Source organism: Salmo salar, chromosome ssa26 (assembly GCF_905237065.1).
Source record: "Salmo salar chromosome ssa26, Ssal_v3.1, whole genome shotgun sequence".
NCBI lineage: Eukaryota > Metazoa > Chordata > Actinopteri > Salmoniformes > Salmonidae > Salmo > Salmo salar.
This window is the reverse complement of record NC_059467.1, coordinates 23841206-23913294: the sequence shown is the minus strand read 5'-3', so window position 1 is coordinate 23913294 and position 72089 is coordinate 23841206. Positions and strand designations below refer to the sequence as shown.

Here is a 72089-nt window from a genome sequence, read left to right as displayed (position 1 = left end):
TAATGCTGCATTATTGTTGGGTGTTACAATTGTCTTATGCAGATAAATCGAAGGACACCACGACAAGTGAAGACCCCTGTGGAGGAAATTTACATAATACCTGACTCTCCGACTCTACAACGTGCCCACGTAAGTTACTGAAACCTAAATTACTATACGGACAGACAGAGATTCAAACATCCAGACAGTTTCCCCTCTGACCTCAACCTAACCCAGCTTTTCCTCCGTGTAGAGCTCCCTCTCCCAGTTATCCCTGGCTAGGAACCTGGCCATCCTCCCCCTGGAGTGGCAGCTACCTGGAGTCCCTCTGACCACCTCGTCTATGGCAACTAGGACAGAGAGAAAGCCATCCTCTACCAACACTTCGACACAGGCACAGACGGAAACACAGACAACAGATATGAACACAGACACACAGACTACTGCCACCTCTCAGAGCCAGATCTCCATGGTGACCACCCAGTCATCGGAGACCATGACAGAGGTTCACACATCAGACTCCATTACCCAGACCTCTACTCCTGACATGGCACTGACCCCTGAGAGCACTAAGGACATGATCACTACTGATGAGGATGTGAAGGATGACTCTGCTAAAGATTTGATCTCCACCCTAAAAGACACCTCTATAGAGAAATCCATCAGTGAGACCAGCCTGAAAGACCTCATCGCTGAGGATGAGGAAGATGACAATGAGCTGAAGGATATGGCTGCCTCCTCTACCCCTGCTACTGATAATGCCAATGAGGATGCAAAGCCGCTGGAGCTTGCAGCACTTTATGACTCCATGTTCACAGTGGAGACCGAGCTGCCTCTGGATCTCTGAAGAGCCAGTTGGCCTAATGAACATTATAATATAGCAAAAGCAATACTATGATCAATTAATAAAAACATTTTTTCTGCAGCAAATTTTCACTACTGTTGATATGTGAAGCAGCTTGTTTAGATTAAGCCTATTTGTTTGAATTCACCAAAAATAATAAATATTACTGCCAAGGGAACAATCAAACCACTACAGGTAGGGGAGAGTGAATACATCAGCATAGAGCTCATTTGGACAATAATGATCCATAGGCATATTACATTCTGCAATGTATGAAATAACATTCACCCATAGCGAAATCAGACATGTTCTATTTTCTCCCTCTGTCCTTCCCTCCCACATCCTGATGAGGTTTAGATTGTCATGTTATCCAGCCCTTAAACTGTTTAGCATTTTAATAATGCCTCGCAAACTCAGGGCCTAATTACCTTTGTTTCACATGCATCAAATAGAGTCCACCTATCACCACATATCTGGGCCACCTGAAGGTGCTGTGTTACTGGTGGGTTTCCAACAGATTACAGGGAGATTGGTGAAGTAAGTCAACCTAAATAAGGATGATGGGAACATCCTCATACTACAGCACGTCATTTTCTTTGCCTATATTACAGGAGGGGAGGACATATTGGTGTCATCAGAGTAACTGATTAGCACACCTACTGTGTGTGCCTCATGTTTTCACACATCATGATGTAGTCCCTGTACGTTAACTCTGGAGCGGGGTCTTGTCTTTTTATCACCTTGAATGGTGACAGAATAGAGAGCTTTGAAACTATTAAATTAAGTGTTAAAATACCAGGTGAAAAATACTCCGTTAGAAAATCACTTTGAGAATGTAGGTATTTGATGTATTCTCGCAGGTAAGATTTCTGTCAAACTGCACTTTTCTGTCTCTGTCATGCCTGCGGTCGCCAGCTGTACAGCCTCCCCAGAACTGCATATTCCAGTGGCCTACATGCATGGATAATGAGCTGAGAAGTAGTAGTAGCAGCACATCGTTTAGGGCTACAGCCAAGCTGTCCTTCACCTGAGAATCCCCCTAGTTGTACATGAGTGCACTCTCCACAATAAAGATCAGCCTGACATCAACATACTGTTGACAAAGTTGACATGGAATTAAATTAACATGACATAGATACTGTACATGTATGTAATTAAACATGACGTTTTTGATGACTGTTAATCTAGAAAAGATGCAGAACACATTAACTCTGAAAGGGGAGGGAGAGAAGAGAGAGGGGGATGAATGGGTGGATATAGAGGAGAGACAGTAGGAGGGATGGTGAGATGTGTCCATCTATGAATTCAAATATGAATCTACCCAATAAGGGGATCAAAGTGTCTCTCACCCAGGTTTACACACAGACATGCATGTACACAAAGACATGCATGTACACACACCTACACACACAAAAGTACACACACACACGCTCACACCGTCCCCTATCCAAATGAAGTGGTCAGGGCATCACGGTGATCTAGTTACAAGGATATTGAGAGAAGCCATTTCTTTCCTCTAGAGACTAACATTGATGAGGTTCACTGGACACTCAAACACAACTCCAACAAGTCCGTGAAACAAAAGATTACATCATCATTTTACAGTTTTTTACAATCGCTAGAACCCATTTCTCAATACTTAGGTCACTTTTTCAAAACTCTTCACACAGTTCTCCTAACTAACTTTCAGCTTGGCACAGCAGTTCATTTCACGTTCAAAATGCCCTAAAACTACCAAAACACTTCATACATGTCTCAAATCAACTCGTTCTTCCATAACACTAGCAAAGGTTGTCACCCAACAAGCACACATTGTCACTCATAAAACAATGACCTAAACAACACTAACAACGGGTAGCATTACACAATGTTTTCTTTACAAAACAAGAATGACACCTCTCTACTGTTTAGAATTCACTGCAGTATATGTTACAGGAATGTATCAGACATGATGCAATATGCTTCAATATGTTTTATGTCATTTTATGGCATTGAGGGATTCCAAAATACAATCATTTGTATATACACCATCTACCGATACAGATGCAGTAGCAATACTAGTCAACCCTGTCTTATGCATTTGGCCACAGGTTCTCATACACGTCACATCTTATGTCATCTTGGGCAATACACCTAGTAAAGAATCTTTTGGCATGCCTGGTCCATCCCTGGCAATCTTCTGCAGACATGTCCAGGCATCCAGCATTCATTGCATCCAGGAGGGACATTTGATCATGTGGATGGTGGTCATGAAACCTTCCACCTCCATGAGGAAAATAATTCCTCTATGGGGTTGAGGAATAGAGAGTAAGTAAAGAGGAAAAGTGACATCATCCTGGGATGGGCTGCAAACCACTCTGTGACTGCACGGGAGTGGTGAAATGCCACATTGTCCCATACAATTACAAACGTTGGCCGATTTTGACTCACAGCAACCCTTTCCTCACCTGGCACAACCCTTCCATAGAGGTCACCCAGGAATGAAATGATACGCTCGGTGTTGTAAGGCCCAATTAGCGGTTTATGTAACAGCAATCCATAAGAGGATATTGCTGCACACATTGTGATGTTGGTACCCCTCTGGCCCGGGACATCCACTGTGGCTCTTTTTCCAATCACATTCCTTCCTCGCCGCCGTGTTTTGGCCAAGTTGAAACCAGCATCATCCACAAAGATGAATATGTGGGGTGTTTGGCTTGCTTCAATCTCCATGACTCTCCATAATAAATCCACAAGGCAACGTAAGAGTTAGGCTATTACGGTAGTTTACATTATACCTTAAAACATGCCATTGTGTGCCTCTGCCCTGTTTGGTTCTGTTCAAAACAAGTTCTGTATTTTATAGTCATCTTACCTGGACTTACTGGTTCCTGGGTTGCTTGACTCATTCAGAGTTCCTCTCAAAGGGGACAGTGTACAACTGCTTCATCCTGACTTGAGTTGTTTCAGGACTCTAGAAATATTTGTTATGCTTACATTCTCTGCCAACACTCGTCCCGAATCTCTGTGAGTTTTATGCCATTGTTTCTGATGACCATATCAACGATTGCCGTTTCCTGCACAGCAGTGAAAATCCTACCTCTCCAGCCTATAGAAGGTAACCTTTGGGTCCTAAGCAGAAATACAAAAACAATTACAATTACACACAAGTAAGTTTGGAGGCTTTGCTCAATTTACTTCTGTAATGTGCAGTTCAGTCAGATGCCCTTGCAGAATGCACATCTTACCTGTTGTTTTGCCGGAAATTTCTCAGAATAGATTCCACAGTTGAGCATTGCAGATTTGGCTGCACTCTCAGACCAGCCTCTCTCTTGATAGATCATGATGTATTACATGATCAATTATGGTAGCCCTAAACTCATCTGAGACTACAGCGCTTGATCTTCCTCTCAGTCTTCTTCCACCACGCGTACGTACTCCTCTCCCTCTCCCTCTCCCAGCCACTCTTCTTCCTCTGTCAGCCACTTCTATATCTCTGGCTGGGTCCCTGTTTACATTACAGTACAGCATTATTCCTAAGATGTCCCCTAATGTATAGATGGTAATGTAATTGAAAGACTAACACCTGTGTAGGTGTTCAGCTACAATGGGAATCAGCTGTGGTTGGTCTAATTGTTTTGATAGTATTACTTTTTTAGATTTGGAATATATTTCAATATGGTATTACTGTAGAAATGTAGCAAATGTATGTCTTATTCAATTTTGTGTTATTTTAGGTTTTGAACTTAAGTTTAACAGTTTTGAAAAGAGTATGTAAACATGTGCAAATTGTCCTGTAGGTACATAGAGTTTTGGTGGTGGTTGTGTCTGAGTGAGAAAAGAGTTCATGAAAATTGAAAGATGTAGTCATTGAACGCATTTTGTGCCAAAGCAATGAAAAATGATCCATAGTTTAACCCACATAGACTGCTGTTATGCTCACTGTGTGAAGAGTTTTGAAAAAGTGACCTAAGTATTGAGAAATGGGTCCTAGCGATTGTAAAAAACTGTAATCCAAGTACTTTTCATATGACTGCACAGTTAGATACATATTACTACAGTGAGTACCATTAATAGAGATCCACACTCTTTTCACACTTCGGTAGGCTATCTATGCCAGGGGCTATTCTAGATCCTGAGCTATGAGTATCCATTGACCTGACCCATCATGGCTTTAAGTGACCAGTCTATCCTCAGGGGGATAGTACTGACAACACACTGACAGCCAGGCTCTATTAAGATCTGTCAGCTGCTGTTTTTGCTGGCCCTGTCTTTACCTTGCTCATGGGACATGATGGATAGTGTGTGTGTGACCGTGTCTGCATTAATGTGTGTGTGCATGCGTTCCTATGCATGCATGCATGGTTGCAAATACATATCTCTGTGTGTGTGTGTGTGTGTGTGTGTGTGTGTGTGTGTGTGTGTGTGTGTGTGTGTGTGTGTGTGTGTGTGTGTGTGTGTGTGTGTGTGTGTAGTGTAGTGTATAACTGAGGGTTGGAATGAACAGTCAACTGTTTCTCAGTTGCGCCTAGATGCATAGGGAGAGCAATAAGACAGTGATGTATAAATATCCCCTCAGCAGTCAGAGATATTATGAGCCATCATGGGAAGAAACAGGGGAGAATATATACAGCTTGGTACGAGACACCTAAACAATGAACGGGTTTAATAGACAAAAATATGGAAGTTATACTCTACTACAGTGTTTCCCAACTCCGATCCTCGAGCACCCCCAACCAGTGGAGGATGCTGAGGGGAGGACGTCTCATTTTTTATTATTTTTTGTTATTTACGTGTAACCTTTATTTAACTAGGCAAGTCAGTTAAGAACAAATTAATATTTACACTGACGGCCTACACCAGCCAAACCCAGACGATACTGGGCCAATTGTGCGCCGCTCTATGGGACTCCCAATCCCGACCGGTTGTGATACAGCCTGGATTTCAACCAAGGTGTCTGTAGTGACACCTCTAGCACTGAGATGCAGTGCCTTAGACCGCTGCGCCACTCGAAAGCATAATAATGGCCGGAGTGGAGTAAATGGAATGGTATCAAACGCATCTTCATCTGTTTGATACCATTCCATTCACTCCATTCCAGCCATTATTATGAGCCGTCCTCCCATCAACAGCCTCCACTGCCCTCAACAATACACATTTTTGTTGTGGTGCCGGCAAGCACACCTGATTCTAGTTGTCAACTAATCATCAATCCCTTGACAAGTTGAATAAGGTGTTTTTGTGTGTACTGTTAGTGGTACTGGAGAAGTGGAGTTGGGAACAACTGCTTTCCTACAAAACTATTGAACAAATAAGTGATTGTGAAGCTGACTTCTTGTGATAATATGATACTGTTTGATACTGATACTCTTTCTCAGCTCTATCTTTCTCTCTTCCTCTGAACCGTAGAGTTGTATTGTTAATTACACAGACATTGCTCTGTCAGTGAGAGTGCATGGAACAGACATAGCATCTTTCTATCCCTACACTGGGGAGTAGGGAGCCCTGTGGACCTACTTTGATGTTCTCCACCGACTAGTTTATTGGTGGAGCACCCTGATGGAAGGTAGAGGGAGAGGGGGAGGTATGGAAAGAGAGAGAGAGAGAGAGGGAGAGAGAGAGCAGCCAATGGAATGTCAGTTCATCACTATGATAGGATTACTATAGGACAATGATAGAGATATTAAAGTAATCCATTGGTAGAGCTAATGTTTTTCCACACCTTCCACTCCTGTTACAGGAAGACACAGTGAGTGACATTGAACAGGTTGGCAGTATTAACCCCCCATCTCTTTAAATCCTCCTCATCAACAGCAAACAGCCATTCTGAGACATACTTAGATAATTCCTTTGATGATACAGCAGTAGCAATACAAGGATATAACATCTATAGACGAGACAGGAATGCTTATGGAGGAGGTGTTGCTATATATTTTCAGAGCCATTTCCCTGGTCGTTTGTCAAGTGTTATTGAAGTGTTATGGTTGCAGGACCACTTGGCACAACTAAAGCCTTTCCTTTTGAGCTGCTGCTATAGGCCACAAAGTGCTAACAGTCAGTATCTAAATCATTTTTGTGAAATGCTTGATAGTGTATGTGATGTAAACAGAGAGGTCTACTTTCTTGGGGACTATTGAATATATCTTGAATATTGACTGGTTTTCATCAAGTTGTCCACACAAAAAGAAGCTTCTCACTGTAACCAGTGCCTGCAATCTGGTTCAGGTTAATAATCAACCTACCAGGGTGTTTACAAACACCACCGGAACAAGATCATCCACATGTATTTAAAAATATATATATTATTGCATTTTTACTAATACTGTAGAACTTTGTTCTAAAGCTGTATCCGTACACTTTGGATGCAGTGGCTATATTCAGGAAAGCCAAAGTTCCAAAAGCTGGTCCTAAAATAATGTAAAGGTGATCATACAAAAGATTCTGCGGTGACTATTATGTGGATGATGTTAAAAATATTTGTTGGTCTGATGTGATTAAAAAGGAGCATCCAGATAATTCTTCCAATTATTGATAAACATGCAACTGTTAAGAAACTGACTGTTAGAACTCTATGGATTGATGAAGAATTACAAAACTTTATGGTTGATAGAGATGGGGGAAAAGAAGTGGCTAATAAGTCGGGCTGTACATCTGATTGGCTGATTTACTGCAAATTGAGAAATGATGTGACACGTAACTTGTACTGCTCTGACACAAATTACTGATGATTGTTTTAAAGAAATTGATAATAAGAAGATTATGGGAGCTGTACTGTTAGATTTCAGTGCAGCCTTTGATATTATTGACCATAACCTGTTTTTGAGAAAACGCATGTGTTATGGCTTTTCATCCTCTGCCATATTGTGGATTCAGAGCTATCTATCTAATTGAACTCAGAGGGTTTTCTTTAACTTCACTAGAGTAGGCGGCACTATTTTCACCTCCGGATGAAAAGCGTGCCCAAAGTAAACTGCCTGCTACTCAGGCTCAGAAGCTAGGATATGCATATAATGGTAGATTTGGATAGAGAACAAAACTGTTTCCAAAACTGTTCAAATAATGTCTGTGAGTATAACAGAACTGATATGGGAGGCAAAAACCTGAGATAAATCCATCCAGGAAGTGGGATCTTTTTATTTTTGTAGTTTTCTATTGAATGCCATTACATTATCCATTGACTTAGGACTCAAATTGCACTTCCTATGGATTCCACTAGATGTCAACAGTCTTTAGAAATTGTTTCAGGCTTGTATTCTGAAAAATTAGGGAGTAAGACCACTTTGAATGAGTGGATCATTCAGTGTCCCAGAGGTTTTTCATGCGCACGACCGAGAGCACACCTTTCTTGTTTTTCTTTTATATTGACGAAGCTTTTGTCCGGTTGAAATGTTATTGATTATTATGACTAAAAACAACCTGAAGATTGATTATAAACATCGTTTGACATGTTTCTACGAACTTTACTGATACTTTTCGGATTTTTCGTCTGTCTGTTGTGACTGCCTTTGAGCCTGTGGATTACTGAACAAAACGCGCAAACAAAACTGAGGCTTTTGGATATAAAGAGGGACTTTATCAAACAAAACAAACATTTATTGAGTAAATGGGAGTCTTGTGAGTGCAACCATATGAAGATCATCAAAGGTGATTCATTTTATCACTATTTCTGACTTGTGTAACTCCTTCACTTGGCTGATAACTGTTTGTAATGATTTGTCTGCTGGGTGCTGTTCTCAGATAATCGCATGGTATGCTTTCGCCGTAAAGCCTTTTTGAAATCTGACACCGTGGTTGGATTAAGAAGAAGTTCATCTTTAAACTGATGTATAACACTTGTATGTTTTATGAATTTTTATAATGAGTATTTCTGTTTTTGTATTTGGTGCTGTGCAATTTCACTGGACGTTGGCCAGGTGGGATGGTAGCGTCCCACACCCCCTAGAGAGGTTAATGGAAGCTTCTCTAATGTCAAACATGTAAATTGCGGTGTACCACAGGGCAGCTCTCTAGGCCCTCTCACCTTTTCTATTCATACCAATGACTTGCCACTGGTGTTAAATAAAGCATGTGTGTCCATGTATGCTGATGATTCAACGATGTAAGCATCAGCGCCCACAGCTAATGAAGTCACTAAAACCCTTAGCAAAGAGTTGCAGTCAGTTTTGGAATGGGTGTTCAGTAATAAACTGGTCCTGGACATCTCTAAAACCAAGAGCATTGTATTTGGTACAAATCATTCCCTAAGTTCTAGACCTCAGCTGAATCTATTAATGAATGATGTGGCGGTTGAACAAGTTGAGGAGACTAAATTACTTGGTGTTACCTTAGATTGTAAACTATCATGGTCAAAACATATAGATTCAATGGTTGTAAAGTTGTGTAGAGGTCTACTATTTTGACACCACACTCCAGAAAGCAATTCCTGCAGGCTATAGTTGTATCTTATCTTGATTATTGTCCAGTCATATGGTCAAGTGCTGCAAAGAAAGGCCTAGTTAAGCTGCAGCTATTCCAGAACAGAGCGGCACGTCTTGCTCTTCATTGTAATTAGAGGGCTAATATTAATACTATGGATGCCAGTCTCTCTTGGCTGAGGAAATACTGACTGCATCACTTCTTGTTTTTAAAAGAAACATTAATGTGTTGGAAATTCCAAATTATTTGTATAGTCAACTTACATATAGCACTGACACACTTACCCTACCAGACATGCCAACAGGTTATTTTTTATATATTCCCCGGGTCCAGAACAAATTCAAGAAAATGTACAGTATCATACAGAGCCATGAGTGCATGGAACTCCCTTCCATCTCAGATAGCGCAGCTATAGTGAACAGCAAACCTGGTTTCAAAAAACAAGTATGTGTAACTGATAGATGCACACACATACGACATGTTTATATTTCTAAATGTATTTTGTCTGTAATATCTTGTTCGTTATGTCGGAAGCCAGTAAGACTAGCTGTCGCCATTGGTGTCGGCTAATGGGGAACCTAAGAAATCAAATCAAATCAAGAGGTGATACGCTGTGCTCAGTGCAGCAGTCAGTAAACTGACCATGGTGAACCAGTCCACCTCCTGTCCTGACTGAGCAATTGATTTCTCCACTCTCTGGAAACTGCATTAGCCAGAACACATTGGTGGAGAGAAGGTCAGTGTCATCATGATGACGGAATGTCAAGTTCACTAAACCCAGTAGTCAATCACACAGGCATACGCATGCACGTACACACACGCACAAACCCAGGCTAATAGACAGGAATGACTGCATGCACATACACATATATTTGTGCATTGATTCTGTTATTACAACACCTTGCAGCATTCACTGAGATAACACCTCTAGACCAAAGTCCCAAGGTACAGTATATGATTCCCCACCCTAACTGGTTCTGCTTGGTTTCATGTTTGAAGTTAAAATGTTGATCCTGTGACCACAGTGGTGGAGGTCGTAACACAGAGACATAGCCTTTATTTGTTTAGCTAATGGCCATCACTAAAAGGAATCCAATAAGCCATTAGGATACCCCTGTGGCCATACAAGTGTCTAGGGGTCTGAAAGGAAGACTGGGTAGAGTACATAAACACACTGACAGACACACATAGAAGAAAACACACATCGTTCCTCTACAAAACACTTCCTACCAACACACCCACATGTACATAAACCCTATGAAACACACACACCCTGCATTTATCTGGCCGCTAATGGTCTTGGCTGGAGGATGAAGGCCTTTGTTATGGTCTTCAGGAGAGGCCAAGGTTTGTACATCATCACTACCCAGGAGGCACCACTCTGATCTCTTCACGTCAGTCTTTGTGTGCAGCTCTCTGAGGATTCAACCAGGCTCACTGCCCTGAGAAGCAATCTAATCTTCACTGGACTGTATGAGCCTTTTTGCCTTTACAGAGAGCTGCATGGCTAAACTGCAGTCGAACACTGAACTGGCAGTTTTGATCATTTTCAAATGAATGGCAACATTAATGATCTTTACTGTCATTGGATATAAAACATATTAGCCGTGTAACAGTCTTGGGAAGATAAAAGACTGCAACCATTTAAAAGAGAGCAAGAGTGAGAGCGAGAGCGAGAGCGAGAGAGAGAGAGAGCGAGAGCGAGAGAGAGAAAACAGGAGGATTCAATGGATAAATGGACTGACTGAAATTTTTTCAGCAAATCAATTCAGTTACCCCACTCCATCTTGCACTTGTGTGTAGCCTGTTATGATGTGTAGCCTATGTTATGATGTGTAGCCTATGTTATGATGTGTAGCCTATGTTATGATGTGTAGCCTATGTTAACATGTGTAGCCTATGTTAACATGTGTAGCCTATGTTATGATGTGTAGTCTATGTTATGATGTGTAGCCTATGTTAACATGTGTAGCCTATGTTATGATGTGTAGCCTATGTTATGATGTGTAGCCTATGTTATGATGTGTAGCCTATGTTATGATGTGTAGCCTATGTTATGATGTGTAGCCTATGTTAACATGTGTAGACTATGTTATGACGTGTAGCCTATGTTGTGATGTGTAGACTATGTTGTGATGTGTAGACTATGTTGTGATGTGTAGACTATGTTATGATGTGCAGTCTATGTAATGATGTGTTGACTATTTTATGATGTGTAGACTATGTTATGGTGTGTAGCCTATGTTATGATGTGTAGACTATGTTATGATGTGTAGACTATGTTATGATGTGTCGACTATGTTATGACGTGTAGACTATATTACTCCAGTGCTAGCCTCCCTACACTGGCTTCCTGTTAAGGCAAGGGCTGATTTCAAGGTTTTACTGTTAACCTACAAAGCATTACATGGGCTTGCTCCTACCTATCTTTCCGATTTGGTCCTGCCGTACATACCTACACGTACGCTACGGTCACAAGACGCGGGCCTCCTAATTGTTCCTAGAATTTCTAAGCAAACAGCTGGAGGCAGGGCTTTCTCCTATAGAGCTCCATTTTTATGGAATAGTCTGCCTACCCATGTGAGAGACGCAGACTCAGTCTTAACCTTTAAGTCTTTACTGAAGACGCATCTCTTCAGTAGGTCCTATGATTAAGTGTAGTCTGGCCCAGGGGTGTGAAGGTGAACGGAAAGGCTGGAGCAACGAACCGCCCTTGCTGTCTCTGCCTGGCCAGTTTCCCCTCTTTCCACTGGGATTCTCTGCCTCTACCCCTATTACGGGGGCTGAGTCACTGGCTTACTGGTGTTCTTCCATGCCGTCCCTGGGAGGGGTGCGTCACTTGAGTGGGTTGAGTCACTGACGTGGTCTTCCTGTCTGGGTTGGCGCCCCCCCTTGGGCTGTGCCGTGGCGGAGATCTTTGTGGGCTATACTCGGCCTTGTCCCGGGATGGTATGTTGGTGGTTGGAGATATCCCTCCAGTGGTGTGGAGGCTGTGCTTTGGCAAAGTGGGTGGGGTTATATCCTACCTGTTTGGCCCTGTCCGGGGGTTTCATCGGATGGGGCCACAGTGTCTCCTGACCCCTCCTGTCTCAGCCTCCAGTATTTATGCTGCAGTAGTTTATGTGTCGGGGGGCTAGGGTCAGTCTGTCACATCTGGAGTATTTCTCTTGTCTTTTCCAGTGTCCTGTGTGAATTTAAATATGCTCTCTCTAATTCTCTCTTTCTCTTTCTTTCTTTCTCTCTCTCGGAGGACCTGAGCCCTAGGACCATGCCTCAGGACTGCCTGGCTTGATGACTCCTTGCTGTCCCCAGTTCACCTGGCCGTGCTGCTGCTCCAGTTCCAACTGTTCTGCCTGCAGCTATGGAACCCTGACCTGTTCACCGGACGTGCTACCTGTCCCAGACCTGTTGTCCCAGACCTGCTGGAACCCTGACCTATTCACAGGATGTGCTACCTGTCCCAGACCTGCTGTTTTCAACTCTCTAGAGACAGTAGGAGCGGTGGAGATACTCTCAAAGATCGGCTATGAAAAAGCCAACTGACACTTACTCTTGTGTTACTGACTTGTTGCACCCTCGACAACTACTATGATTATTATTATTTGACAATGCTGGTCATTTATGAACATTTGAACATCTAGGCCATGTGCTGTTATAATCTCCACCCGGCACAGCCAGAAGAGGACTGGCCACCCCTCATAGCCTGGTTCCTCTCTAGGTTTCTTCCTAGGTTTTGGCCTTTCTAGGGAGTTTTTCCTAGCCACCGTGCTTCTACACCTGCATTGCTTGCTGTTTGGGGTTTTAGGCTGGGTTTCTGTACAGCACTTTGAGATATCAGCTGATGTAAGAAGGGCTATATAAATACATTTGATTTGATTTGATGTATAGCCTATGTTTTGATGTGTAGACTATTTTCTGATGTGTTTTTTGCTAAACAGTATATTAAACAGAACACCATTCATGATTGCCATGCGTACAACATTTGGTTGTTGACATAGTGTATCTAGTCATTTGGTGCTCTCTGGTGGCCTTGTAAGGCATAGAAACACATCACTGCCTCCCTATGCTCTCCTATACAGATAGCAAAAATGGTGGATAATGAAGATGCTACATAAAGGCTGTTTACCATAAAAACAAAAAGGTCAAGGTTCCTGTTTGTGTAAGTGGGCGTTCCCTTTCTGACGTGAGAATGCTTTCCGGCATTCATTCTCAAAGATAGTCACAAACGAGAGGGACAGCCCACTTACACAGACAGGAACCTTCACAATTGTTTTCAACAGGAATCTGCCCGATAACAGCTGGCTCTGGTCTACCTATTCCCCCTTCACACCCGTTCACCCCACCCTGCCCAATCAGAAAAAAAATTGCCTGTGAGATGTTTCGCTTTCTCTACCGTCTCTGCTGATAGGACACGTACACTATCAAAAGAACACACAGGTGAATGCAAATGGAACAGAGGGGCAATAGTGGAACATAAACACTATTACAAATGAATCTGCAACACAATACAATTTAAATTGGGTTATGTGAACACATTACACTACAGAAGATAAACAGATCCACACATACAGTATGTTGCGATAGTGTGTAATGTTGCATCAGTTGTAGCAGCCCGCTGGCTAAATGTACATTATAATACTGTTAATAAGCCATCCTGCCCCCAACAGATGCTACCCATGGGGCAATAACACGGTGAGTGAACATTCTCCCAACGGCATATGTCAATGTAGGTCAAATCAAATAGAAATTATGCATTTCAGTCAATACCAAAGACAGATTTATGGTTAGTGTATGGAATGGGATTCAATTTAAAACCTGTACTTACTTGAAAGAAAGGAAACTCAATTGGAGATGTAACAGCAGAAGGTATGTTTTGTCAAGCCTAGGGGGCGGAGAGGAGAGAGGAGAGGGAAGGGATAGAGCAGGTGGTAGGGGAGGGTGTGTAGATAATATCTCAAATACTCCAACTGTAGAACAATGTTATTATGCCTTCTTCCCCACTATAACAGCTATCTGAGCTGTGTTTGTCACTGGACATCCAGAAGGTTGTTTCTTTCCTCTTGGATTGTGTTGAGCGGTGCAGAGGTTTGTGGGAGCAAACACAGTGTATGTACCATGTCATTAACGTGCTTTTGTAATTCCCTGGACAGAAATAAAAGCATTTATTTAGCCAACAACCGAATGGCTGTGACTAAAACAGGCCTACAAGTTGAAATGTTCAGAATGGATGTCATTATACACTCTTGGAAAAAAAAGTTCAAAAAAGGGTCCTTCGGCTGTCCCCAGAGGAGAACCATTTTTGGTTCTAAGTAGAACCCTTTTGGATTATATGTAGAACCCGCTGCGGAAAGGGTTCTAATTGGAACATAAAGGGTTATTCGAAGGGTTCTCCTATGGGGACAGCCAAATAACACTTTTAGGTTCTAGAGAGCAATTGTTTTTCTAATAGTGTACCAAAGACCTTGAATTAACTGTAAGATAGTAGGATGATGCAGTACTCTGGTTCTGGTCAAGGACTTGATAAAATCTGACTAATCTGATAGATAAGTTTTGTTGTGGTGCAGTTCAGTCGGTAGGTTATCACTCCTCCAGTGATTGCATCTCTGCCACTATGGAGCCAGAGTGCTATGAAGTAACAACCTTATCTGTGATTCAGTAAGCAGTCTACGTATCGACCCTTGGATGTGTGTGATTACAACACATTGGCAAACAACAGTACCAGTCAAAAGTGTGGACACACCTATTCATTCAAGGGCTTTTCTTTATTTTTACTATTTTCTAAATTGTAGAATAATAGTGAAGACATCAAAACGATAAGAGTGTCTGCTAAATGACGTAAATGTAAATGTAAAACTATGAAATAACACATATGGAATCATGTAGCAACCAAAAAGGTGTTAAACAAATCAAAATATATTTAATATTGAGATTCTTCAAAGTAGCCACCCTTTGCCTTTTCTCAACCAGCTTCACCTGGAATGCTTTCCCAACGGTCTTGAAGGAGTTCCCACATATGCTGAGCACTTGTTGGCAGCTTTTCCTTCAGTCTGCAGTCCAACTCATCCCAAACCATCTCAATTGGGTTGAGGTCGGGTGATTGTGGAGGCCAGGTCATCTGATGCAGCACTCCATTACTCACCTTCAAATAGTCTTTACAAAGTCTGGAGGTGTGTTCAGTCATTGTCCTGTTGAAAAACAAATGTCCCACTAAGTGCAAACCAGATGGGATGGTGTATCGCTGCAGAATGCTGTGGTAGCCATGCCGGTTAAGTGTGCCTTGAATTCTAAATAAATCACAGACAGTGTCACCAGCAAAGTACCACACCATCACACCTCCTCCTTCATGCTTCACGTTGGGAACCACACATGCGAAGATCATCTGTTCACCAAAAATCTCAAATTTGGACTCATTAGATCAAAGGACAGATTTCTCCCATTCTAATGTCCATTGCTCGTGTTTCCTCTTCTTATTGGTGTCCTGTAGTAGTGCTTTCTTTGTAGAAATTCGACCATGAAGACCTAATTCATGGAGTCTCCTTTGAACAGTTAATGTTGAGATGAGTCTGTTACTTGAACTCTGTAAAGCATTTATTTGAGCTGCAATTTCTGAGGCAGGTAACTCTAATGGACTTATCCTCTGCAGCAAAGGTAACTCTTGGTCTTCCTTTCTTGTGTCGGTCCTCATGAGTGACAGTTTCATCATAGCGCTTGATGGTTTTTGCAGCTGCACTTGAAGAAACTTTCAAAGTTCTTAAAATATTCCGTATTGACTGACCTTCATGTCTTAAGAAAATGGAGCTGATCGTGGACTACTGGAAAAGGAGGGCAGAACAGCTCCCTATTCACATTGACGAGGCTATAGTGGAGCGGGTCGAGAGTTTCAAGTTCCTTGGTGTCCACATCACCAACAAACTATCATGATCCAAACACACCAAGACAGTCATGAAAGGGGCAGGACAACACCTTTTCCCCCTCAGAAGACTGAAAAGATTTGGCATCGGTCCCCAGATCCTCAAAAAGTTATTTAACTGCACCATCGAGAGCATCCTGACCGGTTGCATCACTGTCTCTGGTATTGCAACTGCTCGGCATCCGACCGTAAGGCACTACAGAGGATAGTGTGTAAGGCCCTGTATATCACTGCGGCCAAGCTTCCTGCCATCCAGGACCTCTATAACAGGTCAGAGGAAGGCCCAAAAAATTGTCAAAGACTCTAGTCACCCAAGTCATGGACTCTTCTCTCTGCTACCACAAGGCAAGCGATACGCATGTCTAGGTCTAAAAGGCTCCTTAAGGATCGGACCCTTACTTTCAATTTTCTCCTAAAATGACATACCCAAATCTAACTGCCTGTAGCTCAGAACCTGAAGCAAGGATATGCACATTCTTGATACCATTTGAAAGGAAGCACCTTGAAGTTTGTGGAAATGTGAAATTGTTGTAGGATAATTTAACACACTAGACCCTTGAAAAGGAGACTCTGGGTCCCAATGGGCTTTTCCTGGTTAAATAAAGGTAAAAGAAATATATTTATTAAACAAGATAATACATCATCTTTGAATTGAAAAGAGAAAGGCCAATATATGACTCAGGAATCTAGGCGCAATTTAGATTTTGGCCACTAGATGGAAGCAGTTTATGTACAAAGTTTTAGACTGATCCATTGCATTGCATTTCTGTTCATAATGTTGCATCAAGACTGCCCAAATGTGCTTAATTGGTTTATTAATACATTTTCAAGTTCATAAATGTGCACTCTCCTGTAATCGCTAATGTAAATTGGACAGTGCAGTTAGATTAACAAGAATTTAAGTTTCCTGCCCATATCAGATATGTCTATGTCCTGGGAAATGTTCTTGTTACTTACAACCTCATGCTAATCACATTAGCCTATGTTAGCTTTACCATCCCATGGGGGGGGGGGGGGTTGTTCACCTTTTTTTTTCACATTTTCAAACTGTAAATTTTTTTTCCAACAGGGCTGTACATTTGGGTGAGGTTTTTTTTCTCACCTGAGTAGCCTCGTTTCACAGCCAAAAAAAAATTAAACCATCTTGTGTTCAGCGAAAGAACAGCACAATGTCAAATATAGGTAGCCTAGTGAAATCATTAACATCCAATCACATTAACCGTTACTCTCTCGCGGGAATTCCACTAACGGTCCGTATGTAGCCAAACATAGCTGCTGCTAATGTTGGTATCTGTACTGATGTTGCAAAGGCCATGACAGGGAGACATACTAGAGTGGTAACGCACGTGCAAGCAGTTGCTCCCTATGCCACTTGGGTACACTGCAGCATCCACTGAGAGGCTCTTGCTGCCAAGGAAATGCCTGACAGCTTGAAAGACGATTTGGACACTACAGTTAAAATGGTTAACTTTGTTAAAGCAAGGCCTCTGAACTCTCGTGTATTTTCTGCACTATGCAATGATATGGGCAGTGACCATGTAACGCTTTTACAACATGCAGAAGTGCGCTGGTTATCAAGGGGCCAAGGGGCCATCAAGTTTTGACACATTTTTTTTTAAATTGAGAGACAAGTTTAAAGTTTTATTTACTGATCATAATTTTCACTTGTATGATGACGAGTTTCTCATGCGACTGGCCTATGTGGGTGATGTTTTTGTTGCCTGAATGATCTGAATCTTGGATTACAGGGACTCTCCGCTACTACATTCAATGCGCGGGACAACATTGAGGCTATGATTAAGAAGTTGGAGCTCTTCTCTGTCTGCATTAAAAGGACAACACACAGGTCTTTCCATCATTGTAGCATTTTTTGTGAGCAAATTAACTCAAGCTTACAGACAATGTCAAATGTGATATAGCTGTATATATAGTTGTAAATGAGAACTTGTTCTCAACTAGCCTACCTGGTTAAATAAAGGTGAAATAATGTATTTATTTTTTTAAATAGCGAAGCACCTGAGTGAGTTGGGTGCGCAATTATGCAGGTACTTTCCTGAAACGGATGACACAAACAACTGGATTCATTATCCCTTTCATGCCCTGCCTGCAGTCTACTTACCAATATCTGAACAAGCGAGCCTCATCAAAATTGCAACAAGTGGTTCTGTGAAAATTGAATTTAATCAGAAGCCACTGCCAGATTTCTGGATTGGGCTGTGCTCAGAGTATCCTGCCTTGGCAAATCGCACTGTTAAGACACTGATGCCCTTTGCAACCATGTACCTATGTGAGAGTGGATTCTCGGCCTTCACTAGCATGAAAACTAAATATAGGCACAGACTGTGTGTGTGGAAAATGATTTAAGACTAAGACTCCAATACAACCCAACATTGCAGAGTTTTGTGAATCCTTTCAAGCACACCCTTCTCATTCATCTGTGGTGAGTTATTCACAATTTTCAATTAACAAATAAAGTTGTATTTGTAAAATGGCTAAAAGAAGACCAAAATTGTTTATTATTATTATATTATTATTTGTGCCCTGGTCCTATAAGAGCTCTTTGTCACTTCCCACGAGCTGGGTTGTGACAAAAACACTCATTCTTATGTTTAATAAATGTATTGTATAGTGTGTGTGTGTGGCAGGCTTACAATGATGTCAAAAACAACATTTGAGAGTGCGATGATCCTGGTGCTAGAGTACGCAGGTGGAGGTTGTTGTTTGAAGGGGTACGGGACTATAAAAAGTTTGGGAACCACTGATGTAGAGGAAAACTGTCACAACGTCCACACAAGGTGGCGCCACTCCCTGGTCGGGCGGCACTCAGCGGTCGTCGTCGCCGGCCTACTAGCTGCCACCGATCCATGTTTCATGTGTCTGTTGGTTATGTCTATTTAGTACGCACCTGTTCCTTGTTTGTAATTAGTGGGAGGGTATTTAGTTTGTCTGTTTCTTGTTTGTGGTTCGCACCCTGCCTAGTCGCTGTATTCACTCTGGACATTATTAAATATATATTCTACGGACCTTTCGTCTCCTGCGCCTGACTCACCCGTTTCCTGCTCCTTGAGATACGTAACAGAATCCCGCACCACAAGATGGAGTCAGCAGGAGCCGAAGCACCATCCATGGCAGATCAAGTGTCACAACATGCCAGCCTCCTTCAACGACTGGGCACGGCCATGGATCAGGTGCTGGCCCGTTTGGAGAGCTGGGAGAGAGCTGCTCCCTCACCCACCCCAGTGCCTACTCACCACCCTGCGCCCCTACCAGCACCCACCGAACCCAACATGAGTGGGATCCGGATCATGGCTCCCAGGGAGTTTGATGGTACGGCCGCCGGGTGCAAGGGGTTTTAACTACAATTAGATCTGTACCTGGCGACTGCCCCCCCCGACGAAGAGAGGGTGAGCGTCCTCGTCTCATGCCTTACGGGTAGAGCCCTAGAATGGGCCAACGCAGTCTGGGATGGCCCAGACTCGGCTAGGAGTGACTACCCGGAGTTCGCCCGTCGCTTCCGGGCGGTATTCGATCATTCCCCGGAGGGCAAGGCGGCGGGTGAGCGATTATTCCACCTGAGGCAGGAGACGAGGAACGCTCAGGACTTTGCCCTGGATTTCCGGACTCTCGCCGCCGAATCGGGGTGGAATGAGCAGGCCCTGATTAACCACTACAGATGTAGTCTTCGTGAGGACGTCCGCCGGGAGCTGGCTTGCCGGGACAATACGACCACTCTGGACCAGCTTATTGATTTGTCCATTAGGATGGACAACCTGCTGGCTGCCCGGGGGCGTTCTAGTCGGGGTCTGTTTGTTCCACCTCCCAGCCCTCCTGCTCCAACGCCCATGGAGATAGGAGGGGCTGCAGTTAGGAGGACCGGAGGGGGCGGCCTCTCCTGTGCCCATTGTGGTCGTAGAGGGCACACTGCAAACCGGTGCTGGAGAGGTCCACCTGGGAGTTCAGATGGCAGGCAGAGCACCACATCGACCCCCCAGGTGAGTCAGCACCAGTCACACCCAGAGTCCCCTGTCGATCACATGTACACCTCTGTTTGTTTCCCTGAGTTTTCCCCTCACTTCCAGTATAAGGAACTAGTCGATTCAGGCGCAGCTGGGAGTTTTATGGACCGTGGGGTCGCCACTAAGTTAGGTATTCCCCTGGTTCAGTTGGACCTACCCTTTCCTGTGCACGCCCTAGATAGTCGACCACTAGGGTCCGGCCAAGTGAGGGAGGTCACAGTGCCACTAGTGATGGTGACGCGGGCGGGTCATGAGGAACGTATCAGCCTGTTCCTCATTGATTCCCCGGCGTTTCCGGTGGTATTGGGGATTCCCTGGCTGGCCACTCACAACTCTAAGATTTCGTGGAGGCAGAGGGCTCTTAAGGGGTGGTCGAGTGAGTGCTCAGGCAGGTGTATAGGAGTTTCCATCGGTGCGACCACGGTGGAAAGTCCAGAACCAGTCTCCACCGTGCACATTCCCTCTGAATATGCCGATTTGGCTATCGCCTTCAGTAAAAAGAAGGCGACTCAATTACCTCCTCATCGTCAGGGGGATTGTGCGATAAACCTCCAGGCTAACGCGGCCTTTCCTAAGAGTCACGTGTATCCTCTGTCTCAGGAGGAGATGAGTCCTTGAGACAGGGATACATTCGGCCATCTAAGTCACCCCTCTCCTCAAGCTTCTTTTTTATGAGGAGGAAGGAGGGAGGTCTGCGCCCGTGCATTGATTATAGAGGTCTAAATTCCATCATGGTGGGTTTCAGTTACCCACTACCACTCATTGTCACGGCAGTGGAGTCTTTTCACGGGGCGTGCTTCTTCACAAAATTAGATCTCAGGAGTGCGTATAACTTGGTGCGTATCCGAGATGGAGATGAGTGGAAAACCGCATTTAGTACCACATCTGGCCATTATGAGTACCTCGTCATGCAGTATGGGTTAAAGAATGCTCCCGCCATCTTCCAATCCTTTGTGGACGAGGTTCTTTGAGACCTGCTCGGTCAGGGTGTGGTGGTATATATCGATGACATTTTGATTTACTCCGCCACACGCGCCGAGCGTGTGTCTCTGGTACGTAAAGTGCTTGGACGGCTGCTGGAGCATGACCTATACGTCAAGGCTGAGAAATGTGAGTTCTTCAAACGAGGCATCTCTTTTCTGGGATATCGCATTTCCACCAATGGGGTAGAGGTGGAATGTGACCGCATTACAGCCGTGTGTAATTGGCCGACTCCAACCACGGTGAAGGAGGTGCAGAGGTTCTTGGGGTTTGCCAATTACTACCGGAGGTTTACCTGGGGCTTTGGTCAGGTAGCGGCTCCCATTACCTCACTGCTGAAGGGGGGGCCGGTGCAGCTGCAGTTGTCGGCAGAGGCAGACGGAGCCTTTAGTCATCTGAAGGCTTTGTTTACCGACGCCCCGGTGCTGGCTCATCTGGACCCCTCTTTGCCATTCAAAGTGGAGGTGGACGCGTCCGAGGCTGGGTTAGGAGCAGTGCTGTCTCAGTGCTTGGGCGCGCCTTCGAAGCTTCGCCCCTGTTCGTTCTTTTCTAAGAAGCTGAGTCCGGAGGAGCGCAACTATGATGTGGGGGACCGGGAGTTGTTGGCTGTGGTCTAGGCCCTGAAGGTGTGGAGACATTGGCTTGAGGGGGCACGTCACCCTTTCCTCATCTGGACTGATCACCGTAACCTGGAGTACATCCGGGCAGCGAGGAGACTTAACCCTCGTCAAGCCAGGTGGGCCATGTTTTTTACGAGGTTTCAATTCACCTTGTCGTACATTCCAGGTTCCCGGAACCGGAAGGCCGATGCACTGTCGCGTCTCCACGACACCGAAGAGCGGATCATCGATCCTACTCCCATCCTCCCTGCCTCCTGTCTGGTGGCACCAGTGGTTTGGGAGGTGGATGCGGACATCGAGCGGGCGGGGCAGTCAGAATCTATTCCACCTCAGTGTCCCGCTGGTCAGAAGTACGTCCCGCTTAGTGTTCGCGATTGTCTGATCCGGTGGTTGCACACTCTACCCTCCTCGGGACATCTTGGTGTGGAACGGACAGTGCGGGCCCTGAGAGGGAAGTACTGGTGGCCCACCTTGGTTAAGGATGTCAGGCACTATGTCTCTTCCTGTTCGGTGTGCACCCAGTGTAAGGCTCCTAGGCACCTGCCGCGAGGGAAACTACAGCCCCTCCCTGTTCCACAGCGACCGTGGTCCCACCTGTCGGTGGATTTCCTTATGGATCTCCTGCCTTCTCAGGGGAACACCACGATCCTGGTCATTGTGGATCGGTTCTCTAAGTCCTGCCGTCTGATCCCTTTGCCCGGTCTTACTACAGCCCTACAGACCGCGGAGGCCCTGTTAACGCATGTCTTCCGGCACTACGGGGTGCCCGAGGACATCGTCTCTGATCGGGGTCCCCAGTTCACGTCCAGGGTGTCGAGGGCGTTTATGGAGAGGCTGGGGGTCTCGGTCAGTTTGACTTCGGGTTTTCACCCCGAGAGTAATGGGCAGGTGGAACATATTAACAAGGATGTGGGCAGGTTTCTGCGGTCCTATTGCCAGGACCGGCTAGGGGAGTGGGCAAAGATTTTGCCATGGGCTGAGATGGCGCAGAACTCTCTGCGTCATTCCTCTACTAACCTGTTGCCCTTCCCGGTGGTATTAGGATACCAGCCGGTCCTGGTGCCTTGGCATCAGAGCCAGATAGAAGCTCCTGCAGTGGAGGAATGGGTTCAGCGCTCGAAGGAGACCTGGAGTGCCATCCAGGAGTGCCTTAAACGAGCTGTAGGACGGCACAAGGAGAGCGCTGACCGCCGCGCAGTGAGGCTCCTGTGTACAAACCGGGGAACAGAGTCTGGCTCTCGACCCGGAACCTGTCCCTCTGCCTGCCATGCCGGAAGCTGGGTCTGCGATTTGTGGGGTCGTTCAAAGTCCTGAGGAGAATAAACGAGGTGTGTTCTAGGTTACAACTTCCTTCATATTACTGTATTAACCTCTATGGGCTAGGTGGGACGCTTGCGTCCCACCTACTCAACAGCCAGTGTAATCCCGTGGCGCGATATTCAAATACCTCAAAAATGCAAAAACTTCAATTTTTCAAACATATGACTATTTTACACCATTTTAAAGACAAGACTCTCGTTAATCTAACCACACTGTCCGATTTCAAAAAGGCTTTACAACGAAAGCAAAACATTAGATTATGCCAGCAGAGTACCCAGCCAGAAATAATCAGACACCCATTTTTCAAGCTAGCATATAATGTCACATAAACCCAAACCACAGCTAAATGCAGCACTAACCTTTGATGATCTTCATCAGATGACAACCCTAAGACATTATGTTATACAATACATGCATGTTTTGTTCAATCAAGTTCATATTTATATCAAAAACCAGCTTTTTACATTAGCATGTGACTAGCATGTGACTAGCATTCCCACCGAACACTGCCGGTGAATTTACTAAATTACTCACGATAAACGTTCACAAAAAACATAACAATTATTTTAAGAATTATAGATACAGAACTCCTCTATGCACTCGCTATGTCCGATTTTAAAATAGCTTTTCGGTGAAAGCACATTTTGCAATATTCTCAGTAGATAGCCCGGCATCACAGGGCTAGCTATTTAGACACCCAGCAAGTTTAGCACTCACCAAAGTCAGATTTACTATAAGAAAAATGTTATTACCTTTGCTGTTCTTCGTCAGAATGCACTCCCAGGACTTCTACTTCAATAACAAATGTTGGTTTGGTCCCAAATAATCCATTGTTATTTCCAAATAGCGGCGTTTTGTTCGTGCGTTCAAGACACTATCCGAAAGGGTAAATAAGGGTGACGAGCATGGCGCATTTCGTGACAAAAAAATTCGAAATATTCCATTACCGTACTTCGAAGCATGTCAACCGCTGTTTAAAATCAATTTTTATGCCATTTTTCTCGTAAAAAAGCGATAATATTCCGACCGGGAAAGCGTATATACGTACAAAGAGAGAAAATAAAAAATCTCGTGCCCTCGTGCACGAGCCTGAGTCTCAGAGTACTCTGACCGGCCACTATCCAAACGCGATAATGTGTTTCAGCCTGGGGCTGCCTCGATATCATTCAGCTTTTTCCCGGGCTCTGAGAGCCTATGGGAGCCGTAGGAAGTGTCACGTTACAGCAAAGATCCTCAGTCTTCAATAAACAGAGACAAGAAGAACAAGATCTTGTCAGAGAGGGCACTTCCTGTAAGGAATCTTCTCAGGTTTTTGCCTGCCATATGAGTTCTGTTATTCTCACAGACACCATTCAAACAGTTTTAGAAACTTTAGGGTTTTCTATCCAAAGCCAATAATTATATGCATATTCTAGTTACTGGGCAGGAGTAGTAACCAGATTAAATCGGGTACGTTTTTTATCCGGCCGTGTCAATACTGCCCCCTAGCCCTAACAGGTTAAAACCTCTTGCATCTAGCGGAACGCCTCATCAATATCTTATGGTAGAGCGTGGCGCGAAATACAAAAACCTTAAAAATGCTATAACTTCAATTTCTCAAACATATGACTATTTTACACCATTTGAAAGATAAGACTCTCTTAATCCAACCACATTGTCCGATTTCAAAAAGGCTTTACAGCGAAAGCAAAACATTAGATTATTTCAGGAGAGTACCCAGCCAAAAATAATCACACAGCCATTTTCAAAGCAAGCATATATGTCACAAAAACCCAAACCACAGCTAAATGCAGCACTAACCTTTGATGATCTTCATCAGATGACACTCCTAGGACATTATGTTATACAATACATGCATGTTTTGTTCAATCAAGTTCATATTTATATCAAAAAACAGCTTTTTACATTAGCATGTGATGTTCAGAACTAGCATACCCACCGAAAACTTCCGGTGAATTTACTAAATTACTCATCATAAATGTTGACAAAATACATAACAATTATTTTAAGAATTATAGATGCAAAACTCCTTTATGCAATCGCTATGTCCGATTTTAAAATAGCTTTTCGGTGAAAGCACATTTTGCAATATTCTGAGTACATAGCTTGGAATCTTCTCAGGTTTTTGCCTGCCATATGAGTTCTGTTATACTCACAGACACCATTCAAACAGTTTTAGAAACTTTAGATTGTTTTCTATCTAAATCTACTAATAATATGCATATTCTCGTTTCTGGGCAAGAGTAGTAACCAGTTTAAATCGGGTACGTTTTTTATCCGGCAGTGAAAATACTGCCCCCTATCCCAGACAGGTTAACCCCTCGTTTCATGTGTCTCTCCTCAGGCCGGTGGTAGCTGATCCGCTACAGGACGCTGAGGTGCGGGAGGTCCCTCCGCCCCCCCTGGACATTGGGTGGGCCCCGGCGTACACAGTCCGGTCCATCTTGAACTCCCGACGTCGGGTAGGGGGCCTGCAGTACCTCATGGACTGGGAGGGGTACGGTCCGGAGGAGAGGTGCTGGGTCCCGGTGGGGGACATTCTGGATCCAGCCCTGTTGCAGAGATTCCATATCCCCCGCCTGGATCGCCCTGCTCCTCGTCCTCCGGGGCGTCCCCGAGGCCGGCGCGCTTCGGGGGGCGTACTGTCACAACGTCCACATAAGGTGGCGCCACTCCCCGGTCGGGCGGCGCTCGGCGGTCGTCGTCGCCGGCCTACTAACTGCCACCGATCCATGTTTCATGTGTCTGTTGGTTATGTCTGTTTAGTACGCACCTGTTCCTTGTTTGTAATTAGTGGGAGGGTATTTAGTTTGTCTGTTTCTTGTTTGGGATTTGTGCGGGATTGTTTTGTGTTACGTTGAGGTTAAGGGCTGGATGATTCTTCCTATGTGTTTTATTTACACAACATTTTTGATAGGCCATAGGGTTGCCGGGCTGCGCCCCGTGTATTTTTTTAGTTTGGAGCTGTTCTCCCTTTTGTTTGTGGTTTGTACCCTGCCTAGTAGCTGTATTCACTCTGGACATTATGAAATATATATTCTACGGACCTTTCGTCTCCTGTGCCTGACTCACCCGTTTCCTGCTCCTTGAGATACGTGACAAAAACAGTTTCTACCCCCAAACCGCAAGAACGCTGAACAACAAATCAAATGACCATCCAGTTATTTGCATTGACACCCCCCCCCCACCACTGCTGCTACTCTCTGTTTAATATCTATGCATAGTCATGTTACCCTTACCTACATGTACAAATTACCTTGACTAACCTGTACCCCAGCACATTGACTCAGTATCGATACCCCCTGTATATAGCCTCATTATTGTTATTTTATTGTGTTACTTTTTTTTTTTTTTTTTGACTTTAGTTTATTTAGTAAATATTTTCTTAACTCTATTTCTTGAACCTCATTGGTTAAGGGCTTGTAAGTCAGCATTCCACGGTAAGGTCTACACCTGTTGTATTCGGAGCATGTGACACATAAAATTTGATTTGATTTGTATATAGACCAAATAAGAGGATTACACGATTACATCTGTGAACAGAGGATGTAATACAATGTGGCAATGTGCATTGGATTTAAAGATGTATATACATTTTCCTGTGAGTAGGTTTGTGTGTGCACACGTGTAATTATACAGCAAATAGTCCAAAACAGGGTGTAGTGACAGAGATGATGGCTGTCTACAGCATCCATACGGTTTTCACTTGGACTTTGTATGACAGCCACTGGTCCATGTTTGCATTGGTTATCAGTATCCAACTGTCTGTCATCCTGTCCTCCTACTGTATGTCCATCTGTCAGTACAAGGGTCTTATGTGTCCTCCAAATAATGCCTTGGTTGTGCTACCCTAGTGCAGCCAAGACTGACAGCTCTAAAAAGCATGGTATGCTGTGTTGTGTCTAACTGTCTGATTGACAGTGACATAAGGTAAACTGTGGATGCTATACAGAAATGATTGTGACTGGGTCCTGCTGGTCGGTACCATCTTTATACTGATTCAACCTTGTTTCCAGTAAGGTAGTATTTTATAACTTCTGTATTCTCAGGCTGAGGGCAACATAAAAGCCATAAAAAATCATACCAGCCATGAAAAAAGAAAGAAACACAAGACAGTTAAGAAATATAGAAATATTAGAACGAGCAATGTCAGTCCAGAATATAAGTCTCTAAGGCATAGGGTAGAGTACTGGGTGGTAGCCGGCTAGTAACAGTGACTAAGGTTCAGGGCAGGGTACTGGGCAGAAGCTAACTAATGGTGACTATTCAACAGTCTGATGGCCTGGAAATAGAAGCTGTTTTTCAGTCTGTTGGTTCCAGCTTTGATGTACCTGTCTCCACCTTCTAGATGGTAGCAGGGTGAACAGGCTGTGGCTTGGGTGGCTGAGGTCCTTGATGTTCTTCTAGGCCTTTCTGTGACACTGGGTGCTGTAGATGTCCTGAAGGGCAGGCATTGTACCCCCAGGGATGTGTTGAGCTGACCGCACCAGCCTCTTGAGAGCCCTGCGGTTGTGGACGGTGCAGTTGCTATACCAGGCAGTGATAGGACTGTGTGCAGTGCGAATGTGCACCCGGGCCGCCACAGGAGTCACTAGTGCGCAATGGGACAAGGACATCCCTGCCAGAAAAACCCTCCCCTAGCCTGGACAACGCTGGGCCAATTGTGTGCCGCCCCATGTGTCTCCCGGTCGTGGCCGGCTGCGGAAGAGCCTGGACTCTAACCCAGAATCTCTAGTGACACAGCTTGGGGAGGCCCACAAAAACACAAACAATGCCAAGGTTGGTATTCCATCCCAAGTGGATAGGACTGCTGACAATGGCAAGAACTCTGCCCGCAAAATGAGAGGAATATTTAAAGCCAAAAGCCACATCCATGGAGGATATTTACATTGGAAAAAGGGCTGGGGCAGCTGTTGTTGTTTTGCTGTAAATGGATCTAAGAGGTAAGAGTACTCCCTCAAGCTCCAGTCATCTGAGTGCTGATTAGAATCTCCTTGACTGGTTTTACATTTTAGTTCATGATTGAAAACTGTCCCATCTCTTACTCCCCTCCATTCTGCTCCTTCTGCCCCTCTCCGTCTCTCTCAAACCCTCCTCTCACCGGCTCTACTCTCACTCCCCGCATCCCCCTCCCCCTCTCTCTATTTCTCTATTTCTCTATTTCAATTTCTACTAGTTCAAGGTGATCCAGTGAGTAACAGTGTATGAAGTAGCCCGTTGCCATGGCGTCAGATGCCAGCCACATGCTGGAGGCAGCCTTGGAGCAAATGGATGACATTATCGCTGGTACGTTTCCATTTTATTAAGACCTCCTCAAAGACAACCCGGCTTGCAATTACTGCTCTCTTTAGACTGGTATTTGATAATGTCTTGAAGGTTTCATTGAGATTTAAATAGATTAACTTAGAGCAGGAATGTTACATTGTGTTCAGTTCTTTCTAAGCATAATCTAAAAAATTGTTTACTTTAGATTTTACATGAAATGAGGAAAGGAAAGTTCCTCTTGTGATCTTGAAGTTTGAGATACTGGGATTGAGTTTGTTTCCAACTAGAGCAGATTTACTGGGGGAAACTTGCAGGTTTTGATTAGATGGTCGTTGTCAGTAGGCTACTGTATATCAACCTTTCTGCTAGTCTTTTAAGCTACCTCTCTTCTTCCCACACCTGATCTATTCCATTCATACGCCATCATTTTTATTACATTTACATTTTTGTCATTTACCAGACACTCTTATCCAGAGCAACTAAGGTCCATAAAACCACATATCACAGTCATAGAATGTAAAAACGTTCCTCAATAAAGCAGCTGTCAGCAAGATCGGTGCTAGCAAGAAAGACAAATACAACAGTAAGGTTTGATTTATTTTCTCTTCATCCTTGTCTGTAGTTGTCCACCTTGCTCTATAACTTAGCTCTCTCTCCATGTTGTTCAGCTCTCCCTGTTTTCTTACAGGGGTGATACATTTCAGTCACCACTGTTTGTCACAACCACAGCAGTACATCTGATGACTCTGTTGGGGTTCCTAATAATAGAGATAGCATAGTGCTAATGACCCCCAGCACACTGCTCTAAGACTGAGAAAACAATGACATCACCCATAGAGATAGTCATACAGGCTAGCATAATGCTAATAATGATCATTCTAGCAATTCCCATAACAGGCATGCATCTAAGGTGACATGAGATCATGAATATATATATCTGTGCAGACTAGTGCAATATTTAAAAGACCATCAGAGCACAGCACTTTGACCCACTGCCTTTACTCATAGAGACGGTCAATACAACATACAATGTTCTTACAATATCCCTATAGATAACACTTTCAAAGCTGACAGCATTCAGGCACTGTAGAAGCTAGCCTTGTAGTGGGAGTGTGCCCTCCAGTGGTCTGGCTAGGTAGCAGTTGGATGTTTTCAATTATTTCACACAGTATGTTGATGTATTCAGTGACTCGCTTTGGAAATTCAAACTGACATGAGACATTCATCAGCACATAGTACTTTCACTCAGCAATCCTGACAGCCTGTTTGTGGAGCAGTCACATACAATATATTCAACACCGAACAGTTTATAGTAATACGATTTCAGAAAATCAAAACAAGTCAAAATGGATTGCTAGACTCTGGGATAGCTAGCGTTAAGGCTCTGATGGCTGTATCGCCACTATGATCTTTGCCCTAACCCTAAGCATAACTCTAACCTAAATTATTTCATTTTATTGGCAGGAGGGTTCTGCGAGGCCTTCTTGAAGTTTGGGGCCCAGAGTTACCCCTCCCAGGGTTCGGACTCTGCCCTCATTCCCGCCCTGACCTCAGCCATTACCCCCGACATCAGGGTGGTGCAGCTTGTAGAGGATCTCAGGGTAGCCCTGGAGGGCCAGGTGGACCAGGAGTCCATGAGGAGACAGATCCCCATAGACACAGCACAAACCCTGTTAGAGTGGCTGGAAAAGGGAGGGGTGAGTACCTTCAACACAGCCTAAACTCACTTCACACACTAAACTGGCTAGTGTGGTGTATTTTTTTCAGGAAACCTTGTTTCTGGATTCCATTGTACAATACATGGCTACAATGATCAAATATGTTTTGCAGTAACGGCAGCTATTGAATCAAGCTTACTTCCACCAGCCAGAAGGGCGGCAGGTAGCCTAGCATTTAAGAGCGTTGGGCCAGTAACTGAAAGGAGGCTTGAGCAAGGTAGATAACCCCCAGCAACTGTTCCCGGGTGCTGGTGTCATGGATGTCGATTAAGGCAGCCCCCCATGCCTCTCTGATTCAGAGGGGTTAGGTTAAATGCAGAAGACACATTTCAGTTAAATGCATTCAGTTGTACAACTGACTAGGTATCCCCCTTTCCCACACACAGCCTATGATTTCTGAGAACTCTACCTGCAAATAATGCAATGCACTGTAGGAGGCCAGACAGAATTGCTGGGTGAACAACTATAGGTCATGTACAGTATTTATAGGGTACATGAAGGCATAAGGTCTGTTTTGTGGTGGTCTTTATTCAGGGGTGGATGCCCCCTCCCATCCCCTCTCCACCCAGGAGTAGGAGCCAAAGCAGGGGTCTCTCATCTGCCAAAGGTAATGAGATCCAGAGGTAGCTGCTGCTGCTCAGACTGGGAGCAGTTAGTTCCCCTCCTCCATCCCTTCCTCCTCTTTCTTCTCTTTATCCACTCCTTCCTGCTTGCATTTTGATGTTGGTTTTATTTGCACATAAACTTTATCACATACTTACTATGCACATTCAGGGTAAGGAAAGGAACATCTGATACTCTCCCCACCTAACTCCACTTCACTAACTCCACTCCACTACTCTATCCCCCTCCCTCCCCTTCCTATTCCCCCTTTCATCCTCCTCACCTACCCTCCATCCCTCCCCTCCCGCCTATTTAATCTCCTCTTTCTCTTCCTCCTCCCCCTCCTCTCTGTCTACCTACCTTTCCTGGTTTGTACCACATCTGTGACAAGCATGTATAGCAGAATGCTCCCTCTCTACGGTGCCCCTTTAGAGAGATCACAAAAGTAGCTACATCGAGGGGTACTTCAGAGAGAGAGAGAGAGAGAGAAAGGGGGGGAGAAATACAGACAAAAATAACAAAGTGATAATGTTTGTGTATGAGACGGAGAGGGATGAAAAGAGAGAGTCAGAAAGCAAGAGAGAGAGAGAGAGAGAGAGAGAGAGAGAGAGAGAGAGAGAGAGAGAGAGAGAGAGAGAGTGTGTGAGGGGAGGAGAAGAAAGAGAGGGAGACTAGCCACTTCTCAGCTTGCCTCTGTCTGGGCTCCAAACCGCACAGCCAGGGTCCGACCCAGACACAGCACACCATAGGGTCCCCACTACAGTCTCTCTGCAGCAAAAGGGAGGGAAGGAGGGGAAGAGGAAGAAGACAGAAAGATTCAGGGAGATTAACAGTAATAAAGTATCTTTCTTTCTGAGCTCTATACTATTAATCTCTCTCTCTCTCTCACTCTAAGTTACAGTGTAGAGTTTGAGGGAGGAAATAGTCAAAGCTACAATGGGCCAAAAGAATGGAGTATAACATAGATTTTTATAAGCATTTTGCCTGGCTGAAAAAGGTAAGAGACTGAGGTTTCACTTTCATGCATTTTCCCTGCTTACACATCTGTACTGCATCTGTATAGAGGAATCTGGTTATTGTTATTGTACACAGACAGTGAAATTCCTTGCATACTGGAGATGCACATGGAGAAAGACTTGTGTTGTGGAGTTGCTCATTGTAACACAGTTAGAAACTTTGATAGTACAGACTCACCTGTTTTGACCGTAAGCTGGAACGTTGTGCGTCATACTGCCCTAAAAAGCAAAAAGGCAGTAACTGCTAGCATGACCTCTATGTTCTCCAAAACACAATACAATAGAGGCAGGACCCAACTCTCCCTGCATTTATTTACTGAACAGGAATAATATAATATTTTACTTATTTAAGTTTATTTTATTTTTATTTTTACAGGGACAGTGCACATTAATCAACGATTCAGTAAAAGTGATGGTTTTAGCCAGCCAACTCATTTTCAACCGCAGTCCCTCGGCAGGTTCTTAAAACAATTACAATACAGACAAACAATGAGCAGTGAGCACATGCATAGCAACATAGAACAAGCAACACGTAGCATGCAGAACAATAGCAAAAAAAGCAACAAAACAAAATATATAAAAGCAACAGTGTTTCCACACCTCACACGCTAGACAACATGGAAAGCATACACAGCTGGGGATTATGTTCACAAGTCTGATTGGCCTTTAGCCATGTCTTTGTTTTTTGTGAAGGTGGGATAGCTGGTGCAGTTGTGTGTGTCTGATGGCAGTGTGTTCCAGACATGGAAAGCTCTCACAGAGAAATCAGATTGACTGATTGAGGTGCCTTTCCTTAAGGGAACTATACCCAAAACTCTGCAGGTGATTATGATTGGATGAGCTTCTACATAGCCTTCATACATGGTACGATAACAGGAAAACTTTATTTCCGTATAGTTCAATTAGCTATATGGCTAATCTGTCAATCCATCTGTTGAGGAACTTTTACTGAATTTCAATGAAGAATTTGTAGGCCCCTTCTGAGTCTGTGGCAAAATGGATGTTATCTAGGTTAGGAGGAAAACATTTAAACGTGTCACTAAATGGGAACCAGATCTGGTATGGTGAGCTTGTGCACCAGGCTTAACCTGTTTCACGGTCCCTGCAGCCAATCAGCAATCAAGGTCCCAGTGACCAATCACCAATTAGGGGCAGGCAACATGTGTCAGGAGATACTTGGATGCGTGAAAGGTAAACACCAGTCAGATCAAGAGGTCATAGTACCTGAGGAGAACAGATGAATGGATGAATGGATGGGCAACATGTGTTTTCACTTCAGACTTTGTCCTTCCTCTGGGAGGCACAGTACAGGAAGCACCTGAAATAGACCTGATAGGACTAGACTGGATGTAGTTATGATCAGCCCATTCCTGAATTCTCCTTCACCATCTTGCTGTCATTAGGGAGACGTTTTTAGCTCTTTGCTGGCTGGTCCCATCTGGACCTCGTTGTCACGGATTAACTTGGACACAAAATGGCCTGATAGATGATAATATACAAAGGCTTTTTCTCCCTCTTTTACCAAACTGACTTGCTTATTTGGACTTGTTAACAGGATGTTTATGTTGCGCAAATATTTGTTATTTGCAGCACTTGAAATAACTGAAGAGATAATGCATTTGCATATTCTATTGTTCAAAAGATATGGCTATATGCATCATTTGTCTTCTTTTTCCTATGACTCTTGAAGGAAGTTAAACTCCAGCCACATGCTGTGGATTCTGAATCTCCAACAGTTAGATCTGCAGAGTGTTCTTACATAGTCTATTAAGGGTTTAATGGTATTTCACAATTACCGTAAACCACTTGAGCTGGCTGGCTCACTCTCAAAGTCGCTGTGCCACAAACTTTCCATGGTTGTGGTTTAAAAAAAGTCTGGATTTCTCAGCAATTTCTTCTAATTTGGTTTCATACATGAACGGCTAAGCCATTATTTAGGAAGGCCTGAGGTCTTGCAACCTTGGTCGAGAAGCAAATATCAAATTCTTAGAATACTAAAATATACATCATCATTTGATGAAAGCTTAAGAAGCATAAACCTCTTACAGAATTCCACACTCATGACCTTCTCACCCAACGGCCACAATAGGTTATATGAAATGTGATACCAATGCTGTGTGTGTGTGTGTGTGTTCTTGTTGTTCTCTCCAGAGTCTGAGCTTTCATTTCAGAGAGCCCTGGTTCAAGGTAGAGCTGACACTGTGGGTAACTCCTCTCACTTCACAGTTGTACTTGTACTGACCACAAATTGACCAGTAACTGACCGCTCCTCTGTAGGTAAACCAGCAGTCCCCTGTGAACGGCGAGACTAACCAAGAACGATTGACACGCTTAGAGGGAGACAAAGAGTCCCTTGTCCTCCAGGTAAGATTACCTTATGTCATAAACAATGTATGCATGTGTATGTTTTGTATTTGCCATAATGCATTTGTGTGTTTGTATGGGAGAGAATTGTGTATTTTTAGCTATCTGTGTCTGTAGGCATGTGTGTTTCGTGGAACATTGGCATATAAAGGAGTTGTAGTAATGTTTATATACCCCTCACCAACAGCAATTATTATTTCAATTCAGCTGAAGTTGATTCCCCCGAGTTGAATATGAGCCTACTGATATACAAGAGGATACATTACACTGCATTGGCCCCCTGGTGCCCTCAATAAAATATAAACAGTAGTAGCTCTATCATGTATCAGTCATAACAGAGAGAGAGAGAGAGAGAGAGAGAGAGAGAGAGAGAGAGAGAGAGAGAGAGATGTAGAGAGAGAGCGAGAGAGCGAGACAGAGAGATGTAGAGAGAGAGATGTAGAGAGAGAGAGATGTAGAGAGATGTAGAGAGTTAGAAGTAGAGAGAGAGATGTAGAGAGAGAGATGTAAAAAGATGGAGAGAGAGAGATGTAGAACGATGGAGAGAGATGTAGAACGATGGAGAGAGAGAGATGGAGAAAGATGGAGAGAGAGAGATGTAGAAAGATGTAGAGAGAGAGAGATGTAGAGAGAGAGAGAGAGACAGAGAGAGAGAGACCTGAGGAAAGAAAAGAGTCCCCTCATCCAGCTGGTCCTGTTGCTGAGTTCACAAAACTGCTCTACTAACACACTGAAGCCTCAGGACCAGAACATCCAATCAATCAGAATAAACCAAATTACAACACAGTCAAATCAAAACTGCATTGCTTATTGGGAAACACAAGCACAAGCACAATGCAAAATGCAGTGCTGTCTGGCCCTTACTGATCAAAACCTTGACAAAAGTACAGGCTCAGTGAGCACAGACCAACCTGCACATGTCCTCTATATCGTTATTGTTCAATTGTTGACAATATTGATTATTATTATCTTAATGTTGTAAATATCCAAAGTAAGCTTTGGCAATATGTACATTGTTACGTCATGCCAATAAAGCACATTGAATTGAATTGAGAGAGATGTAGAGAGAGACAGAGAGAGATAGATGGTTCACTTGCTTTGGCAATGTTAACATATACTTTCAATGCCAATAAAGCTCCTTGAATTGAATTGAGAGAGAGGGAGAGAGAGATGTAGAGGGAGAGAGAGATGTAGAGAGAGAGAGAGAGATGTAGAGAGAGCGATAGAGAGAGATGTAGAGATGTCAAGTGAGAGATGTAGAGAGTTGTAGAGAGAGATTTAGTGAGAGATGAATTCTGCATGCAGAATTCTGCAAAAATATCGTCAGTGTTCAACATGCAGAGCAGAATTAGGCCGATACCTGCTAATTATCAAAATCCAGAAAAGAGACATTCAATTTTACAACCACCTAAAAGGAAGCGGTCCCAAACCCCCCAAAATCCAGTGTTTTTTTTTTTGGGGGGGGTGGTTAATCCAGTGTTTTGCCTTAATCCAGTGTTGTTGTGTTGTTTTGTTGAACAGGTGTCAACAAGGGTTAGGAACAAGGGCAGTACTTCTTAAGTTTATGTGTGTGTGTGTGTGTGTGTGTGTGTGTGTGTGTGTGTGTGTGTGTGTGTGTGTGTGTGTGTGTGTGTGCGTGTGTGTGTGTGTGTACACTAGTTCTCAGGGATGTTGAGTAAGGGTTTTTCTGCAGTCAGGTCCAGACTTGCTGGCTACAACACACCTCTGTTTGTTGTCAGATGTGACGTCTTGTTGTGTATAGGTCTCATGTACACACTAACATGTTCCTCCGCTAAAATCCATCTGATTGGCTGGTTGAGCCCTGCCTTTTGTAACTGATTGGCTTTATCGGTAGTTTGTTTTCTCAACAGCTGTATCTATATCATGAGTAGTGCAGAGCCGGCCTGATGAGTTGAACTGAGAAAAGCTCATGAAGGACAAAGAGTCCTTCATTCAGCTTTGGAAATATTTGTTATCTGGCAGTGTGAAGGGTATATCAATTAAGGAGCTGATATGTTGTGAAATGGATGGCAGGCAGAGAGAGGTGATTTTAATGACTTTGAGAAAGTGCATGTGGATGTTGGGGTTAGATAACTTCGCAGGTGGAGGGTAGAGCCAGGAAAGGGGGAAGAAGGGAGGGAGGGAAGGAGCAAAGGGAGGGAGGGAGAAAGCGAGTGTGGGAATGAAGCATGAACAGAGGTCAAGGGGGTTGACAACATTGAAAGGAGGTGTCAGAAATGTTGAAGTATTGCTGTCTACTAGTGTGACTGAGTTTCTCCTCCATTCCACACACACACAGGTGAGCGTTCTGACAGACCAGGTGGAAGCTCAGGGAGTAAAGATCAGTGATCTGGAAAGTTCTCTGGAGGAACATCAACACAAGCTCAACTCTACAGAAGAGATGCTGCAGCAGGTAAGGACCTCACACTGGTCCTCTTCCATTCATACAAACCTTTGAACTGCAACCTTATTCACAGTCTAAGTTTAGACAGACTTTAGTATGATATCAACTTCCTCGTTTTGTATGGTTCAGGTTCACTTCCATACAGTTCCTGTTCACTTCCAAACAGTTCCTGTTTCGATTCAAACTGGGTTCTGAAAGTCTGAATCACAGCAGCACAAATATTATGCCTTCTCCCTTAGACTGACATGACATTTGCTTTATGTATGACTAGAATACTTTAAAATAATGCATGTGTGAGTAGGGGACATTTAGATTTAGACACACTCTGTCTCCTAGCAGACTGTCTAGACATGCTGAGTCTCATGGTAGACTGCCTCCTAGAGAGCCCAGTATCCCCGGAGGAAATTCCTCCCCGGGATTCCAGTGAGCCAGGCTCTAGATCTCTGTGACAACCCAAATATTTAGTGTGGTCTGTTCCCATCCAGGACTGATTCTTGGAGTGCAGCAGCCGTCTGCTCTGGAAGGTTTGGTCATGGTGCTCTGCTCAAGGGCTGGTCTGTCTGGGCAGGTGTGCACAGGACAGAGAGCATAGTTGGTCACACCCCTAACCACCCAGATGAGGTCAGACACATTGCCTCAGGCTGGGAGGGTTGGAAAGAGGGAGTGGAGGGACAGAGAATGAGAGAGAAATGGAAGAGAAGGTGTAAAGGGACAACGAGAGAATAAATGGACTGAGAGATTAAGAAGCAGTGAGAGAAAGAGCAGGGATGGAGGGAGTCGAAGGGAGTGCTCTGTCATCAGTAGAGGTGGTGTCCATGTCTTCCACTCCTGTGAGGTGCAGTGGAGTTCAAACTCAGAGCAGACATGGAAACTCAGTCAGAATCAAGGATCCTCTTTACAACTGAGCTAAAATAACTTCGTGACAGCAACCTCTTTAGCCTTCATGCATGAAAAGCACTATTGTCAGTCTATACAAACTGAAAACTGAGTTAGGACAAACTTAGCATACTAGTAAGTTGTTTTTGCTACAGTATATCATCCTTCCAAGGAGAGGCTTTCAACTGCTCCAAAGTTCCCCCAAATAAATTCTGTATAATATGCAGACTTTGTTAGACTGTCTTCAAATGCCTTCAATGCATTTCATTTGGTAGCCATTGCAAACTTCAATTCTGTTGCAAAAAGTGAATTTGTCGAATTGAAACTTTTGTTTTGCTCTGTTTGTTTCCATTTGGTTCTTAAACAGTAAACAGTTTTCGTAATGAATACACCCCTGGTTAACTCTGTACAGCATGGTTGTTTTGAAGGGCTGGGTTTGTTATGAGGCTTTGGACCTGAGCCGCAAATCTCTTACTAGTGACACAGCTCTAATATTTTCCATGTGCACTCTCCCAGAAACCTCTCAGAAAACAAACCCTTTTCGCTTAAAAAAAGCTACATTTTTAAATGCCCATGGTTGGACTGCCTCAGTGCTTCCGATATTTTCTTTGGACCTTTCTAAGGCTGTGTTTACACATGCAGCCCAATTCAGATATGTTTTCACTAATTGGTCTTTTGACCAATTACATCAGATCTTTTCACATCAGAGCTTTTTCAGAGCTGCTCTGGTCAAAATACAAAAGAGTGAAAAAAATATCAGAATTGGGCAGCCTCTGAGAATTTGCACCTGCCTGAAATCAACATAATTAGCTGTTGAGAGAAATGGGGACTTTCAAAGGGGACAGTTTTTCTGATGAAGAGGGATAATTAGTGTTTCAAGCAAGGTCCTAATCAGCATGTTTGATTGATAGCAATCCTCATTTAAATAGGAAGGCATGTGCTGACCCTCTACAGTACTTCTATTTGTTGTTGTATGGGAACTGTGCAGGGTTCTGTGGGCTCATTTACGCTCTCCTCTGCATGCTTTGTGCTTATGTGTTTGCCTTTGAGAGGGGCAGTAAAAATAGTGCCCAGAAGCTGTGTATATTTAGCTGTGTGGACTGCGTCTGACAGCAGAGGGGTTTGTCTGACTTTGAGAGAATTGAGCAGAGCTAGACGATAGCTTCTTTAGTGTCCAGAATTGAAGTTCTGTTTGGGCTTGGTGTCTTTGTACCTCTGTCTCTAACGGTCAGTGTGTGTGTGGTCTCTAACCATTTGCATGATTGGTGTATTAACACGTGTCTCCCCTGGTGGCAGGAGTGCCTTAGCAGGACGTCACTGGAGAGTCAGAAGTTGGATCTGATGGGAGAGGTGTCTTACCTGAAACTGAAGCTGGTGGACATGGAGGAGAAACAGATTCATGGAGTAGAGAGGCAGCACAAAGCAGAGGTAAGGACACACACACACACACACACACACACACACACACACACACACACACACACACACACACGGAGGGGTGATGAGTGTAATACTAAGCTTAGGTAAGACTGAGGCGGTCAGAGAGACAGATGCAGTACCTGAGACAGAGTAGCATGTCTGTGATTAGAACAACTGACAGGTTTTTATTTGTTTTTAGTCTAATTTTGGGAGACCCAACCATGTATTCAGCAGCTGACTTTATGACAAACATACTTTTAAAGACAGAGTAAAATGTACTCTACCCTCTTCCTGGACTACCTAGGCATGAAACTTCTCTCCATGGAGTCCTAGCTCTGTGTTTTTAGTTCAACCTGAAATTTGTTTGCTTAAGCCCATATGGTATGTTGGGTTACCTACACCCATCACCACATGATGGTAAGTTCCAACATTTTCCTCAGAACTATTGCAACACATGGCTTGTCAATGAGCCTTTGTGCCCCAGAGCACATCCATACTATGTGAAGCCGTGCTGGCATGATGGATGGCTGGGTAAACCTGAGGGTGAGTAGGCTTTAACTCGGCAACAGGTTTTACGTTTCAGTCTAAAGTCCTGATGTTGTTGAAATCATGACTGGCCTATTGTATGAGCTGCAGAGGAAGGTGTTAAATGAGGCAACCCTACCCCTTTCAAGACCGGGTAGCATAACACTTTAGACAGGAAATTATCCATACCTGTGGTTTGTAATGTAGAGGATATTCAGTAGGTTTAGTAATGTAAGGACATGTGGTGCAATAGTCTTTCTGCTCTGGTCATGTACACACACTGCCTTCCCTATGACAGCTGACTGGAGAGAATGAGACCTCTGCTTTGAACATTCCACTGATGTGCCATATGTGACCATTCAAGCATACAGTATGCGTGTGAATACGCACACACATTGACACTCACTTTGGAGGCCTCCCTGCTCTGGAGCGGAGTCACTAAGCTCATGGTTATACATAGCCGTGGACAGCTCTCCATATCTGTCATATCCTCTATACTGGACACCATGTGATACTTCCACGGTCCAGGCATAGCTCGATGGTTGTTTACACTCTAAGTATGAGAACATGCCTTGCTCTAATGGACTAGACTGTTTCTTTCATGTGGCAGTAGCATACACGTGTATGTGAGATTAGGCACCTATTGTTCTCACTCCAGTAGGTCAAAAGCATATTTATCCTGACAAGACTATTTCACAGGCCCAGAGTGTGCTTAGACCTCACAGAGCTGTGTTTCTCATTGTGGTTCACTCAGACATATAAACCCAAAACAGTGCATGGCTTTAAACATTTCATTTGTTAATTTATAAACTAAATGGGTGTAAAAAAATGTGTTAGTATATCGTTGAGGAACACCAGACACAATCCTTCCCTTTTTTCATTCTTCCTCTCATCCTGTGTTTTAAAAAATAATAATTTTCCTTATTTCCCTCTTCCCTTTGTGTGTCAGAGTGTCGTGAACTTGATTAGTGAGTTGCAGGAGCAGATGTGTAGGTTTCAGCAGGAAATCAATTGCAGGATCCGGGAGAAAACAGGCCAGGCTGATAGCAGCCTACAGAAGGCCTGCGACACTGGGTCCACGGATGCCCAAAACCCAGACCATGGGCTCGCCTGTGATGGTAGCCCAGAGGAGGTACACGACAGTGGGCTGGAGGAGTCTCCTGACGTGATCCCATTCTCAGGCATGGATAATAGCTCCAGTACTGAGGAGCAGTGCTGCTGTGGAAGAGGGAGTGTAGGCAGAGAATGTCTGCATGACCTTTGATCCTAAGCATGTAGTCGTCCATCACTGTGTATGGCATGATCCCAAGGCTCTGACACATAGATCTGTGCTTGCACTAATGAACCCCTCACCACCAAACTTGCACATGCATAGTTCATGAGACCCAATGCAATCCCATTTAGTGTGTAGATAAGGGGGTTGATCCATGCACAGTACTGCATCATTTTTAAGAGGCATTTCATTGTGGTGTTGTGAGAATAGTTAACAGATAGAACTCATGGACTAATTGACAGTCTCCAGACTATTAAAACAATCCATTATCTGTTGATGTACATTTGTGACAATGACATTTACAAGTTGGATATCCTCTTATCAATGTCCCCAGGTCATACTTCAAGAGCTCAGACTTCTCAAGGAGAAAGTAGACCATCTTGAAGACCAGAAGTCCCAGTATGAGAGGAGACTCAAAGCAACAAAGGTATAACAAACATATGTTAGCCTACCTCTCCTGTAATGTCTAGACTGTATTAGTAGTGCCCAGATTCCTCTGCTAACTGCAGTTTTCCTAAACTCTGTCCAATCTACTTTTCTGCCCAGTTAGATGAGTCATACAGACACGAAAGTCATTCACAAAAGCTTATTTTCTTAACAAATCTGCTGACCATTTTCTTTGTAGAAATAGATTTAAATGGTGGCACAGTCCCTTGGTGGTTTCTCTTGGCGGTTAAACAATACCTTGGTTAACACACCCCATTGCCATACCTGTCTGGCTCACTCTTTCACTCCCCTGCACTCTCCACCCCTCAATTTCACCTTAGCTCAATGAAGAAGTTCAGGCAATTTTTTTACTTTCACTCGGGACAGACATGAAGACATGAATCTTCTTTTTGGTCATATGTATTTTAACTTTAATCACTGCTAGTCTAACACATTTTTGACTTATCAGGCTATATATGGTCATGTTGGTTGTGGTTGCGTTACTATGAACTTCAGTCCCTATATAAACATATAGCCTGCTCTGGAAAGATGAACCAGCCAAATCATGTAAATATCAGCTTTAGATTCCAAGCTTGAGTGTGTATTTATAAGCATTTTGCTGTACCTGCTATAACATCTGCTAAACAGTTTACGCCACCAATAAACATTGATTTGACTTAATCCTCATACAACTGTTGGAGACTATGTTATGAATGTGTTGACTTAAACTGTGTCAGTATGTTGTCTTTCTGAGAGCATAAGTGTGTTTTAGCTTATGCATGCTCCTGATTTTTTTTAATTTTTTTATTCCCCCCCCATCACACAGGCAGAGCTATCAGACCTCCAGCAGCTCCTGCTCAGTAAGAATGCTGAGATAGACAGCCTGCACACACAGCTCCTGGCCAGACCACTGTCCACTGAGACCTCAGAGAGAGGTAAGCACCCAAACGCTTCTTCCAAACTGCATAACTTTAATACATTGTTGTTCTGTAATGAAGGAGCTGTGTCCATTCTTGGTGACTAGTCAACAGGTTTTTGTCAGTCATGGATCAATAACATGCTGCAACAGTGGTAGCAAAAGGTGTGCCTGCATGTGAGTGGTGTCTAACAATGGTTCTCTCTCTCCACATTGCATAATTTCCACTGTTAGAGGATATGTACAGGAGAAGGCTCAACAACAAGCGTAAGCCTTAACACTATTTAACAACTTTAACACATTGCTTTCAACCTCACCATCTTATCCCTTCCCTAAATGCACTCCTTTCAAACTGTCATGCATACCCTGTTGTGGGGCTCCAAGAAAATCAAACCCAGGAATGGACCTTGGCTTCCTCTGTCTGCCAACATTTTAATGAGCTCACATTTCTTCAACTGAGTATATTGATCAGAATTTCCACTGGGAAGGGACTCTTGATCTGTTAATGTCAGCCAACTGGTGTCCAGTACCATAACCTTTATGGCATTGTGCTCTTGCTACTCGGGGTATACTGTAGTTGAGTGATTTTAAGTTTCATTTTCAGAAGATGTCTTTTCCATTGTCCATGGCTGCCTGTCAACTTTCTATGCTTCATTTCTGCTTTAGTGTATGGACCCCTAGCTCATACTGTTGACTTTCCCTGGCTAGATGAGACCTTTTCCATCTGAGAGAAGTTCTGCGCCATCTATTTTACATATCCCTAATATATGCTTAAATGTGGTAGAAAATGAAAGATTGCAAATACATTGTCATATTATAGTACTGCATACATAAGGTACATGATGGCAACAACAGTATGACTCCTTTCTACAGATCAGGAGCTCCAAAGGTTAAAGACGGGGATGGAGACACTGCTGGTTGCCAATGATGAAAAGGTGAGTAGGCGGCTGTCAAAGGTTACTGTAAATGTATGTTTTTCTGTCTTGGTCCAGTAGTGAAATGTAATTTGGCATACATCACAAAATAAAACATTGAACAGTGTGATCCCATTGCTTTGTATATAGTTGAGTACCATTGTATACATTAAGCAGTGTTGGCATACACAGCACAACCATCATTAATGTTTGGATGGCAGGGGCTGCTGGAAAGCCGATGGTGTATGTATCCACACACCAGGAGCACCACCCACAGGTCATTAATAGCACAGTAGGGCTTTTGTACTCTTACAGTTGCACGCACGGGTGGAATCTTGGATCTTTGAACAAATGGGCCTTATGCTCGCTCGCTCTCCCCGCAGCCATCCATTTTAGGCAAAGCCACAATTAATGAGTGCTGAATATGCCAGACCTAATTCTGGAGTTTGGTCTGTTAAGAGAAACTAGACCAGGCCAGGGGCACTGGCACAACTTCAAAACACACACACGCACTCAGTTACCACTACTCTGATTTCCAGCTGTGCCCATGTCACACTCCACACTTCTCAACTCTTATGTTAAAAGCGTATGGAGAAAGCCATTTACAGTACCTTGCTGAAGTATTCAGACCACTTGGATTATTTCACATTTTGTGTTAAAGTGGGATTAAAATGGATCAAACCAAACTTTATTTGCCACATGTGCCGAAAACAAGTGAGGACTTTACCGTGGAATGCTTACTTACAAGCCCTTAACCAACAGTGCAGATCAAGCAGAAGAAAATATTTACCAAGTAGACTAAAATAAAAGTAACAGAATAACAATGAGGCTATATAGCAGGCTAGTTGAGGTAATCTGTACAGGTAGGTGGGGGCGAAGTGACTATGCATAGGTAACAAACAGCGAGTAGCATCAATGTACAAGGGGGAGGGGGGTTCAATGTAAATTGCCCGGTGGCGATATTTATGAATTGTAAAGCATTCTAATGGCTTGGGGGGTAGAAGCTGTTTAGGAGCCTTTTGGTCCTAGACTTGGCGCTCCGGTACCGCTTGCCGTGCGGTAGCAGAGAACAGTCTTTAACTGGAGTCTCGGACAATTTTATGGTTTTCCTCTGAGACCTCCTATTTATATAGATCCTGGATGGCAGGAAGCTTGGCCCCAGTGATGTACTGGCCGTTTGCATTACCCTCTATAGCGCCTTGCCAAGCAGTTGCTATACCAGGCGGTGATGCAACCGGTCAGGATGGTGTAGCTGTAGAACCTTTTTGAGGATCTGTGGACCCATGCCAAATCTTTTCAGTCTCCTGAGGGGGAATAAGTGTGACGTGCCCTCTTCACGACTGTCTTGGTATGTTTGGACCATGATAGTTCGTTGGTAATGTGGACACCAAGGAACTTGAAACTCTCGACCCGCTCCACTACAGCCCCGTTGATGTTAATGGGGGCCTGTTCAGCCTGCCCTTTCCTGTAGTCCATGATCAGCTCCTTAGTCTTGCTCACATTGAGGGAGCGGTTGATGTCCTGGCACCACACTGCCAGTTCTCTGACCAGCTCCCTATAGGCCATCTCATCGTTGTCGGTGATCAGGCCTACCACTGTTGTCATCAGCAAACTTAATGATGGTGTTAGAGTTGTGTTTGGCCACACAGTCGTGGGTGAACAGGGAATACAGGAGGGGACTAAGTACACACCCCTGTGGGGCCCCAGTGTTAAGGAGCAGCGTGGCAGACGTGTTGTTGCCTACTCTTACCATCTGGGGGCAACCCGTCAGGGAGTCCAGGATCGAGTTGCAGAGTCCTTAGCTTAGTGATGACCTACGTGGACACTATGGTGTTGAATGCTGAGCTGTAGTCAATGAACAGTATTCTCACATAGGTGTTCCTTTTGTCCACGGGAGAAAGGGCAGTGTGAAGTGCGAATGAGATTGCATACCGCCCCAACAGATGATGCAAATTGGAGTGGGTCTAGGGTGTCCGGGAGGATGCTGTTGATGTGAGCCATGACCAGCCTGTTGTCGTGTCTTTGGGCACCATTAAATCGGGTACGTTTTTTTTATCCGGCCGTGCAAATACTGCCCCCTATCCCCAACAGGTTAATGACTCCAACCTAAGTGTATGTAAACTTCTGACTTCAACTGTATGTTCCTCAAGTTCTTGGCTCTTTCCAGAACACCTACCTTGTTCTTGAACCTTAGGAACTTGACCACTATCGACCTCCACCCAGGTCTCGTGGAGGTTCTGCCCACAACCATGTAGTTCCGCCTTGATATATATTGATTTATCCATCATTGTTATCATGGATTCACACACAGAACTGATGTCCCCTCTCAAGGACTTAGACTAGTTTCATCTTGCTGTTCTCCTGTTTCAACTCATCGAGCTGACCCTGGGAGAACTGCAACCTGTTCATGTCCTGGACCCGGTTGACCATTATTTTATTAGTTGAATCCACCAGTATTTCGACAAAACACAATGCTGTTTTCTTGTAACAACTGCTTTTAGAACTCTTTTTGTTTGTTTTAAAAGATCCTTCACGTGTGATAGACACCACTGTCCTCAACGGTAGTCCCACCGGCTTTGGTCTTTATCATGGTAGCTAGCAACGTAGGTTACGCTGTTATTCCACAGTTCCAGACAAGGCAGGTCACCGGGAAGATTAAACTTGACGAACAGCAGGGATCTAGACAGTCACAAACCCGGGACAATCCTTTGTCCCAGCCACTGGCTAACTGCGTTCAAGCCCTCAAGAAAACCCAGTTGGCTTGATGGGCTGCTAGGTAACTAGATCTTCAGACCCGGTCTTAGTTGGCAGGATCACTGGACAGAGACCATCAGTCCCAGCAACTGATGCCAACTGCGTCGTGAGATCCAAACTAAAATGTTAGCTAGCTACTAAAACTTTCCAGTACACTTTCAAAACACAACTGAGCTCTCCCTCGTTTCGTGTTCAAGAAGTGTCAATGGTTATTGAAAAATAATGGACAAATATGTCCCAATCCCAGGTGTTTCTAACATGTTTCGACTCGGGGAGCTGACCACTTATACAACAAAGTTTTACTTATTACATTTAGTGTTTTGTGTAAATTTACAATTAAATACATTTTAATCCCACATTTTATCACAAAATGTGAAGAAATACTTTTGCAAGGTACTGTATGGATTAATCTCCGTTACAGGACCGGCGTATTGAGGAGCTCACACTGCTCTTAGTCCAGTACAGACAGTTCAGAGACGTTGTGACCCCAAGACAAGGTAACCATCTCCCTTACCATACATTGTACTACTCTAGTTATTGATTGTTTTTAATGAAAAGCCACCAAAAGGGTAAAACATTCCTCGCATTCAAATGTATAATGAACTAGAGAAAGCAGAACACTTCCATTACTCATGATGGTATGAAGCAATGACACTCTTTCTTTGATAGCTCCACCCACTATCCTCTCAATATCCAATGAGAGTACTCCATCGAACAGCAGTGAGGAACGGGAGCATGGAGTGGTGATAAGGACAGTTCCTCCCAGTGCACTCCCTGAGAACAAAAAGGCTGAGGTGGGTCAGAGGAAGGGGAATGTTCAGATGGGGGAAAAAATTGTTCTCTCAGCCCCAAGCATACACTGACAATTACTCCAGTTTTCAGTATCAGCATAATATGAAGGTAGAACGTGCCTTTTGGATTAAAACATGTTTGATCCTGCCCAATATGGATCAGAAGCCTCATTTCCACCAGTCTTCTGACTGTTGAACTAGAGTTTACGGCGCTACGTCATATTTCTCATCTGTCTCTCCTCTGGTCCAGATGTCCTTCAGCAGTTCGTCCCCCCAGCTCGTGTCCCACCTGCCAGCCCAGAAGGAGAGGGAACTCTGGTGAGACTGGGAGTGGAACACCTTTTATGGGACTTCTTTAAGAGATCTATGGGGCTGCACTAATCAATATTCTTATGTGTGAATTGAATGATCAGATAATGTATTTTTATCAGGACACATCCCCGACTTTTATCAAGCAGTATGGACAACCTACAGAATGGATCTTCATTGACGGTAGTAGGGACATTTTCACTTGACACCATTTACTGCCCAGAGCGAGAGAATCTGACTAGAAAGGGCATTACACTTTTCTCCCCAATCTGTATCACAGCACTAACTTCTTGTCATCTAATGACTGTTCTTCACCTTCCCTACCTCTAGCATGTAGTGGTGATTCCTGTAGAGGCTGAAGTGTCTGAGGTATTATTACTATGAACAAAACTCTTCACTTTCATATCTAATCATTACTGTTCTCTTGCGTTTGGGTCACACTTCTGACCACATGATTGTTTTGTCTTGTCAATCAGAATTTTATAGAAAATAAATCAATTAATTAAAAGTAAAATAAAACATTTTCTATTGGTCTAATTGTTTCATTTGTCTGTTTGTTCTCCAGAATGGGCCTGTAGATAACCGGTGCCAGACCCTGCCGGTGAAGGGCTCCCTCCCAGAGCATAATGGAGAGGGAGAGTGCAGTGAGACACAGAGTCAGAGGTCTCCAGAGGCGAGTGAAGATGGAGACTCAAGTAAGCCTAAAGAAGCATTAACCTCTTACATCTAGACGTTCCGCTAGCGGAACACCGCTCCAATATCCAATGATAGGGTGTGGCGCGAAATACAAACTCCTCGAAAATCCGAAAACTTCAATTTTTCAAACATATGACTATTTTACACCATTTTAAAGTCAAGACTCTCCTTTATCTAACCACACTGTCCGATTTCAAAAAGGCTTTACAACGAAAACAAAACATTAGATTATGTCAGGAGAGTACCCAGCCAGAAATAATCAGACACCCATTTTTTTCAAGCTAGCATATAATGTCACCAAAACCACAGCTAAATGCAGCACTAACCTTTGATCTTCATCAGATGACACTCCTAGGACATTATGTTATACAATGCATGCATGTTTTGTTCAATCAAGTTCATATTTATATCAAAAACCAGCTTTTTACATTAGCATGTGACGTTCAGAACTAGCATTCCCACCGAACACTTCCGGTGAATTTACTAAATTACTCACAAACGTTCACAAAAAACATAACAATTATTTTAAGAATTATAGATACAGAACTCCTTTATGCAATCGCGGTGTCCGATTTTTCAAATAGCTTTTCGGTGAAAGCACATTTTGCAATATTCTAGGTAGATAGCCCGGCCATCACAGGCTAGCTATTTTGACACCCACCAAGTTTGGTACTCACCAAACTCAGATTTACTATAACAAAAATTGGATTACCTTTGCTGCTGTTCGTCAGAATGCACTCCCAGGACTTCTACTTCAACAACAAATGTTGGTTTGGTTCCAAATAATCCATAGTTATAGCCAAATAGCGGTGTTTTGTTCGTGCGTTCAAGACACTATCCGAAGGGTGACGCGCCGGCACGTTTCGTGACAAAAAATTTCAAAATATTCCGTTACCGTACTTCGAAGCATGTCAAACGCTGTTTAAAATTAATTTTTATGCGATTTTTCTCGTAAAATAGCGATAATATTCCGACCAGGAGTCGTTGTTTTCGTTCAGACTGAAAATGTAAAATGGCCTCTTCACGTGCACACGCGCGCCCGTCTCATTGTTCTCAGATCGACCACTATCCAAATGCGCTACTGTTTTTCAGCCAGAGACTGCAGAGTCATCATTCAACGCTCCGGCACCTTCTGAGAGCCTATGGGAGCCTTAAAGTGTCACGTTACAGCAGAGATCCTCTGTTTTGGATAGAGATGACAAAGAATGCCAAGAAATGGTCAGACAGGGTACTTCCTGTACAGAATCTTCTCAGGTTTTGGCCTGCCATTTGAGTTCTGTTATACTCACGGACGCCATTCAAACAGTTTTAGAAACTTTGGAGTTTTTTCTATCCAAAGCTACTAATTATATGCATATTCTAGTTTCTGGGCAGGAGTAATAACCAGATTAAATCGTGTACGTTTTTTTTATCCAGCCGTGAAAATACTGCCCCCTATCCGTAACAAGTTAACCTCTCTAGGGGAGGTGGGACAAAATCGCCCACACTATTCAACAGCCAGTGACAAATCGGAGCGGCAAATTTAAAACCACAATGTCATAATTCAAAGTTCTCAAACATAGGACTAATTTACACCATTTTATAGATGCACTTCTCCTGAATCGAACCACGTTGTCTGATTTCCAAAAGGCTTTACAGCGAAAGCAAAACATTAGATTATGTCAGGAGAGTACATAGACACAAAAAACCACACAGCCATTTCCAAGCAACTAGCATGCATCACAAATACCCAAAACACAGCTAAATGCAGCACTAACCTTTGCTCTTCATCAGATGACACTCCTAGGACAATATGTTATACAAAACATGCAATCAAGTTCATATTTATATCAAAAACCAGCTTTTTACATTAGCATGTGATGTTCAGAACTAGCATACCCACCGCAAACTTCTGGTGAATTTACTAAATTACTCACGATAAACATTGACAAAATACATAATTATTTTAAGAATTATAGATACAGAACTCCTTTATGCAATCGCTATGTCCGATTTTAAAATAGCTTTTCGGTGAAAGCACATTTTGCAATATTCTGAGTACGTAGCTCGGCCATCACGGCTAGCTAATTTGACACCCACCAAGTTTGGGACAACCTAAACTCAGAATTACTATTAGAAAAATTGGATTACCTTTGCTGTTCTTCGTCAGAATGCACTCCCAGGACTTCTACTTCAACAACAAATGTTTCGGTTCTAAATAATCCATAGTTATATCCAAATACCGCCATTTTGTTCGTGCGTTCAGGTCACTATCCGAAGGGTAACACGCGAGCGCATTTCGTGACAAAATTTCAAAATATTCCATTACCGTACTTCGAAGCATGTCAAACGCTGTTTAAAATCCATGTTTATGCTATTTTTCTTGTAAAATACTGATAATATTCCAACCGGGCGATGTTGTATTCATTCAAAGACTGAAAGAAAAAAATGGAGAAGTCTCGTGAACGCGCATGTCCAGTCTCACTGTCCCCAGGCTGACCATTTACAAACTCTGCTGCTGTACTTTGCCTAGAGACAGCAGACACCCCATTCCACTTTCTGGCGGCTTTAGAGAGCCAATGGAAGCCTTAAAGTGTCATGTTACAGCACAGATGCTGTAATGTCGATAGAGATGCAACAGGAGGACAACAAATTGTCAGACAGGGCACTTCCTGCATGGAATCTTCTCAGGTTTTGGCCTGCCATATGAGTTATGTTATACTCACAGACACCATTCAAATAGTTTTAGAAACTTTAGAGTTTTCTATCCAAATCTACTAATTATATGCATATTCTAGTTTCTGGGCAGGAGTAGTAACCAGATTAAATCGGGTACTTTTTTTATCCGGCTGTGAAAATACTGCCCCCTATACCACAACAGGTTAACCCCTCCACCACACACTGTCTATTAGTGCTTCAGACACCTTCACCTCAGAATATACTGTAGGTTTCACTGTATCTTATGTTGCATGATGGACAGACCTGTTCTGAGAAACCATATGTGCTTAGTTCTGGCCCCTTCTACACCACAGAACACAAAGCCCCAGATAGCTGATCAGACCAATACCTGGTCCTCCCTTTGAGACAGGGCAAATACACAGGTCTCTGATTAGTGGCACTGTGATCAAAGCTAATAGCGGCGAGGCCCCAGCCGGAGCAAAGGTTTTCAGGGATATTCCTGACTGCCTGACAAATACCATGTTCACAACCCCACCCTCTTTCTGATCGACCACACTGAACCCAACCCCATCCTCTCTCTCACAGACCACGCTTACCCCAATTCCACCTTCTCTTTCTAAATGACCAAGGTCCACACAACCCCACCCTCTCTCACGGACCACATTCACCCCAACTCCACCCTGGGCTTTGGAGTGACAGGACTCAAGTCCATGGGTATATGATCCTCCCACAAAATGAATCTATATTGTCCTCCCAGCTGTAACTGGTGCCATATTATGGCTGCAGTGGTGGGATTTTGTGCTGTGCAGGCCCAGCAGCTGGAATCCCTTTCTATGTGCTCTCACTCCTTTTGGGTGGTCGGTTAGAGCCAAAGGCCTCCAATACAAACATGAGAAAGCAGAGCTGTACCAATCCCCTAATGCGCCTATCAGTGAATCTTACTGGGGTTCGACACATGTCGAAAAATACATTACAGACAAAATACTTTACATTTGAAATGCACATCATGTTAATGCTTTTCAATGCGTGCGTGTGCATCTATCAGTTACACATGTCTGTACATGCACAAGTAGGTCACATGGGGGAGAGAAGTTGTGCCGTGAGATGTTGCTTTATAAAAAAAATGTTAAACAAAGTTTGCTGTTCACTTGTGCTCATAAGATGGAATGCTGTACATTTCCTTTAATTTATTCTGGACCTGGGGACTGGGAAAATGTCAGTTGGGGTAAATGTGTGTGTCAGTGCTCTGTGTAAGATGACAGCATACAATTTTGAATTTCCAATACATACATGTTTCTTATATTTCAGGGATATGAACAAGTAGGATGTCCATGGCACTAGCTATGAGTTAATTTACATGTTTGTGCTAGTTCTCTTCACAGGCTATTGGCAATAAACATAATTCAGTCATTAAGATTCAAGTCTTCTTGAAGGTTCACCGCCTGTATGAAACTTTTTTTCACCAAGATGACATCAGCTATTTGTATTGTTGTCCCGGAAATAAATACATTTTTTGAACCAGTTGATTGTTTTTATTCTTGCATTGCACATTTTCAAAAGAAACTCAAATGAAAGCTTAACCAGAACCTTCGCCCAGATGTAAACTTCCAATTTTAAATGTTTCAATGATAGATACACAACTAGAAAATAAAGATCTTCCCCCCCTTACAGGAAAGACAGAGAAAATGGACGACACCTCATCCTCTGACCTTTCACCCCAGTCTTCAGGGGCGGAGTCAGGTCAACGGACTATTGGCTCACCAGAACACTTGAAGAACAATAACAGTATCAGAAAGCTTTGGGGAAAGTGAGTTTTGTGTGTGTATATATTTAGTAAATTGAGCATATACCTCACCTAAAATGGCAAGCTTAGAGATGTGAATGACACCCAAGTCTTGAATATTATGTACATTATGTTTATGAAATCAAATACGGTCCTCTCCTCCAGGATCAGGCGGACCCAGTCAGGGGGTCTGCAGGGGGAGGACCTGGAACCAAACCACTTTAGGAGAGGGGGGCTACGTGCCACAGCAGGGCCAAGACTGACCCGGACCCCTGAGTCTGGCAGCACTGTTCGGTAAGACTGGATTTGGGGGATAACTCCTTGACACCACCTAATTCCCCAATAGATTATTGGCATGAATTAACAATGTAGTAACATTTCTACTAACATTATCCCCTACCCGAAGACTTATTCTAAACTTAACCGTAACCTAAGCAAACAGTTGCTTATCAACAGATGGCTTGTTGGTACTACGACCATCTATACAAATAAATAAAGTGTGCCCAATATGTGACCAACCGCCTCGATTTGGTCTTATGTATAAAAATTGGAAATTGTTTTTGACATTAAATAAAAATAGCATAACTGGTGCCTTTTAACACCAATAATCCCATGCATTTATTATATAGAAATCTAGAAAACCAGGGAATTAAAAGTAACTTTCTAAACAATGATTTGCTTAGTTTCTAGCTTGTTAGGTATAAACGGTACAGTGAAATGGTTACTTGCATAGTGGCGTCTTTTGTTTAGACATGTAGCTAGCTAAACAATGAACCATAATCCCAACTCATAACATTACTATCCTGCATGAAGGGGAGGTAGCTAAAGCTAACAAATTAGCCAAGTTCAATGTTAGCTAGTCTATAACAAGCAATGTAAATAGCTCTGAAATATGAAAACATTACTACACAGATCATACACACAATGGTAGCTAGCTAGCTAGCTAACGGTACCCTTTAACGTGCAATGAAAACGACGTTCTAACAAAATTAGAAATGTTATATCTGAAAATGTAGCTTGCTAGACTCTCTTACCCGTATACATGGATGAATGCTTCTCCCTCTTTCTCAGAAATGCCATGGTTGCCCTTAGTTTGAAAATGTAATCCAGACAGGTGTTTTATTCAACAGCCTTCCGTGTTATTTTTTTGACTCCCTCTGTATTTGCAATCAAATGCCATCTCCTTCGCTATCATACTCTGCTTCCACCAGGCATTCCACTGATTTCAAAACTCAGTCCTCCAGAAAGTGGAGAGCCTTAGCAACACTTGGGCAGTTTTTTGTGATATCTTTCAAAAAATCCACTTTAGAAAGAATTACCTACACATATTTAGCAGCTTATGTTATAGACAGGAGTGCTACATGGCAGAACAATCTGAAATCATCTCTCAGCATGTCCAGCCCAACCATTCTCTCAACCAATCATGGCTAGCGGCAGGTAGCCTGGCGGGTAGGAGCTTTGGGCCAGTAACCAAAAGGTTGCTGGATTGAATCCCGAGCTGACAAGGTAAAAATTCTGACGCGCCGAAGACGTGGATGTCGATTTAAGGCAGCCCTCGGCACCTCTCTGATTCAAAGAGTTGGTTATATGTGGAAGACACATTTCAGTTGAGTGCATTCAGTTGTACAACTGACTAGTTATCCCCCTTTACTGTCTTTTTCCATAGTTAAACCAACTAGGCTCGTAATTTAACAAAACTTTTTTTACTTACAGACGGCATACAAGTTTGTTTTTAAGGCACATGAAAGTTCACATGTTCCAGAAGGCATTTCTGCCCAAAAATGCTTTTTGATAAGAAAATATATAAATTACATTCAAATGCCTCTCCTGTGAAGTAGTGACGTGCGAGATACGCCTAGTTTCCTGAAATGAGTCACATATGTTTGCTACTGCACCTGTTTCAATACAGGGCATACTGTTCACGTTGTATAGATGTTGAATAGGCCATATACAATATATGTAGACAGAACCTTGTTTTGCATCTATCAGTATTCTCTTTCTCTTTATCAGGGATATGAACACTCCATTCAGCCAGTGGACCAGAGAGCAGGTGTGTGGTTGGCTGGAGGACTATGGTCTGGGCCAGTACGTCAACCTGACCCGGCAGTGGGTCGACAACGGACAGACGCTCCTGTCCGCAAGGCCACAGGACTTTGAGAAGGTCATTGACGGAGAGCGAGTTGCTACTCTGAACTTAAAAACATACAAAATGGTTGCTTGTATGGTGTCTATATTAGGACAGCCTCAGGGTCACAAGTAGGTTGTCAGTCACTCAGAACTTTTCAATCTCAGCAGGATTCCATATGGACACTGCGTTGTCATAATACTCTCTGGAGAACATGTAACACTGCAGGAATCAGGATCATGTTGTTCTGAACATATAAACATAGTCATTGATTGGTTTTGGGAAACCACAGTAAAACCTTGCATGTTTTTGGGAACTTTATTGTAATGTAAATCTTTGTGTCCACAGGAAATGGGTCTCAAACACCCGCTACACAGGAAGAAATTACAGCTGGCTCTAAGGGGGTTCAGTACTAAAGCCATGGAAAAGTCCTCTGAACTGGACCACATCTGGGTTACACGTACGTCTACAACTTAAACTGTACTATTAAAATCTACTATATTCAGACATTGCCAGAAGTGTGGTATTTGAGGTGCACAATTCCTTGTTTAAAAGGAAGTTAAAATGGTTAACTCTGATTGGTCACATGCAGGATGGTTGGATGACATAGGCCTTCCTCAGTACAAGGACCAGTTCCACGAGGGGCGAGTAGATGGCAGGATGCTCCAGTATCTCACTGTGGTAAGGCCAAACAATGAATGTCTTTAAGTGAATCGTACAAAAAAATTTGAGTGTAAATGCTCTCATTTGATATCACCATTTAATATAAAAGGGTTCCCAAACAGTGAATATGCCCTAGCTTTCCAACTGAACTAAAAAATCTAAACTGTTTCCCAGAATGACCTGCTTTTCCTGAAGGTGACCAGTCAGCTTCATCACCTCAGTATAAAGTGTGCTATCCACGTCCTCCACGTCAACAAGTTCAACCCCCACTGCCTCCGACGAAGGCCTGGGGAGGAGGTGAGAGGGTGGGGACCCTGAGGTGGGGGGAGGAGGGAAATGAGTGACTGAGGGGGAAAGATGGATGAGAGAAAGTTAGAATGATGGATGAGAAATTAGTTAAGATTTGTTTAACAATAAGATTTTACTGCTCAGTGGAGGAACTCTCATTTCGCTCTCTCCCTGGTCAGAGGAACCCCTCTCCCTCAGAGGTGATCCAATGGTCCAATCATCGTGTGATGGAGTGGCTTCGGGCGGTGGACCTGGCTGAGTATGCACCCAACCTACGGGGCAGTGGGGTCCATGGAGGTCTAATTGTGAGTGGACTGCACCTCAGAACCATGCATGCGTCCCAATTCCCCAAACTTTTCTGAAGTGTGCAGCTGCACACCCCCCGTCATCTGCAGGAACACATTTTGGAAGAAGACAGGAGAATCGGGATGCAGCACTTAAATGGTTGTGTTCCTACTTGAGTGAGCTCCAGCCCTGTCCTCTACCCCTGTACTTTAGATTCTGGAGCTGCGGTTCAGCTCTGAGACCCTGGCCATGCTGCTGAACATCCCCCCTCAGAAGACCCTGCTCCGCCGCCACCTGGCCACCGCCTTCACCGCCCTGGTGGGGACGCAGGCCTCTCTGGAGAAACGGGAGTATGCCAACGCCACCGGCCATGCACCCCTCACTACCGCCGCCAAAGTCCGGGTACGACTGCTGTGTGTCCATGGAAGTGGGCCTGTGATTACCCTATAATGTGCTGTGAATACTGTGTACATGTAATGACATCTGTCTAATTTTCTTGTATTGAGTTTTAGAAATAATCCACAGTAGTTATTGTTCAATGTACAGAGAACCCTACCTTAAGCTCTTGTCTTCCTGTATTATTTCAGCCCAAGAAGCTTGGTTTCACCCACTTCAGTCACCTGAGGAAGAGGAGGCCGGATGACTTGGCAGACTACATCTGCCCAATAGACAGTGGGGGCCTTTCAGCCATGAATGGGGTTTCCCACCGGCCGTACGTAGGGGTCCGAGGCCTTAGCCCCATTCTGGACAGAGAGCCAGAGAGGCGGGAGCAGGTGGGGCCCAAAAGCTGACACTGACTCTCCCCTCAGCCAATGACTGCAAATCTTATGGCTTTTAACCCTGACCCACATGCCTATGTAAACATGCCCCCGCTCTATCAAGATGCTGATTTTGTGATTCGGGGGAAGCTACTGTGTGTGCATATAATGATGTGGGTATTAGCTGGACATCCTGTATGATAATTAGCTGGATTTACTTATTTACTGGATATGCTTATCAAGTAATTGACCTGGATATGTTGAAATCATGACTGACCTGACCGGCTAAATGAGGATTCATAATGTTACGGTTGTATAATGGTTCCCATTGAAAGCCGCTCTCTGCATTCCTGGAAAAATTAGATGGATTCAACTTTCCTATCTTCTGCCATTGCTTCAGAACATGACCCCTATGTGTTACTGACCATTGTAGCCTTCCTCCTTACCTTGCTGGATTTACTGTAGCTTAGCTAGCAACGGCCTTGAGTTATGGTACAATGTACAAAAATTAATACCAATTATATAAGCTTGTTTTGATTTATTTTGTGTTGTATTTTGTGAATTTTTACCAGTTATTAAAATATAAGGTGCTCTCATGATAATTCAGGTTTGCACACAATACCCAACTCAGTTAGCCTATAATTATGTATTGAAAATAAAATTAATTTGCAGGTGCTTGCTTTTTGTATGCATGTTTGATAGTTTAGTTCATTTTAATTGTAGCCCTAAATGCCTTATTTTTAGGGGTACTGGCCAAACTAAGCAATGTTGACTCTTTGAAGCAAAGTGCTCTTGCTGACTCCACTATAACACACATCATGGATTATAGACAATAATAATGCTACAGCAGCTTCAAATAATTATTCCATCAATGCACACCTGAATATACAGCATTGTTACATGTATACTATCATGTGACTGGTAAGCCATGAATGCTAAAGTTTTCAGATTGCTGATTAATGTTCCATCAGGCATCCACTGAGGACAGTTCTGTTTCCAGCTCAGACTCTGAGGACAACCTGGTGAGTTTCAGCATTGTTTTTCAGAGAACTGAAGATAAGTTATTTATCATACAATATGTAATTTTCCCTCATGGTGTTTGTGATGCTATGGCTCAAGTTACAATGCTACAGTAGGTGGAGTATAATTCAGTATGTTGGACTATGCTCCTCTCTCCATATTTTTGCAACATTATGGTCTTTAATGATGGACCCGAGGACACAATGAAGTCATGCTTAACACCTGTGTAGTCTACATATGTGTTATTCCAGTGTAAAGAGACAACGCTGTGAACAGATTCTACTTTGGAACTTGTGAGAAGCAAAAACCAAACCAGCAGAAAGCCCTCTGTGTACTCACCCTCGTGAAGATCAGAAGTGGAGGATGGCTCTCTGAATAATATTTTTAGGTCAAAACCCCACTATCTATTCAGCTATGATAGAGGGAAATCAGTGGCTGTAAAAATATATATACAGTGTATCAATGCAACTTCTTTGATCAAAAAATGTTATTCCGTTAATGATGAAATTGAGTGACTTCCTTCATATGTCATAAATAAATACAAAACGGCAGACGTATCCAACAGTCAGATTGGAAGAACAAAACATGAATGACCATTTCACACACTAGAGTACCAACATCTTGAAAAGTACAAACAGGATGACAGTATGTTATCTTTATTGGGAAAGAAGTACAAAAAATAAATAAAAAAACATTCAACAGCGCAATCTACACTAGGACTTTTCTTGCACTTCATAATTAGCAGTTGGAATGTCACATGATTTACCGAACTTCAGACAATCACTTCACTCCTCTACTTGTCCACGACTGATTTTGTAGACATGGCAGCAAAAGTTATTCTACGTCTGTTCAATCTGAGCAATTATATCCCTGTCAAAGAATAGTTCATGACTGTCTGAAACAAGAAAAGAGGAGAAAAAAAAGTAAGTCCTGTGATCCATATGACTGGTCTAGCACTGCCCTCTACTGGTTTAAAAAGGCAAGGACATGTACAATACATAATATACATTGTCTATATCAAGTGTTTGACCTCGTTTCCTGGTTAGTATCTACATAACTCAAAGACCTATGCAGTTCTGTGTAGATGCATAGGTCCATGTGTTCTATTTGCTGTCTAGTTTACTAGTGCGGCACCAATCGTCAACCTAATTCATTACCACTTCTGTGTAAGTGGATATGGAGAGAAAGACCTTTCTTTCTCTCTTGCAGCAGTTTACATCAGTTTTATTGACCATCAAGGATGTATTAAAGCATCTCAAAATAAAATGCCTCACATTTCCAGTTTACATGAACCAGAATATTGTTGAAGGCACAGAACCAGACTAGGGTTATATGACAATACATGTGAGTAGCCTGTATCCTGGCTACATTACCAACCTTGCTGCTCATAATACCATGGTCAGCTAATTATCCCCATCTTCCTATGGGTTAATTCAACCCCCACCTCTTCACTCAACCTCTTACCCATGTTATCTGGTGAAATAATGGTTAATAATGAATAGCATATCAACTATCTGTGCTGCAACCAAAGAGATAGCTAGAGGACTCATCTTTGTATCTGTGCCATAATAGCATCTGTGACAGCATTCCTGATAGAATCTTCACAATGCTTAGGTTGTACGAGTGTATTGATATAAGTAGGACACGTGACATCCTGGCAACTTTAAGAAAAAAATCCTTTGGCCTAGATTCAAGTCAGTATTCGACGTCCATCCATGTCTGAGGATGTCGGGAGATGACGTGGAAACCGGCCACTAGGGGCAACAGTGAGCGCTGTTACCTTCAAGTACGTTTCAGTTTTGCAGAGTGTTGTGGATGCTGATGGTGGATGGGTGTAAGCATCTGCCTCTGATTTCAAAAGATGCATGTTCAAATCCAGCAATTGAAAGTTGTTTTTGAGATTTTTGTTTTAAGCCTATCCCAAACATTAACCCTTAACTTAACCATTCGGCGTTAATGCCTAAACTTAAAAATCATTAAACTAAATAATGATTTCTATCATCCTAGCTGAGGTGTAGGTTACATCTCACTTTCCAGAGTTCAAACTTGTGAACAAAGGATTTCTGTTAATGTGACTCCGTGCAGCCAATGACAATGTCTGCTTTTGGTATAATGCTGGGAGCCACTTGTGGATTTTATAGCTCTAAAGCAGTTCCACCTCTGACATGTCAAAACAACCCCTATGCGCAGGGGTGCAACTTTGGTTTTAAAAGCGGGGGGGACGTTTATAATTTTTTTAATTATCCAGTCAGATAAACACTCCAAACAGCCTACCTGACGCTCGGAGGCGTCCGCATGGTCCTGAAGCACACCGTTGCCTCATTTTGTATCACATTCCAATGATAAAACTAAGTTGGGACAAAAATGCAATTTCAGGATGTGGGGGGGACATTAGTGCGGCCACTTTAGAATCTGGTCAGTATAATAGATAATCTGTGACTACATTAAAATGGTGGAAGCCCTCAATGGCGCTATGCATGCCTTTTGACCACTAGAGGCATCTATCATTCTCTATGGCTGCAACCTTTTGTCAACGTCTCTAGCCCCGTTCATACCTGGTGCTAACATGCATTATTTGTCCTGATTGTTTCCTCATCCTGATTGTGCCCACATTTGTAGACCGGTGTAGACCACATGGAGGTTGTCAGGCATGAATTGTGTCTGTATATCTCACAAGTGTAGAAGGAACTGGACAGTCAAACCATTAAAATAATCATTAGCCCACCCTCTAAAAATCTGGTCACAATGTGGACACAGTGGACGGATAAGAGACACATTTTAATGCCAAGTGTAGAAGTGACAAATCTTGATCAGATAGTGATTGGTTCATCTTGAGCGGATGACCATAACCACATGTTAGTGCAAAGGATTCTGTTTCAGTGGTTGTCCTAATGTCCTGCAGTTTGCCGGTGAGGACAGTGGTCATGTCCCCTCTGGAGCCATCTCCTCCTGAAGCCACCTTCCATCTAGAGTCCTCTGCTCCTGCAGTCTACAGCCACCTCCCCTCTGGAGCATTCTCTTCCTGCATTCTACAGAAACCTCCCCTTTGGAGCCCTCTCTTCCTGCAGTCACCACACCTCTGGAGCCCTCTCCTCCTACAGTTACCTCCCCTCTGGAGCCCTCTCCTCCAAAAGTCATCTCCCTTCTGGAGACCTCTCCCCCTGCAGTCATCTCCCCCCTTGAGCCCTCTCCTCCTGAAGCCACCTCCCCTCTGGAACTCACCCCTCCTACAGTCACATCCCCTCTGGAGCCGTCACCAACAGTCACCTCCCATCTGGAGCCTTCTCCTCCTACAGTCACCTCCCATCTGGAGCCCTCTCCTCCTGCAGCCACCTCCCCTCTGGAGCCCTCTCCTCCTGCAGCCACCTCCCCTCTGGAGCCCTCTCCTCCTGCAGCCACCTCCCCTCTGGAGCCCTCTCCTCCTACAGTCACCTCCCATCTGGAGCCCTCTCCTCCTGCAGCCACCTCCCCTCTGGAGCCCTCTCCTCCTACAGTCACCTCCCATCTGGAGCCCTCTCCTCCTGCAGCCACCTCCCCTCTGGAGCCCTCTCCTTTAGCAGAACAGCCTCAACTAGACCAAACACAATAATTAGTGAATCTTTTACCTCTGCATATCATTAGTTCCCTAACGAAGGACATCCAGATCAATGATTGGATATGACAAGATCATAAATAAATTAGTCCCACCGATAGTGTGCCACACCAATCAATGGCCCATGTTAAATGCTTATTAGAGGAAGAAAGGAGGGACGAAGTGGGTGTGGAGGATGGGTTGAGGGGACAGGGATGAGGCTGAGGCTGCAGGGGAGATGGGGTGTATATATAAAGATATTGGTCTGTGGGTTAAACTGTAGGAGGTTGTCTGTATGTGATTGGCCTCATACATGTGGTAGTTTCAGAAAACTTTGGCCAGGGCGTTAATGTAAATATCATGTTGGACTGTGAAGATTGGACTGATGTTCCACACCAGCAGGTGTCAGTGTTGTCTGTAGAATAAAGGAGGTTGCCTTGACAAAGCCTACTAACACCACTTATAACACTGAGTTATGTCGTTGATTGTGTCTTTTTCTACAATTATGGAATGTGCTGTCAGGCCATTATAATCTCTCAAATGCCATTCACAACTAAGAGAAATGATATTCATCAAATAATTTTGACTGAAAGTACCCATTGTCATCTAACAAAGGTTGGACCTTTCTGGAAGTAAACACTTTATAGTCGATTTACAGAATGAAAATGATAACTCTTGTCTTTCAATGTTCCTTTCCCCACATACTTTATAATGGTAGTTCCCAGTCCTGCTGGTGTTAGTCAGGGCGTCAGGGGGGTCATGGTAATACTACCTCTGTTATAACCCCTCATCTCAATGTAACACATTTGTCAGGAGATACGTGATGACAACACACCCCAAATGTCTCTCTGACGTGCAGGAGGTGAACGGGGGTGTGATGCCAACACAGAGGACATGATTGGATGTCACGGCAACGGTCAAGCACGAAGGCTCATCTTGCGTGGTCCGATGGACACTTATTTAACGGGACGTCACATTCAGGATGGTCATTGGCCAGAAGACAGATGCCCTAATGGGATCAGACACAGTTTTTCAACTCAACCGCCCGAATATGGTGGGGACAAAAGAGCATTCTGTGTGGAAACAACCATAAAGCTTGGGGGTATGCCTTTGAACAGCCCTGTAAGTGTTAGCAGTAAGTAGAAAGACCTTTCCTCTCCTCCTTTTTGGCCTGTTTCCCTCCTGTAATGTTTGCGTGTGTGTGTGTGTGTGTGTGTGTGTGTGTGTGTGTGTGTGTGTGTGTGTGTGTGTGTGTGTGTGTGTAGAGGGAAGGCCTTGTTTATAATGGTGCGTCTTAGCTAATTTCGGTAATGTGATCCAGCTCCCATTGGCTGACAGTTTAATGACTATTATTTGTGTCACCCTCTCTCATAAAGCATTGGCTGTAAATGGCAGTGTGCAGGAAACTAGGGTATGAATGACAGCACGCCTTGCTATATGATATCTATTGTTTTAATTAAGTGAAAGTGATTGTGACATTTATTGGATTCCAAGTTACTTGTTAATGGCAGTCGGGAAAAAAGTCTGAGTAAATTATCATTGCTTATATTACATAAATAATTTGTAAACCCTTTGCTAATGATTACACATTATTCTCCCACTGTGCCTGTCCATTCACTTGAAATATATCACATATAAAAACATTGGATCGGTAATGCATTGAAAAAATGACCGTCTTGACATAGTCCTATTGTGCTTGTAAGTGTGCCTGCTTGCTTGCTTTTGTGTGTGTTGGTGTTTTACAATTGTTACAGACTTTTTTTTAATCAAACCTGTGTTCTTTCTGTAAAGAGCAAACTTGCATTCTCTATCAAGAGTTAGTGTTAGAAGTCCCAGTAACAACCAAATCCCAAAGCACCTCCCTTCATCACCCTGTCGGTGTGTCTGTCTGTTTGATCCTTGAGCTCCCTCAGATGTCTGGAGCGGAGCGTGATCATGTTGTTGTATGATGTCACTGGTCGTTCTCGTCAACAGGCTTGCCACCAGCTTGCCAGTTTGGGGAACATATTCCTTGGCAGGGTGGCACGTTCATCACACACTGGTCGCTGGGCGAGCCAAGGTCGGATCTGTCTCCCGCACACCAGTGTTTTCTGACAGGCCTGCCACAACGATGAGTGCGTAATGTGGACGCGGCCAAGCGGCCTGCGAGCCAAGCCTGACATGCCGTCAAAAGGAGCAGCCAGACGTCCGCGTAAGCCTCCCTTTGCCTTGTCAAACCTCACAGCCTATCTTGTCTTATACGGCTTTGCTGTGTCAAGACCTCTGTGTTTCCATCCAACCTGCTTGTCTGTCTGTCGCAACCTTCACTGTATCAAATGGAGCAGTTCTATCTGTGTGTCTCTCGGTTTTATATTTTCTGTTTCTCTAGCATTAAAGCTGCAATATGTAACTTTTTGGGCGACCTGACCAAATGCACATAGAAATGTGTGTTAAAGATCTGTCATTATCACTGAAAGCAAATCTAAGAAGTTATAGAACAGATCTATGTCGCTATTTCTATGCTTCCCGTGCTTAAGTTTAGTTTTTGCATCTTTTACTTTCAGTTTTGTTCACCAGCTTCAAACAGCTGAAAATGCATTATTTTGGTTATGGGAAAGATACTTCACAGCGGTTTAGATGGTACAATGATTCTCCACACTATACATACTTATTTTGTCACATAAACTGAAATTAGGCAAACTATTATTTGTATTTTTTTATTTCACCTTTATTTAACCAGGTAGGCCAGTTGAGAACAAGTTCACATTTACAACTGCGACCTGGCCAAGATAAAGCAAAGCAGTGCGACACAAACAACAACACAGAGTTACACATGGAATAACCAAATGTATAGTCAATAACACAATAGAAAAAGTCTATATACAGTGTGTGCAAATGGCGTGAGGAGGTAAGGCAATACATAGGCCATAGTAGCGAAGTAATTACAATTTAGCTAATTAACACTGGAGTGATAGATGTGCAGATGATGATGTGCAAGTAGAAATACTGGTGTGCAAAAGAGCGAAAAAGTAAACAAAAACAATATCGGGATGAGGTAGGTAGATTGGATGGGCTATTTACAGATGGGCTGTGTACAGCTGCAGCGATCGGTAAGCTGCTCAGATAGTTGATGCTTAAAGTTAGTGAGGGAGATATAAGTCTCCAACTTCAGCAATTTTTGCAATTCGTTCCAGTCATTGGCAGCAGAGAACTGGAAGGAAAGGGAGCCAAAAGTGTTGGCTTTGGGGATGACCAGTGAGATATACCTGCTGGAGTGCGTGCTACGGGTGGGTGTTGTTATGGTGACCAGTGAGCTGAGATAAGGCGGAGCTTTACCTAGCAAAGACTTATAGATTAATTAGGATTTTAGAAACCAGGAAATGGCTGAGCGATTTCTGCATAGTGCATCTTTTATGTTTAATATCAATTCCCAGTTAAAATATACCAAGTGAATTCCTTTATGTTGTCTTATTCTTCAAAATGTAGTTATATTTTAGGATGTTTCGAATGAGCAATTGGAAGCATGGGAAATCTTTCAGAATGTGCCTTTTCAGTGATTCTCCAACCTCTGCCTGCCCATCTGTCCTTCCCTCTCCCAGTGGTCTGAGCTGGACAGACCAACAGACAGGCCAACTAACGGCCCAAAACAAGCTTGACGGGGTATGATTCAGAGGACTAGCTGAGATCTGTTATGATTGGCCGCCCGAGGCACCCGAGGGCCTTTTTACAGGCGCCCGAGACAAATCCCTGTCATGTGTGCTTAGGAGCTGAAAAAGGACTGGCCTTTTCGCTGCCTGAAAAATGTGGAGGGAACATGTTGAGACAGGGGAGAGATCAGTCACGGAGAGATGAGAGAATTATAGAGACATTTAAGGAGTCCTTCAACACACAAGAGATTGAGCATCATGTCATTGCTCTCCGAGGACGTTTAGCAAACGCTGCATGCAGACCTTTAGGAATAGGATATATGTACTGTATCTCTCCCACTCGTGGAATCTAATGGAACAACATAACCACAGCCTACTGTACAGAAAACATAATTGAGATTTGATTGATCCACTCAGACGAAGGAGTTGAATACAGAAATGGAATACTTCCTCTACTGTTGCTTTCATTTTTTCAAACAGGAGGGTATTTCAGAGGCCTTTTTCTTCATGCAACAATGGGAGATTATAGCCAATATTGGTGTAAATTAAAAAGTATGATAGAACATTTTCTCCCTAAACTCTGTGATCATCTATGATAAATGTATACTAAATTACTATCCCTCCATGTGGCTTTTGAGTCCAGTATGTATTACATGAAGCAACATGACTTGATTTTGCAGTACATTCCCCAACTCGGGAGCATGCAGCCGTGCCTTTCAGCGCATTGGACTTGCCTTTCAGCGCCTCTCCTCTCTCTCCTCCACATCATAAACATGACACCCTGTAAGCACCAGCTGCAGGTCCACCACCATAAAGAGTCTTTATGTGTCCGGCCATGCAGTCATCATTCATACATAGGCTAAGGTCAGGGGAGACCATGGGGAGTCTGAGCGACCTGGGGCCCTCTGTGTCTTCAAACTGGGGAGGAATAGAGAGGAAGGAGAGGAGGAGAGCGGTGTTAGAGAGACATAGAAGAAGAAGAGAGTTTGTGTACAGGATAGCGAGACAGACATGTGTAGAAAGAGGAACACACACGAGGTGGAGTATAGAAGGAGAGAGCAGGAGAAGAAAAATAGACATGAAAACGTTGAGTAATAGAGCGAGGGAGAGATGGAGGAGAGATTTAGAGGTCAAACATTTGCACAGTGTGTTATGGTGACCTATCGCTTGGCTGTTTTCTCAGCCTTGCTCCTGTGAACCGGGCCAGAGTGCTCTGTAGAGAAGGGCACAGCCTGGGTTAAATAGATCTGTCAAGGCCTGCTAACTGTTAGAGGGGAGCACAGACAACAACAACATGTGCCACAACAACAGAGCTGGCCAGCTTCACACATGTATAGTATTTAAGGATGCAGAATTAAATCAATGTCCATGAATTTTGGAAACAAAGACTTAGGGCTACATTTCCATTTTCGTAATGCAAAAGCATTATAGAAAGACCAAACAATACCGTAAAAATTATAATAATCTCGCAGTATGAATTAATTTCAAACTTTTATTCAACAATTTGCGATATGAAGAGACGATTCTTTAACTAGAGTGAAGTAAATTGAGCAATACATAAATAGTCGCCTCTTCATAACGCATATTGTTGATGAAACGATTCCAATTAAATTAAGCTGCCAGTTTATAATGAGCTTTATGGTAATTTTGGGACTTTGCACAATGCTTTTGCACTACTTCCATGTCGCAATTAGTGCCCTTTAAATTATAAAAACTATAAACGTCTGCCCTCGAGTACACTTCTGTCAGTCCAAAAGGTCATTTTAGAAACTCTACAACAGTTTTTTATTTTTAGAAATGACGAGAGAGAGAGATAGAGAGAGCAAAAGACAAGGAAAGAGAAATGATGCCCCTTGTTGTGAGACTCTGTCCATCTCGATGTACCGTTGGAGGTTGTTGCAGCTGCCAAAATTCTCCTAAAAGTGCTGACTCCAAAGAGATCCCATGTTGGTGGGAAACTAGCAGTTTCATAAACCCCAGGCCAGAGTTAGTGGTGATCAAGAGTGACATCAATCATCAGAGACCTTCATGTCCAATGAGAACACCTGTCCGACTCTCAGGGTGAAACTGGACAGAGGGATGCCACAGCAAATTATGTTTCATATGTGTTTTCCTATGTCATAGTGCACTGACCGACACAAATTACTAGGACACACAAATAGAAACAAGTTGTATTGTAGACAATATGCCAAACTATATTTGGAGTATTTTTTTATACTGTTCTTTTTTATGAAGTTTGTATACCAAATTGGGTCACTAGAGTAGTCCTGCATATAACGATAGTAGGCATAGCCTGCACTCTTAAAAACCATTTTCCCAAAAGGGTTCTTCGGCTGTCCCCATAGGAGAACCCTTTTTGGTTCTAGGTACAACCCTTTTTGATTCCAGGTAGAACCCTTTTGGGTTCCATGCCGTCTGTGGAAAAGGTTCTACATGGAAACCAAAAGGGTTCTACATTGAACCAAAAGGGTTCTACTTGTAGAGTCAGTGAGCTGTGGAGAGGGAGAGAGTGACAGAGAGAGATCAGATTCATACAAGCCTATGGTCTTATATACTACAGCTACTTTAAGACAGACCCAGCACGATTAGACTACCAGAGTGACAGTTAATGGGCTGGAGAGAGGGATTATTTGACTCCCAGTGATATCCATGTGGTGGATGCTATTATGGATGAAGTAGGCCTATATCAGATTTTCAAAATTGAACGAGTCATTAACTAGGGGTGGAGCTAGGGTTAGAGGATAAACTAAGAACACAGCTGTATCAAACATGGTCAGTTTAATTTCTTTGTAACTAACAGTATGTACTCAAAGTCACTGTAGGCAGCTTCTCAATACAAATCTATGTTTAGTTTGCGTAAATTATGTAGGAACTGTTCCTTTTATATTGAGCATCATAGGCTACTTTCTATTTGAGGCCTTCTCTTGAAAAGTGTTAAGGTTGATTGTGAATCTTGGATGCGATGATGTGTACAGTCCGATAAGAGAGGAGACATGGAGCAGAGGGCTGATACAGTGGATGTAACGTGAACACAACACTTAGACAATATTGTGAAAGGAAATGGAGGAAGAAAAAAACAACAAACTAACCGTGTTCCACAAAATTACAGACAAAAAACAGTCTCTGATGAATTGGCACTTAATTACCGCTTGATTAGCATAATTATGCATGTTAATAGCATCTCAAATGAATTGCAGTTGTCAGAAGGGAGGAAGCATCTGTAGTGGTGGCTGACTGATACATATTTCTTCCCCATCCAGCAGCGTTGTGTTACTCTTCCCCCTAAAGTGTTTCCCATTAATCACTACACAGTCGTTTTCCTTTGGAGTGAAATTTTGAGTTTTGGGATAATTGGCCCATTATGGGACGCTCGTCACATCTGTAATAGAGGGCTAACGAGACCCCTGGTGCGTTGGCATTCAGAGAGGAGGATGGCAGAGTTAGGGCATCACGAGTGGAATGGCGGGTGGAGGTGGGGCATGCATATATTCTCTTTGTGAGTGCCTACATTTTTCATTTCTGACACTTAATTTATAAAACTTTCCTATCTAAAAATGTATTGATCAAATCAAATCAAAATCAAATCAAACTTTATTTGTCACATGCGCCGAATACAACAAGTGTAGACTTTACCGTGAAATGCTTACTTATACAAGCCCTTAACCAACAGTGCAGATCAAGAAGAAAATATTTACCAAGTAGACTAAAATAAAAAGTAATAAAAAGTAACACAATAAGAATAACAATAACGAGGCTATATTTTTATTTATTTATTTATTTAACCAGGTAGGCAAGTTGAGAACAAGTTCTCATTTACAATTGCGACCTGGCCAAGATAAAGCAAAGCAGTTCGACAACATACAACAACACAGAGTTACACATGGAGTAAAACAAACATAGTCAATAATACAGTAGAAAAATATGTCTATATACAATGTGAGCAAATGAGGTGAGATAAGGGAGGTAAAGGCAAAAAAGGCCATGGTGGCAAAGTAAATACAATATAGCAAGTAAAACACTGGAATGGTAGATTTGTAGTAGAAGAAAGTGCAAAGTAGAAATATAAATAATGGGGTGCAAAGGAGCAAAATAAATAAAATAAATAAATACAGTAGGGGAAGAGGTAGTTGTTTGGGCTAAATTATAGATGGGCTATGTACAGGTGCAGTGATCTGTGAGCTGCTCTGACAGCTGGTGCTTGAAGCTAGTGAGGGAGAAAAGTGTTTCCAGTTTCAGAGATTTTTGTAGTTCGTTCCAGTCATTGGCAGCAGAGAACTGGAAGGAGAGACGGCCAAAGGAGGAATTGGCTTTGGGGGTGACCAGAGAGATATACCTGCTGGAGCGCGTGCTACAGGTGGGTGCTGCTATGGTGACCAGTGAGCGGAGATAAGGGGGGACTTTACCTAGCAGGGTCTTGTAGATGACCTGGAGCCAGTGGGTTTGGCGACGATTATGAAGCGAAGGCCAGCCAACGAGAGCGTACAGGTCGCAGTGGTGGGTAGTATATGGGGCTTTGGTGACAAAACGGATGGCACTGTGATAGACTGCATCCAGTTTGTTGAGTAGGGTATTGGAGGCTATTTTGTAAATGACATCGCCGAAGTCGAGGATCGGTAGGATGGTAAGTTTTACGAGGGTATGTTTAGCAGCATGAGTGAAGGATGCTTTGTTGCGAAATAGGAAGCCAATTCTAGATTTAACTTTGGATTGGAGATGTTTGATGTGAGTCTGGAAGGAGAGTTTACAATCTAACCAGACACCTAGGTATTTGTAGTTGTCCACATATTCTAAGTCAGAACCGTCCAGAGTAGTGATGCTGGACAGGCGGGCAGGTGCAGTCAGCGATCGGTTGAAGAGCATGCATTTAGTTTATACAGGGGGCACTGGTACTGAGTCAGTGTGCAGGGTTAAAGGTTAGTTGAGGTAATCTGTACATTTAGGTGGGTGTGAAGTGACTATGCATAGGTAACAAACGAACAACGAGTAGCAGCAGTGTACATAAGGGAGGGGGGGTCAATGCAAATTGTCCGGTGGCGATTTATGAATTGTTCAGCAGTCTTATGGCTTGGGGGTAGAAGCTGTTGAGGAGCCTTTTCGTCCTAGACTTGGCGCTCCGGTACTGCTTGCCTTGCGGTAGCAGAGAAAACTGTCTATAAATTGGGTGACTGGAGTCTCTGACAATTTTATGGTCTTTCCTCTGACACCACCTATTATATTATGGCAGAAATATCCTCTGTAGCACCTTACGGTCAGATGCCGAGCATTTGCCATACCAGGCGGTGATGGAACCGGTCAGGATGCTCTCGATGGTGCAGCTGTAGAACCTTTTGAGGATCTGGGGACCCTTGCCAACACTTTTCACTCTCCTGAGGTGGAAAAGGTTTTGTCGTGCCCTCTTCACAACTGTCTTGGTATGTTGGACCATGATAGTTCGTTGGTTATGTGGACACCAAGGAACTTCAAACTCTCAACCCGCTCCACTACAGCCGCGTAGATGTTAATGAGGGCCTGTTCGGTCCGCCTTTCCTGACCTGCTCCCTATAGGCCATCTCATCATTGTCAGGGACAACAGGCCTACCACTGTTGTGTCGTCAGCAAACTTAATGATGGTGTTGGAGTCGTGTTTGGCAACGCAGTCATGGGTGAACAGGGAATACAGGAGGGGACTAAGTACATAGCCTGTGGGGCCCCAGTGTTAAGGTTCAGCGTGGCAGGCGTGTTATTGCCTACTCTTACCACCTGGGGGCGGCCCGTCAAGAAGTCCAGAATCCAGTTGCAGAAGGAGGTGTTTAGTCCCAGAGTCCTTAGCTTAGTGATGGGTTTTGTGGGCACTATGGTGTTGAACACTGAACTGTAGTCAATGAACAGCATTCTCACATAGGTGTTCCTTTTGTCCACGTGAGAAAGGGCAGTGTGGAGTGCGATTGAGATTGCGTCATCTGTGGATCTGTTGGGGCGGTATGCGAATTGGAGTGGGTCTAGGGTGTCCAGGAGGATACTGTTGATGTGAGCCATGACCAGCCTTTTAAAGCACTTCATGGTTACTGATGTGAGTGCCACGGGGCGGTAATCATTTAGGCAGGTTACCTTCCCTTCCTTTGGCACAGGGACTATGGTGGTCTGCTTGAAACATGTAGGTATTACAGACTTGGTCAGGGAGAGGTTGAAAATGTCAGTGAAGAAACTTGACAGTTGGTCCATGCATGCTTTAAATACACGTCCTGGTAATCCGTCTGGCCCAGCGGTTTTGTGAATGTTGACCTGTTTAAAGGTTTTGTTCACATCGGCTACTGAGAGCATTATCCCATAGTCATCCATGACAGCTGGTGATCTCGTGCATGCTTCAGGGTTGCTTGCCTCGAAGCGAGCTTAAAAGGCATGTAGCTCGTCTGGTAGGCTCGTGTCACTGGGCAGCTCGCGTCTGGGTTGCCCTTTGTAGTCCGTAATAGTTTCCAAGCCCTGCCACATCCGACGAGCGTCAGAGCCGGTGTAGTAGGTATTGACGCTTTGCTTGTTTGATGGTTCGTCTGAGGGCATAGCGGGATTTTTATAAGAGCCCGGATCAGTCTCGGCACCTTGAAAGCGGCAGCTCTAGCCTTTAGCTCGATGCGGATGTTGCTTGTAATCCATGGGTTCAGGTAGGGCTATGTTCGTATCGTCACTGTGGGGGCGACGTCATCGATGAGCTTATTGATGAAGCCGATGACTGAGGTGGTGTATTCGTCAATGCCATTGGATGAATCCCAGAACATATTCCAGTCTGTGGTAGCAAAACAGTCCTGTAGTGTAGCATCTGCGTCATCTGACCACTTCCGTATTGAGCGAGGCACTGGTACTTCCTGCTTTAGTTTTTGCTTGTAAGCAGGAATCGGGAGGATATAACTTTGGTCAGATTTGCCAAATGGAGGGCGGGGGAGAGCTTTGTATGCGTCTCTGTGTGTGGAGTAAAGGTGGTCTAGGGTTTTTTTCTCCCTGGTTGCACATTTGGTAAAATCGTAGGTCATCCATTTTATTTTCTAATGATTGCACTTTAGCAATAAGTATGTATAGAAGGCAATAGGAGTTTACTCGCTTGCCTCTGGATTCTCAGAAGGGTGCCGGATCTGAGGCCTCTTTTCCAGCATCTTTTCTTCACGCAAAATGCTTGGATCTGGGCCTGTTCCAGTGAAAGCAGGATATCCTTCTTGTCAGACTCGTTAAAGGAAAAAGTCTCATTCAGTCCGTGGTGAGTAATCTCTTTTTGGATGTCCGGAAGTTATTTTCAGTCATAAAAGACGGTAGCAGCAATATTATGTACACAATAAGTAAAAGAATAAGTTAGACAAAACGCCAAAAAAATAACAAAATCATGGCCTTGTTTTGTGTAATGATTTTATGAAACATGTTACAAATGTCTTAGCAAAGAACAGAGAAGGTTATACATTTTTTGAAGCTGTGTTGGTGTTGTCTGAGTATATCTGCTAGGTGAATTAGAATGTTTATCAATAGCTGTGTTCCTTGTTGGAGGATTGGCTAACACTGGGCCAACACAAGAGACAGAGGTTGATATCAGGGTCTTGTGACTGATCAATACGGAGTCTTGAACTCCGAAAAACCTTCCTGTGTTTGATAATGAGCAGAATGTCAAACACGCTACTGGGGCCAGGTTACAAACTGAGACGGCAGCTTGAACAAGGGAGGGGGGAGAAAGAGAGAAGGAAGGGGGAGGAAAACAGAGGGAGGGAGAGGGAGAAGGGGAGGGATAGACAAGAGATGAGAGGGAAATGAGAGACGGGAGGGGAGCGAGAGTAGAGTGAGTGAGTGAGAGAGAGATTTCGACGTGTGCCAGTGTATTCTTACTGCCAAGAGAATCAGGAAAAAAAGAGCTACGATTTCTACACAGAAAATTGTCCACATAGATATAATCAGAAACAGTGTAGTAGCACCATTGATCCAGAGAGAGGCTCCTTAGACCTTCCTATCCCTCACTTCTCCTCAGG

The 72089-nt window shown here is 43.6% G+C and overlaps 2 protein-coding genes across 7 annotated transcripts in view; both read left to right on the top strand.

The window, feature by feature from the left end:
* Positions 1-902, top strand: part of LOC106598784 (uncharacterized) — a 2539-nt gene extending 1637 nt beyond the window's left edge. Inside the window, exons 5-6 of the mRNA XM_045708815.1 lie at positions 43-129; positions 233-902. Coding sequence (XP_045564771.1) covers positions 43-129; positions 233-826 — 681 coding nt within the window. The 3' untranslated portion in view covers positions 827-902. The remainder of the gene's footprint in view (positions 1-42; positions 130-232) is intronic.
* A 26890-nt stretch (positions 903-27792) lies between these two features.
* Positions 27793-56568, top strand: LOC106587459 (liprin-beta-2). 6 transcript variants are annotated; one of them, XM_014175862.2, is made up of 26 exons: positions 27793-28007; positions 28241-28350; positions 29794-30026; positions 33944-34030; positions 36330-36443; positions 38607-38738; positions 40204-40386; positions 40862-40954; positions 41780-41888; positions 42104-42136; positions 42743-42804; positions 45959-46034; positions 46207-46331; positions 46579-46646; positions 46760-46820; positions 46968-47006; positions 47203-47332; positions 51663-51798; positions 51940-52068; positions 53785-53935; positions 54248-54359; positions 54492-54580; positions 54737-54859; positions 55030-55155; positions 55349-55537; positions 55723-56568. In XM_014175862.2, the coding sequence occupies exons 2-26, from the start codon at positions 28287-28289 to the stop codon at positions 55924-55926; spliced, it is 2868 nt and encodes a 955-aa protein (XP_014031337.1). In that variant the 5' UTR covers positions 27793-28007; positions 28241-28286; the 3' UTR covers positions 55927-56568. The 6 variants fall into 6 exon arrangements, with proteins under 6 accessions (XP_014031337.1, XP_014031341.1, XP_014031339.1 ...); XM_014175864.2 differs by lacking the exon at positions 40204-40386 and having other exon boundaries at positions 27795-28007; XM_014175866.2 differs by lacking the exons at positions 40204-40386; positions 42104-42136 and having other exon boundaries at positions 27794-28007.
* Positions 56569-72089: the final 15521 nt, after the last annotated feature.

Excerpts from the sequence above, each read along its gene's own strand:
- LOC106587459 (XM_014175862.2), top strand. The coding sequence starts at position 28,287 with ATGGCGTCAGATGCCAGCCACATGCTGGAGGCAGCCTTGGAGCAAATG. Across the intron at positions 30,027-33,943 it reads AGTGGCTGGAAAAGGGAGGG|GTAAACCAGCAGTCCCCTGT; the intron begins GTGAGTACCTTC and ends GCTCCTCTGTAG. Across the intron at positions 54,360-54,491 it reads GGACCACATCTGGGTTACAC|GATGGTTGGATGACATAGGC; the intron begins GTACGTCTACAA and ends GGTCACATGCAG.